This window comes from Mercurialis annua, linkage group LG7 (genome assembly GCF_937616625.2).
Source record: "Mercurialis annua linkage group LG7, ddMerAnnu1.2, whole genome shotgun sequence".
Lineage (NCBI taxonomy): Eukaryota > Viridiplantae > Streptophyta > Magnoliopsida > Malpighiales > Euphorbiaceae > Mercurialis > Mercurialis annua.
The window spans coordinates 30,905,207-30,977,295 of NC_065576.1; the positions used below are offsets into that span (position 1 = coordinate 30,905,207).

At 35.2% G+C, this 72,089-nt stretch overlaps 5 protein-coding genes and 1 pseudogene across 6 annotated transcripts; 2 read left to right on the forward strand and 4 right to left on the reverse strand.

Annotated features, from left to right (window-relative positions):
* The first annotated feature begins 6,835 nt into the window (after window positions 1-6,835).
* LOC126657013 (uncharacterized) lies at window positions 6,836-7,537 on the forward strand. The gene has a single exon (XM_050351633.1). It carries the CDS (start codon window positions 6,836-6,838, stop codon window positions 7,535-7,537), a length of 702 nt encoding a protein of 233 aa, XP_050207590.1.
* A 4,415-nt stretch (window positions 7,538-11,952) lies between these two features.
* Window positions 11,953-28,250, forward strand: LOC126655189 (probable manganese-transporting ATPase PDR2). Of its 2 annotated transcripts, none has more exons than XM_050349227.2 (22): window positions 11,953-12,117; window positions 12,202-12,461; window positions 12,548-12,640; window positions 14,380-14,582; window positions 15,448-15,520; window positions 15,635-15,807; window positions 15,889-16,060; window positions 17,318-17,422; window positions 17,524-17,634; window positions 17,751-17,837; window positions 17,917-18,099; window positions 18,812-18,862; window positions 18,967-19,092; window positions 20,364-20,443; window positions 21,237-21,345; window positions 21,891-22,019; window positions 22,543-22,608; window positions 22,767-22,838; window positions 25,478-25,629; window positions 25,915-26,026; window positions 26,130-26,246; window positions 26,878-28,250. In XM_050349227.2, the coding sequence occupies exons 2-22, from the start codon at window positions 12,213-12,215 to the stop codon at window positions 27,991-27,993; spliced, it is 3,579 nt and encodes a 1,192-aa protein (XP_050205184.1). In that variant the 5' UTR covers window positions 11,953-12,117; window positions 12,202-12,212; the 3' UTR covers window positions 27,994-28,250. The 2 variants fall into 2 exon arrangements, with proteins under 2 accessions (XP_050205184.1, XP_050205185.1); XM_050349228.2 differs by having other exon boundaries at window positions 12,211-12,461.
* A 2,651-nt stretch (window positions 28,251-30,901) lies between these two features.
* On the reverse strand, window positions 30,902-31,981 carry LOC126657390 (uncharacterized; annotated as a pseudogene).
* A 211-nt stretch (window positions 31,982-32,192) lies between these two features.
* LOC126657015 (uncharacterized mitochondrial protein AtMg00810-like) lies at window positions 32,193-33,389 on the reverse strand. Its single transcript, XM_050351634.1, has one exon. It carries the CDS (start codon window positions 33,387-33,389, stop codon window positions 32,193-32,195), a length of 1,197 nt encoding a protein of 398 aa, XP_050207591.1.
* A 30,775-nt stretch (window positions 33,390-64,164) lies between these two features.
* LOC126655995 (cytochrome b6-f complex iron-sulfur subunit, chloroplastic) lies at window positions 64,165-66,055 on the reverse strand. Its single transcript, XM_050350426.2, has 5 exons — window positions 65,904-66,055; window positions 65,599-65,831; window positions 65,025-65,142; window positions 64,572-64,754; window positions 64,165-64,470 (listed from the first exon to the last, which is right to left on the reverse strand). The coding sequence occupies exons 1-5, from the start codon at window positions 65,940-65,942 to the stop codon at window positions 64,369-64,371; spliced, it is 675 nt and encodes a 224-aa protein (XP_050206383.1). The 5' UTR covers window positions 65,943-66,055; the 3' UTR covers window positions 64,165-64,368.
* Window positions 66,056-67,251: 1,196 nt separating this feature from the next.
* Window positions 67,252-68,039, reverse strand: LOC126657016 (uncharacterized). The gene is made up of 3 exons (XM_050351635.1): window positions 67,956-68,039; window positions 67,761-67,868; window positions 67,252-67,455 (listed from the first exon to the last, which is right to left on the reverse strand). Exons 1-3 carry the CDS (start codon window positions 68,037-68,039, stop codon window positions 67,252-67,254), a joined length of 396 nt encoding a protein of 131 aa, XP_050207592.1.
* Window positions 68,040-72,089: the final 4,050 nt, after the last annotated feature.

The following is a 72,089-nucleotide window of genomic DNA, read 5'->3' on the forward strand; positions in this document are numbered from 1 at the left end:
AACAAACCTGAAGGACAAGCAACCGATGGATCCCAATATCCATCAACACACTCCGGAGGTGATCAATGTTACCGAAGACGGAATTCCCAGCGCTACCGGAGGAAGCAAAACTGGAGGAGCCACTTCCTCCACGCCCCAATACCAAACCAATCCAGTTAGAGTAAGCAATCCCATTGTCTTCCCTAATTTGGAAACTAAAGGAGGACAAAAAGGCATGGTTGTACATGAAACCTACAAAGAAATCATGAGGAATGTTCTGGAAACCATTCAGGCAAATATGGACAGATTGGCTAATGAGGCTAAATAAACGAATGACAACCAAGACGAAACCCTGAAGATCCTGAAAGAAAACTTCACCCCTTCTGCCAAATGAAGTAGTAGAACTGAAAACGTGAATCCGGGCCCTCATGGACCAACAAGAAGAGTAAACGAGCAAAGGAATGAACAAAGAAACAAGCGAAGGAATGAAGGAAGGAACGAGCACACGAACGAAGGAAAAAACGTGCACAGAACGAGCAGATGAACGAGCAAAGAAACAAAGCAAGAAACGAGAGAAGAAATGACGAACTACAGAGCCCAGAAAATGTGGAACCACAAAGAGACGATTTGGAGGAAGAAGACCCGAGAGAAAATACCAGAGGAAGACACAAAGACAAAGAGGAAACACCGCCAAAAAGCAAACGACCGGAAAGGGATGCAGGAAAAGCGCAATTGAAGAGGAATCAAGAGGAAGAATGTCACGACCCATTTTCATAAATCGTGACCGGCGCTAGGGTATGGCTATGGTTGTACCAAAATCCGTAGCTAGCCTTGCGGATAACCAACTTATATCATTTAAAACAATGTACCTACAGAAAACCACATGCTCGGGGGCAACCGAGACTTCAGCCTAGTCTAGCAGTACAATAAGCAACATATATTCAAAGTATACTTATCTGAAAATAATGTCTATCAGCATGGTAATATATATATAATTCCATAAACACTGTAATCATGCTAAAGCTGATAAAATAATAGTTGGACCAATCCAACAAACAATAGTCTAAAATATGAAATAAAGACTAAGACATGAATAACTGATACTACTACTGCGGTCTAAGAATTTAAAACAGTTCGACTCTTTTATTCTGAAAATAAAATAAAAACCTCCGAGAATGAAGAAACGGAGATCGACCAAACCTCAAATCATAAACCTGGAAAATTTGGGAAAATAACGGGGTCAGATTTACTGAGTAGAGTTTATATAACCATTTACATTTATTAAGTTAAAAACCTTTAAAACGTTTAATAACACATTTTCATTATGGATTATCAATGAAACCCTAAACCACAATTCTAAATCCATTGTCGTGTCGGTGAGACAAACGGAGTAATCTTTACGTACCTTTATCGATTTCGAAACGTAACGAATATAGAGAATGAAGAATAATGAGGAACCGTCACAAGAAATCTCAGAATAAAGCTGAAACGAACGAGATATACTCAAAAGCGATAATTACGATATCGAAACGAATAATGAAAAAGGAAACGTATCACTTACCGGATTGAGTGAACGAAAGGAGGAGATAATGATCTCTGAATAAAGGATGAATGGCGGCTGAATTGTTGTTTTAATTTGAAGAAAATATTAGGTTTAAGAAGAGAAAAACGTGAAGCAGCACGTTAATAGGAGAATGAATGAAAAATATGTTACTGCTAACAAAGTGTGACCTTATGTTTTCATATACAAAACAAGTTGTAATGGGCTTAATAATCCATGGTCCATTTACACAATTAATGGCCCAATTTTATGTTGAAAACATGGTTCCTTGCATGCATGTTAAAACATATCAAATTTTCCTTTTTCTTTTATTTTTTTTATAAGAAATATATATATATATATATATATATATATATATATAATACAAATCAAGCCCGAAACGAACCACGAACGAATCAACGAAAGACTCAAATAAAATTAATTAAAATATGTAATAATAATAATAAATTACCTAAAGGCTGACGGAATATAAAATTTAAAATTTACTTTTTAAAATTTTTTTAAAAAAATACGGGATATTATATTCTCCCCAACTTATTGAAAATTCGTCCTCGAATTTAGGACACAAAAACTAAAAGTACGATAACAAGTAAGGCACACAAGATCAAACAACGATAACGCATAATCAAAGACACACGTACCTCAAAGAAAGAGGAAAGGATAACGTTTCCGCATATCGGACTTCGTCTCCCAAGTGCACTCCTCAACATAATGATTCCGCCACAGAACTTTGACCATCGGAATCTCCTTGTTCCGTTACCTTCGCACTTGTGTATCGACAATCTCAACTGGCTGTTCCTCATAGGACAGCTCCTGATCAATCTCAACGCTCTGGGGCACAATCACATGTGAAGGATCTGAGATGCACTTCCTCAGCATAGAAACATGAAAAACAGGATGCACTAACGACATGTCTGGCGGCAGAACCAGACGATAAGCCACAGCCCCAATCCTCTCTGAAATCTCATAGGGACCAATGTACCTCGGTGCCAACTTTCCCTTGACACCAAAACGAACCACGCCTTTCATAGGCGAAACCCGAAGAAACACAAAGTCTCCCACCTGAAACTCGATGTCTTTCCTCTTCGGATCAGCATAACTCTTATGCCGACTGAAAGCTGTCTCCAACCTCCGATTTATCAACGGTACCTTCTCTGAGGTAATCTGAATAATCTCAGCACCAGACAACTTCCGCTCACCGACCTCTTCCCAGCAGATAGGAGATCGACACTTGCGTCCGTACAGAGCCTCATAAGGTGCCATCTCAATGCTCGCATGGTAACTATTGTTGTAGGAAAACTCAATCAACGGCAAATGAGTATCCCAGCTACCCTGAAAATCAAGAATGCGCATCCTGAGCATATCCTCCAACGTCTGAATAGTCCTCTCAGACTGACCGTCAGTCTAGGGATGAAAAGTTGTACTAAAGTCCAATCGAGAACCCAAGGACTCCTGTAACGCTTTCCAGAACCTCGAAGTGAAGACCGACCCTCTGTCAGAAACAATCGAAACCGGTACACCATGCAAACTAACAATCATGTCGATGTACAACTGAGCCAACTTTGAAGCAGGATACGAAACCTTGATCAGAAGGAAATGAGCTGACTTGGTCATACGGTCAACTATCACCCAGATGGAATCGTACCCTTGTCGAGTACGTGGTAAACCAACAACAAAGTCCATGGCAATCCGCTCCCACTTCCACTCTGGAATAGGTAGTGGCTGCAGATAGCCAAAAGGTCTCTAATGTTCCAGCTTCACCTGCTGGCAAGTCAGACACTTGGAAACGTACTCTGCAACATCTTTCTTCATTCCGCTCCACCAATACGTACCCTTGAGGTCATGGTACATCTTGGTAGATCCCGGATGAACACTGTAAGCTGACCTATGCGCTTCCTCCAGAATCTGGTCTCTCAAACCATCCAAATCCGGAACGCACAGTCTAGAACCAAACCTGAGAACTCCGTCAACAAAAACAAACTCGGAATTCCCATCCAGATGGATCTCATCCATAATCCGTTTCAATTGTGGATCCTCAGCTTGTAAAGCTTTAATCCTATCAATCAAAACCGGCTGCACCTGCAGTTGTGCCAACAGGCCACCATTCTGAGAAACCTGAAAACCGTAGCCCGAAGCTATCAAACCATGCCACTCTCTAACCATGGGTCTACGCCCAACCTCAGAAATATGGGCCAAACTGTCCGACGACTTGCGACTCAACGCATCGGCTACCACATTAGCCTTACCAAGATGGTACTGAATAGTACAGTCGTAGTCTTTCAGCAACTCTAGCCACCTCCTCTGTCTCAGATTCAACTCTCGCTGATCAAAGATGTACTTCAGACTCTTGTGATCAGTGAAGATCTCGCAAGTCGCACCGTACAAGTAGTGCCTCCAGATCTTCAGAGCAAAAACCACAGCAGCTAACTCCAAGTCATGTGTAGGGTAATTCACCTCATGCTTCTTCAGCTGACGAGAAGCATAGGCGATCACCTGTCCATGTTGCATCAACACGCAACCGAAGCCAATCCGAGAAGCATCACAGTACACAGTAAAACCCTCAATGCCAGAAGGTAACGCCAAAACAGGGGCTGTAGTCAGAATCTCCTTCAGCTTCTCGAAACTTGCCTCACACTTGTCGGTCCACTCAAACTTAACACCTTTCTGTGTCAGCTTAGTCAAAGGTGCAGATATTCGAGAGAAATCCTGCACGAACCGACGGTAGTAGCCAGCTAATCCAAGAAAACTCCTAATCTCGGTAACTGACCTCGGCCTCTGCCAATCCATAACCGCCTCAATCTTCTTCGGATCAACCTTGATCCCATCCTTCGACACCACGTGTCCTAAGAAGGTAACCTGTTCCAGCCAAAACTCGCACTTTGAGAACTTAGCATACAACTGATGCTCTCGCAAGGTCTGTAGTATAGTCCTCAAGTGATAAGCATGCTCCTCCTCACTCCGAGAATAAATCAGGATGTCATCAATGAAGACGATAATAAACTGATCCAAAAACGGCTTGAAAACCCGATTCATCATGTCCATAAACGCTGCTGGTGCGTTAGTCAACCCAAACGACATGACTAGAAACTCGAAATGCCCATAACGCGTTCTGAAAGCAGTTTTAGGCACATCGACGTCCCGAATCCGAAGTTGATGATACCCGGATCTCAAGTCAATCTTGGAAAAGCACTTCGCACCCTGCAACTGATCAAACAAGTCGTCGATTCGAGGAAGAGGATATCTGTTCTTGATGGTAGCCTTATTCGACTGCATGTAGTCGATACAAAGCCGAAAGGAACCATCCTTCTTCTTAACAAACAGAACTGTAGCTCCCCACGGAGAAGTACTCGGTCTGATGAAGCCACTGTCCAACCCAACTTATAGAGTACAAATCATATAAACATATTAAAATGATTCGAGTATTTTATTAAACAACTTAATTTAACCCAAGTTAAAATTCATATCAGTGAGTCAGCCGAGTTATTTAAAACTACCAAGCTTCTTTCCACTTGTCGGGCGACCACAGTCTAACCCAAAATAAAACTTATTAAATTTATAAACCCGAGTTTATATATTTAAAATAATTTAATAAAATAATTATCCATCTTAAAGTAGAATTCAATATCTTGCAATTTAAGTAACCTAAGTTACAAACCAAAACTTGATCAAATAAGTCTTATAAAGTTTAGGGACTAAATTGTACTTTAGCCAATTAGGGACTAAATTGTACTTTTGCCAATTTAGTATCCGAAATCAAATTAATTATTCGATATCAATTTACTAATTCATATTTTAAATCAAGACCAAAAGTTATCCAATAGATAAAATTTAACTTAAATAAGTCTTTAAAAACTTCAGGGGCTAACCGCAATTTACTCAAATTGACATTACAATTAAAATTAAATATAATTACCCGAGTAATTATATTAATTTAAGTTATAAAAATTTACATATACAACTTGTCTATTTAAAATCGAAATAAGATAAAAGTTATTATTAAATCAATTAACAATAAAACTAACTTAAAGTATCTACTAGATTTAAACAAAGTACTTCGATGATTAAAATGGACATTAAGCCATCTCCTTCATCCAAGCAAACAAATCAATACAGAGCCATCTTATCAATTTGAAACCATCGCCATTATCAACCCAGTAAATTATAATTTATTGAATTTAAAGCTTAATCCAATACACAACCTAGAGGCATGAATTTAGGGCAATCAAACATGATTATCATGGCAATTGGCAGCAACATGAACCTCCTATTCTTAGCAGCAAACAAGAAAAATATAACAACGGCGACTCGAACTAACAAACGCAAGCTTAAACAAAGATTAAACCATTTGCATTCAATGAATCAAGAGTTAAATGATTATATAAGACACATGAAACATAACCCAGAACAACATATAAATCGGCAGTAACTTGTAGCAAGAACAAGTCGACATCGAAACGGCGACAAACGGAGTAATCTTTACGTACCTTTATCGATTTCGAAACGTAACGAATATAGAGAATGAAGAATAATGAGGAACCGTCACAAGAAATCTCAGAAAAAAGCTGAAACGAACGAGATATACTCAAAAGCGATAATTACGATATCGAAACGAATAATGAAAAAGGAAACGTATCACTTACCGGATTGAGTGAACGAAAGGAGGAGATAATGATCTCTGAATAAAGGATGAATGGCGGCTGAATTGTTGTTTTAATTTGAAGAAAATATTAGGTTTAAGAAGAGAAAAACGTGAAGCAGCACGTTAATAGGAGAATGAATGAAAAATATGTTACTGTTAACAAAGTGTGACCTTATGTTTCATATACAAAACAAGTTGTAATGGACTTAATAATCCATGGTCCATTTACACAATTAATGGCCCAATTTTACGTTGAAAACATGGCTCCTTGCATGCATGTTAAAACATATCAAATTTTCCTTTTTCTTTTATTTTTTTTATAAGAAAAATATATATATATATATATATATATATATATATAATACAAATCAAGCCCGAAACGAACCACGAACGAATCAACGAAAGACTCAAATAAAATTAATTAAAATATGTAGTAATAATAATAATAATAATAAATTACCTAAAGCTTGACGGAATATAAAATTTAAAATTTAATTTAAAAAAAAATTAAAAAAAATACGGGATATTACAAAGAAGGTGAATCCCTCAAATCACCCCAGAAGAGCAAAGCCACATACGTAGCAAAAGAAGACTTGGAAGAGAAAATCGTGAAAGCCTTGAAAAGGCTCAAATCCGAGGAACTGGATATAGATGACATGAGGTTAAAGGGCTCGCCCCTATCGGCCGATATAATGGAAGAAACGATCCCCTACAACATGAAGTTGCCAAATCTGCCAACTTTCAATGGAGAAGGAGATCCAATGGACCACACGTCCAGATTTACTGCAACCATGGGCCTTCTAAGCGTCACAGACGCGATCCTATGTCGGGTGTTCCCCACCACTCTGACAGGAACCTCCCAAAGGTGGTATAATAAACTCAAACCAGGATCGATCAGAAGCTTCGCCGCACTGTCAACCGAGTTTCTTAACAAGTATCTTACAAATATACCTGCTAAGACAACCAGCATCATGAGGTCATGTATTCAAGAAGAAGGAGAGAAACTAAGGAGCTATATAGAGAGATTCAACAAGCAAGCCATGAAAATAGACAACCTAAATGTCGACATGGCAACTGAAGCATTGAGGGAAGGAACGCGATTCGGGAAATTGGTAGATAAACTACTAATAAACAAGCCAACCACATTTTCAAATTTGATGGCCATAGCCCAGAAATACTTCGAATTAGATGAAGGACGAAGAGCCATTAGAGGAAAGGAAACAAAGGGGAAGGACTCAAAAGAAAAAACGAAAGAAAAAGAAAAAAGCAAACCTAGATCGGAAGACTGGCAAGGAAAACTCGAAGAAAGCAGACGATTCGACCCTCAAGGAAGATATGAACCACGATACGATCCCTGAGACGACGAACGAAATTATACGCCACTGAACATTAGCCGATCCAACGTTCTCATGTGGATCAAAGAGAACGTCAAGAACGTGGTATGGCCGCCGAAAATGAAAGCTGAAATCAGAGATATGAGGAAGTACTGCAAGTTCCACGAAGATTACGGGCACGAAACGGATGGCTGTCGAGACCTAAAAGTAGAGATAGAAAGAATGATTGACGCAGGCGAGCTACGAAAATTCATAGCTCATAAAACAAAAAGCAGCGAAAAAGGAGAAAAGAGGAGCAGGGACGACAATGGGAAGGAAAAGGAAGAAGAAAGACCATAGAAAATATTGGGAATCATACACATGATCAATGGGGGAGGGCACAACAGCTCAACTATCAGGAAGAAACAAAGAAGAGATGTAATGAACATCAGGGAAACACACATGCCGCCGGTGATCTTCGACTCCGAGGATTATGAGCATATGAAAGCACCTCATAATGACGCTCTAGTAGTAACAACCATCATTGAAAACTGGAACATGGAACGAATCCTCATCGACGAAGGAAGTGCCGTAAACTTAATGACAAATGATGTGTATAAGATGCTGGGGGGAACAGCAGCAAGACTTCGCTGAGTCCCAATTCCACTATCCGGGCTCGGAGGTCCCTCAATCAACCCACTGGGTGCTGTCACAGTGGAAGTCATAATTGGACCAGAAAAGGGAATCAACAAGAAAATAATGTCCCTATTTAACATAGTGGACTCCTGCTGACGTATTATGCAATTCTAGGAAGGCCTTTTCTCCATGATTCGACAGCAGTAACTAGCATAAGAGCTCTAGCCATGAAGGTACCTACTGAAAAAGGAGTGGTGACATACGTGGAGACCAGAATATCGGCAAAACTTGTTATGACGAATCCATCGTTGATCTCCAAGAAGAAAACCAAGAGAAAATAGAAAAGAAGCAAGAAAAAAAGGGAGAAAAATAGAGCCTCGACCAACCCATCGTGGGGTACAAACTTTTGTTACATCCAATGATGCCAATCGCCCATTAACAAGTATAGACATCTGTCATACCCAATGGTGTCAACTGTCTTTTAATTTATGTAAGCATATTCAATTATATCAATGAATTTCAATTTTCCCGAAGCAACGTACGACGTATCAAAACAAAGATAAAAAGGAATAAATGAAGCCAAAACGCCAAAACTATGAGTATAGATTTACTCTAAAAAATAAAAAAAATCAGAGTATAGATTTACTCTAAAGGAGAAACACCAAAACATCAGAGTATAGATTTACTTTAAAGGCGAAACACCGAAACATCAAAGTATAAATTTACTCTCCAAAAAATATACCAACAAAACCTACAGGCGAAATAAAAATATATATGCAGGACAAAGCAATCAGCCAAAGGAGTTTAGATTAACTCGAGAAGAAAATAAACGCAATAAACGAATCACGAATCAATAAAGCGAAAGACAAAGCATTCAATAGTTGACAAGAAAATATATATATATATATATATATATATATATATATATATATATATATATATATATATATATATATATATATATATATATATCGAATCAAAGAAAAATAGAACAAATAAGCTATTTTCCTAAAGCACGATCCGCTTCCATTTTCTCCATCAACTCCCGGGCAATAGCTCGCAGATCCAAATCATTCACACCGGAGAGATCAATGTTTGGATCCTTTTCCGTAAGTTTTCTCCCAATAGCAAGGCGATACTCGCTGATCAAAGCAGGATAAAAAGCCTTCGTATCCAAAAGACGAATGTGGAGCTCCTGGACCTCAGCTTTCAACTTATTCCTCTCTTCACCGACATAGGTGTTTACAGTTATTCGCTCCTCGATCTCCCAAGTCATGCTAACAGTCTTTTGATCTGTAATAGCATCCTGAGCCTTCAGCTTGACCAGTAGCGAATCATGCTCTTCCAAAGAAGCTATCATGCTGTCCTTCTCAGATTCTGCAGCAGCCAAAAGGGAAGATAAGCGCTCAACCTCGCCCTCAGCACATTGGCGACGATCATCTAGCACCATCACGGCCTGAAGAGCATAGCAAAGGAAGATGCAATGACATAAAAAAAATAAAAAAAAATAAAGACACTTACCGAGAAGCCATGAAAGCAGGCAATATCTGCCAGTTCGGGCCCAGTCTTGGAAGCAAATTAAGTAATATCTTTCTGGATCGCCAGACTCCTTATGTACTCGGTCAAAACCTGAGGATTTAACAGGCTGGTCGGATCATGCTTTTTGGCCCAATCCGCCAACTTAGGAGCGGACGACGAACCACCGATAGAGGCCTCCCCTGAAGAAACCTCATCTTCAAACTTGCTGCCTCTTTCGAGATGGCAATATGACATCAGTAGGATTCACCTCTGAATCCTGCCCCTCGTGAGAAGCATCAAGATCAACAATATCAGACACTGTTGGTAACACTACCGAAGCCGAGGGGGGTATAGGATTGGCAACCTCATCTGGTTCGCCATCGCTAGGATCGTAAAAAATAACCACTTCATCGCCTGCCGCATAACATCCCCAGCAGGAATCATATTTACTTGGGCCTCGACATCAGGATTTGGAGCTTCAACCTCCGCCGCTGCCTCATCCATAGGAACGGCTAAATCAATTTTAAAACCGAAAAGGAGATCATCAGAAGAAGAAGACATCCTACAAAAAAGAACAAGGAGCAAGAACAAAGTCAGAAAAATACCTTCTACGAACTCATAATTGAGATCCGCCAAACACTTTGAAGGGTCTTCTAAAGGAAGCCATCGACAACGAACGTGACTACTCAACAAAACATCTAAACTAGGACGTTGGAAAATGCTATGAAACGATAAATCAAAGGCAAGAATCGACTCAGACAAGCTCAAAGGGGAGGGATAATTTTGAACCCGATAAATGGAAAAACCATCTGGAAAATGAAGAAAGGCGAAGTTATGATACACTATAAAAAATCGCCTTCGCCAATCGTTATCTAAACACGGCAAATAAATACGAGATCGACCTTTCCTACCAAAGGCGAAAATAAAACAATTATCACAACTTCTCAACTCTACAAAATGGTAAAAAACATTAAGAGAAGGGGATTGACCTCGAAGCCAACATGCCTCTACGAAAGCAAGAATAAATTTAATAGTACCAGGATAAAGCTGACCCACAGCGATCCTTATATCTCTACACAATTCAATCAAAAAAAGAATCTAACGGAAACCTAAGACCAGCGACGAATTGTTCTTCAAAAACAATCGCCCTGCAAGACGAACCCGGAGACCCCAAAGCAGGCCTATGAACACCAGGTAGAATAAATCTATTGTAAGATGGAAAATTATACTTAAAGTAAATATCTAAAACTTCATCCTTACGAAGACACGAATCAGCGATAGCCATAGTAGCATACGAAAGCTTTGATCTCCTAGACGACATCTCAGACTAGCACAATATAAACAGGAATTATTCAGACAATGACAAAAAACAAGATCAAAATTACTCAAGAAATAAAGAACACGATGAAGAACACGATGAACAGAAATCCAGAAGACTCAAAACTGGAGAAAACAAACAGAGTCACACCTCAAAACGAGGACAAATGGGAATAAAAAACACTTAAAACTAATATGAAGATTACCCGAGAAATCAAATGCGAGAATTAGAAATTGAAGATAAAATCAAAAGCAAATATATTTTCAGACAATAGAGCAAGAAATGAAAAATGAAAACAAATGTAGCAGTTTGAATACAAAAGGAGATAGAACGAATGGACACTTGTCCTAATCTCAAAAAAGACTAGTGGATGAGCAACACGTGGTGAAAAAGAAGAAAGTTAGGAAACTTGTCCAAGAAGCAAAAGCGGAACGCCGGAATACGAAACGACTCGCCTCAAATAAAAGCTAAAATACTACAAGGCATAAATACCATTCTACTTCAGCTCACTTGTGGGGGGCTAATGATGGATACCGAATCCCATTCTACTAACAATAGAATCGAGTCATAGGAGATCTATTCTCCGGCGACCTCGGGCTCGCTCCCGTAGGGCTGAATCAAGATAAGTCAAAGGCCGAATCCACCGTCCAGTTAGCTATCTCCACTATTTTGCAGATTAATCCACCGGATCAGAAGCCACACTCCATCAATACCTTTACATTTTTGGATCAAATTTCTCCCTAACAAGTGAGTTACCCATACGTGAAATACACGCAACACTCTAGTTTTTTTAAAAGTTCAAAAATAAACATAATACTTATCTAATTTCTCAAATTGACATTTAAATCTCAATTGTAACCTTTATATTTTTAAAATTCAAAATTTAAACCCTAAAATTAAACTCTTCCTTAAATTTAGGTACAACATGGCAATAAAATAAAAAGTTTAAAGGCCATATCAATTTAAAACTAAAAATCAGGGATTTCTTTGCACTTGTTTTACTTCCAACTCTCCGGCCACAACACAAGAGCTATATGTTCTTATTTTTTCTGTTTTTCATCCAAAATCAGATGAAAAATTAATTCAAAACAAACAAACAGTAAACGCCTCTCTACCGGAGCAGTTGATCCGGCGGGTGAAATCTGATATCCAGGTGGTTTTACTAATCTTATACGAGCTTGATTTATATTTATCAGAGTAGAATTTTCTAATCAGTAATTTGTTTGTTGATTTCTAGGGTTTACAGAGATGTCGCGATTCGACGTCGGTGGAAAAGTAGTGGAGAGAGTAGATTTATTAAGAAAAAAACATTGGCCATGGCGATTAGATGTTTGGCCTTTTGCAATTTTATACAGTATTTGGCTGACTACAATTGTTCCTACCATTGATTTCTCTGATGCAACCATTGCTCTTGGTGCCCTTGTTGCTCTTCACATTTTGACCTGCCTTTTTACTGCTTGGTCTATTAATTTTAAATGCTTTGTTCAGTATAGTAAGGTAATGGTAGGCTCTGGCAGTTTCTAATTTTTTGATTTTTGTGTTTTGTTTGTGTTTACATTGTTTGCTTGGTTTTCTTTTTGTAGAGTAATGATATTCATGCTGCTGATGCGTGTAAAATAACTCCAGCTAAGTTTTCCGGTTCTAAAGAAGTTGTTCCGTTGCATTTTCGGAAGCAGGTCGGTTATGCATTCACTTTAATTCCTGAAGTCTATACATTTGCTTTTTATGTTTTGCTTCTGCATTTAGGGCTTCAACAAGAAGATTCAATACACTATATTTTTTTTGGGTTTTTTTGATGAAAAGTCATGTTGCACGGGAATGAAAAAAGAAATGGAGATGGAAACAGATACAGATACCGCGAAACGGAATTTTTCAAAATTTAAGAAATAAAAATGTGTAAACAATACAGATATAATGATATATTTGTAAATATTAGAAATTATAATTGAAATTTAAGGTCATAATAAATAGAAATTTGTCCACCAACCTCACAACTATAATTGAAATTTAATATTTTAAATGTTCTTATAGAAACATAAAATTATCCAATAGACAATAAGATGATACTTTTATTTGGATAATTTAATTATTTATTTTAGAAAACAGGTTTTCACTAGGAAATGGGTGTTTAATTTTTGCTATTTACCGAAATGGTTCCGAAATGTTTTCTATGAGTTTTGTATGCGAAAATGTTGTCTTAAATAGAGTAACGTAGCTTTCTCAAGGTTTCCGTGCATCAAAGATGAAAATGATAAATTGCTAGACCTTGCCAAACTTTGTTCTCTTTTTATGCTGAAAATTGTATGTCAGCGTCACAGTGAGAGAACATGTTGTCGTTTTTGGCTATATTATCAAGGTTGTGCTAAACAGGTTACAGTTTCTAAAATTGCTAGAAGTTAGGAGATTTACTGGGTCATAGATGGTAGCAAAGTTGTTGTTATGTACATTACTATTGAAAACTCTTAGTCAAGCATTATGCTAGCTATCATCATCATGGTGGAGTGGGTACCTTGTGTTTAGGATGCGTTCCTGGAAGGCAGTACAACAGAAAATATAAGATGAGTCAGACATGCATAGAAGAATAAAAGAATTTTCTTAATTAAGTCAATAAGAATAATCCTAGTAAGTTTAGGAATTAAAGTCATTAGAATCCTATTTATATTATGTTTCTTATTTATTAGAATTAGGATTCTGTAATATGTTAAAGGAATGGTCCTTTTCTTATAAACAGGGGAATCAATATTTAATAAAGGAAATTATAATTTTACGATCAAAAGCTAAGGAGAGTTGGGTGGTTTCTTAAAGTAAAACCCCTATTCTGAAATCTTAAAAAAATAAGTTCATCAAAGGAAGGCAAAAACGTTAAGAAAAATCAAGAGGGTTTTTCAGTTATAAGGCCTGTGACGAGGTCCTATTCGCAAGACTGTAACACCTTGGTGCTCAGGGTGAAGATAGAGTAGAATATATGGGATATGCAAGTAGTATTGGAAGGAAAATTTAGGACATTTACGCTTTGATTAATGTGTTGATCTGACCTACATTATCATGTAAATTAAGGAAGTCAAAATAATTAGAGTTGTCTTTTTGTGAAAAGGACATCTGCTATGTTAAAGCAGATTATTCTCAGATCAGGTGCATCTATTATTCTCCTAGTTCTTTTTTATGTAGTGTACATGAGAGAATACTGAGTATTACTGACGGTGACCTGTACTGCCATGGTTGTCTACATTTTTGTTTATTTTTAATAATTATTTAGCTTTCTTGGTATATAAGAATTACTAAAAAATATTGGATTTTAAGGTGTTTGTTTTATTGTTCGTGTTTCCTTCAGCAGGCTTATGTGTTTGAATTTTTTTCTTTTATTTGGTTTTAAATTTGTGGGTCATGTTACTGAACTTTTGGTTCACTCCCACAGTTTGAGGGCTCTTCAGCCCTGGGGGATGTAGAAGAGATCTACTTTGATTTCAGAAAGCAGCATTTCATATATTCAAAAGAGAAAAAGACATTTTGCAAGCTTCCTTACCCCACTAAGGAAACTTTTGGCTACTACCTTAAATGTTCTGGTCATGGTTCTGACGCTAAAGTAGCTGTCGCTACTGAAAAATGGGGACGAAATGCGTGAGTACTATATACAATTCTTTTGTTTATTTATTTCAAGTAAATATTGTTTGTCAGTTCTGTTTCTCTATATCATTAATTCAGATTTAATATATTTTCAAATTCAGGTGAAGACTATTTTGTTGCTATTTATGGTGTATGCTTCTATGTACAGTTCAATTTCAGCATACAACTCTGTTGGTATCTTATTTGCATGTCTATAACATAGTAACCAGAAATCTTTTATCCCCTATGGTACCATGAACTTGGATGTGTGTCCCACTTTGTGGTACTTTGAAGTACCAGAATCAGTTTGTGTTTCGTATATGGCATTCATCGCTAGTGTAACTCTAGAATCAGTTTTGGTTTTTCACTATTATAGTTATGCTGTTGAATGATAGTTAAATAAATGTCATTATTCTCTCTTTTCTGGTTCATGGTTTGCTTATACTTCATAGAACCATACACATCTGTAATTAATATAACCTGATTTTGAACTTAGGAGATAATCGAAAATTTTTACACATTAAAAAAAACATGTTTGCATTTTCTTAGAGAATTAATGCTGCAGTGATTTTATATGATTGTTAACTTACATTGGGTTTGCTTTACGATAATGTTCCCTTGATGCATTCAGTGACAACATGTTAAAATAGAAGTAGATTGCTTATGTCATGGTGACCGTTAAAAATGTTATAGGTTCTATTTTTAGTGCTTGTGTTGCATTCAAATATGGCCTTTGATGCAATTTTTGTCTTTGTTCTTCAATTCTTCTTATTATTCACAAGTGAATCTCCATAAAATTCAACATGGGATTTTTTTTTGATTTTCATCAATTTTAAAATGTTTTTCTTATTTGTGATTTGGCTATTTCCCGATCATGTAGATTTGATTATCCCCAACCTACATTCCAGAAATTAATGAAAGAGCATTGCATGGAGCCCTTTTTTGTGTTTCAGGTTTTATCTTTAAGCTCTCTCTCTCTCTCTCTCACTTTTGCAAACAGACACACATGTGCACACACACAAATACACACATGTGATATTTCTTTTGTGTTATCTTGTTGTGTATAGGTCTTTTGCGTGGGGCTTTGGTGCTTGGACGAATATTGGTATTACAGTTTGTTCACTCTATTCATGCTGTTTATGTTTGAGTCTACAATGGCAAAAAGTAGGCTGAAGACTTTAAGCGAGCTCAGGCGTGTTAGAGTAGATAGTCAAACCTTGATGGTCCACCGCTGTGGAAAGTATGCAAATTCAGTTTCATTAAGTTTGTTACTGTAATTGCTCGTATAAATGTCGAGTTATGCATCTTATTACAATTTTAGGTGGGTGAAACTCTCTGGGACTGAGCTCTTGCCTGGAGATGTTGTCTCCATTGGACGTTCCTCTGGTCAGAATGGTGAAGATAAGTCAGTTCCAGCAGACATGCTATTAATTGCTGGAAATGCCATTGTAAATGAAGCTATTCTCACAGGCGAGTCTACTCCGCAGTGGAAGGTTTGTCTTTGTGTTCTTCACTTCAAAAGATGTCCATGAACTTATTTATCGTCCCTTGCAATTGACATGTGGGTCCAATCAGTTTGAAGAAAATGTTTCTTGATAATGAATCGGTTTGGCCTGTAAGATACAGTAGGCTTCTTGTCTTAGCTCAAGAATAGTAAATTTTGTGAAAGCTTCTTTGGTCATTTAAATTTAGGCTTCATTAAACAAATTTTAAGCTTTTCTCGTTTGACCAAACATTTTAATTTTATTAATTTTAGCATAATATAAGAATATCAATTGAGGTTTGGCCAACAGGTGAATTTTCTTTAAAAAAATGCCTGTGTACTTGATTAAAATAAAAAAGTTCATCGAAATAGGAATTCCCCTTTTCTCGCTTTCCTCCCCCATTCCTCCCCCATTCCTCCTTACATATTTCTCTCTCAAACACTTGACCTTTGTTTAACCTTTCTTCCTCTTAAGACCAATGTCAACTCTTCTATTTGCATATGCCATATCTACTCTGGATGAGTATAGTTCCAGCTCTATTAATGGAAGTTTTACCCACTTCTGTTCGCTTGAACCACATGAAATCACCCCAATAAACCTCAAACCTACATTAGAAGCTCAGTCTGTTGAGTTACTGTTACTTAGATATGCTATTACCTGTCTAATAGCTGATTATTTCTGGATTAATGCTAGCAATGATATGCATTTTACAAAATCGAATCAGACAACAACCAAGGGCTAAGGCACAAAAAAGTTGCCATGTACTCTTTGTCAGTTACAAAGGAAACAGTAGTGATTGAAAGAGGAAGAGAGTCAGGAGGGAAAAGGTGAAGGATAGTAGAGGGTTAAAAACTCATCTATTAAGCTGTCAATTTGCATAATTAAAAGATTTGCACCATATTGGGAAGTTAATAAGGGTTTGGATTCTTTAAATTATTACACCTTGAATTTATGCTCAGGACATTTACATTTTCAACTGCATGTTCTAATCTCAAACATAATTCTTTTACAAATGCATTTTTGTTTCTTTTACCATTTCATGTGTTGTGGTGTCCATTTTTTGTTGTTTGTATCAATTAATTTTTAGAAGTACCAAAATTATGATTATGCGATTGTTGCTTTTTTTATAAACCAAAGTAGATCAGAGACAAGTATAGTTCAGTTATTATTATTTTTCTAGGAAAAAACAATTTTATAGGGATCAGAGAGTAGATAGAAATGAGAACGACATGGTCGGTGATTTTTAAAGTTTCATTGTTTTCTTAGGTTTCTGTCATGGGTAGAGGAAACGAGGAAAAGTTATCAGCAAAGAGAGATAAAACCCATGTTTTATTTGGCGGTACGAAAATATTACAACATACTCCAGATAAGGTTGGTTTATAAACGTAACTTATTCAGTCTCTTCAGTACCTTTCTATTTTATGTCATTGATTGTGCTGTTCTGATGCTTTAAATTTCCATCTTGTGTCTAGTCCTTTCCTCTGAGAACACCTGATGGTGGTTGTTTGGCTGTTGTTTTACGAACTGGTTTTGAGACAAGTCAAGGGAAACTGATGAGGACAATTTTATTTTCCACTGAGCGGGTAATTCATGATCATCTTAACTAAGTGAATGTCAGATGATTTCTGATATGTAGTGTAAGATAGATGAGTTCTGATTTTACTGTTTTAATTTATATTTTCTATCATCATTCTTGAAGGTCACTGCCAACAGCTGGGAAAGTGGGCTCTTTATTCTATTTTTAGTTGTATTTGCAGTTATTGCTGCTGGTTATGTACTAAAAAAGGTAATTTAGCACTGCTTCAATCCTCCCTTTTGAAATTATGCATGATCCGCTTCTGTTAATGGTAATGCCACTGGTATAGGGACTAGAAGATCCAACAAGGAGCAAATACAAGCTCTTCCTAAGCTGCTCACTTATTATAACTTCTGTGATCCCACCCGAGTTGCCTATGGAATTGTCCATAGCAGTTAATACATCTCTTATTGCGTTGGCGCGACGTGGAATATTTTGTACAGAACCTTTTCGGATTCCGTTCGCTGGAAAGGTTTGTTGGCTTACAAAGATCTCTCTGTGTAGGCATGCACGTATTTCCTTTGAATCATGAACTGGCCTATTGAAATTATGGTTTTTGCTATTTGAGGTTATAGTTGCTTACTTTACCTTTCTTTGCTTCCTTTTTGAAATGAAGCTTGAAGCTTCTATTGCTTATGTAAGCATTAGAAATGTTAAACTTGAATGTTTTGGTAAATAGCAATAAACTTTTATATACATTTATACTACAATCCTTGAGATTAGGTCTAACTTACATGGCTCCCCTCACTTTATAAAAATCAACTATTTTTCCTAATTTATAATTTGTAACCTATTTCTTCTTTCTGTTAAATTTTGGGTTTAAACTTAATTGATAAAAATAAATGCAATTTAATCCATCAATTTATGTTAAGTATTTATTTTTTAACTTAATTATTTTTTTTATTCGTTGAATTATTAAAAAATATATTACAATTAATTAATCTAATTTTGTTTTTATATTTTTTACTTTTATTTCATTTTGGATTAATTTGTTTTGAAAATAAGTTAATGGGATTGAAATAAATTTTATTGCTGTCAATCAAGTCCTTTGACTGTATTAATTAACACCAAAACAATTGCTGACAACCCTAAGGTTGGGCCTAACTCACGGATTTCCCCCTCGCAAAGTGGAATAACTATATCCATATGGCATCTAATTATGAAAATTGTCTTTGTACTTGCAGGTTGATATTTGTTGTTTTGATAAAACTGGAACGCTCACGTCCGACGACATGGTATGCTTGTGGGATCAAATACTGCTAGAATCATTTTTCAATATATATATATATATGTTTATATATTTCGCTTGATGAATTCTTCCATTTTTGCTCCTTTCTAGGAGTTCCACGGAGTTGTTGGATTGAGTGGCGAAATGGATTTAGTATCTGATATGACCACAGTACCTGTTCGAACTGTAGAAATTTTGGCTTCTTGTCATGCCTTGGTGTTTGTGGATAACAAGTTGGTATGTTGCTGTAGATTTAAAATACATCCTCTTTCTGAAATGCCTGTACATAGCTTTTGAGACATGTAGTCACCCTAGTTACCTAGTATGCTTATGATGAAAGGAACAGCATTGAAATTGCATATTAGTGCAATATGTCCCACTGCATCTGTGGCAAAAAGATGTTCTTAGAGGATTTGAACTTTCCTTGTATATGGTGAAATAAGGATTGTGCATGCAGTACTAGAGATCTATGAGGGCTACACAAGGAAAGGCTTTCATAATCACACAAATAATTTTGGCGACCTCTTATTCTTATTACTCCAAGCATCAATAAAATAGTATTGCTTATAGCTGTCAGTGTCAACAAGCAGCTCTACCATGCTTGTTGTGGGATTATTACGGCATTGTGTTTAATTAAAATCCTTTTATGCTATTAAAAGGAAACAATAGAGTCATTATCAGAACTTTAAATACTTATACTGTAATAATTTTTAAATTGCAAGTAGTTTACAAACTCACTACAATAAGCTGATTAATTACTTCAATTTTAATAGTAGTAGTCAAATGATTTTTATGTCTTAGAAAGAGTGTTTTATATATATTAGTTAGCATCTTATGATAGTTTTCATGTTGTAGACATTGAATTGAGTATAATGTTAAAATTCCAGTGTTTAGCCATAGAAAAGTAAGCTTTTAGTTGTTAATCTATTGATTTAAGTGTGTATAGTTGTGGATGTATAGTAAAAAAACATTGAATAAATTATGTAAAAATTAATTTGTCAAAATAATTAGCTTTAATTTTACTAAAAGGAGTTCGCAAAACAGAAACTATCTCAAGTAAATTTTAATGAGTGGTTTAGAAGTAAATCAGGTGGTTGTTATTATTAATAAAGACAACAGAGCTCAAAACCATGTTCTTGGTACTATTGCAAGATCAGTGCTAGGTGTGTCAATTTGTCTAAAAGAAATCTACCACAAAGACAATAGTGCCCAAAACTTTTCCCTGGTATCATTTCAACAACAGTGCTAGACGCAACCATTTAGCTAAAAGGAAAGCGACAATAGGGCCCAAAACTTTGTTCCTGGTGCTGTTGCAGGAATGTTGCCAGACACTATTTAGAATGCATTTTGTAGATTATAATATTGCTTTTGGGAAATGGGTGATGTGCGGCATGAGGCCTGGATTCCTGCTAATATGTTTTTAATTCTTTTATAACGTCAGCTTTTTTGGTTGAAAGTTTCATCTTATGTGCTTAATTTTTCTGTGATATTCCACTTTTTTTATGCAGGTTGGTGATCCTCTTGAGAAAGCTGCACTTCAAGGAATAGACTGGAGTTACAAATCTGATGAGAAGGCTATGCCAAAAAAGTAAGTTGTAATGTTTGTCTATTTTTTAGCTTAAACTGCTTTGATTTAATTTAAAATCTTGCAAGTGTTGCTTTTCTCATTTATTTTTATGCTGATTCAGTTCAGAAAAATATAGATAGTAGTTGCTGTAATAATTGCTGTTACAGTTTGAAGAAAAATATACTATTGTAAAAGCAGGTCACCAATAGAATATTGTAACAGAAGGTAAACATTATGGTTATAACTAAGCCAGCCAGCACTGGTCTACTTAAATTTAATCCAAATTAAACTCAATGCTAGAAGCTTTGCCTGGATATTTGATATCAGCTCATCGTGATTTTTTATTATTTGAGAGTTCATCGTGAATATTTTTAGAAACCCAAATTAAATTTAGCTAAGTTTGATTTGTAAATCGAAAAATGCAACCAGCTTGAGCTTAAACACAAAGTCGCATTAGGGTAAAACGGTAACTATTGCTAATGATTTGATTACAACTTTTACAAATATTTATAATTTATAATAAAAGAAATTGAATACTCAATTAGCCTTATAAACTGATTAAGTTGTGTCTTGGAGCAGTTGTTATTTGAGCTCTAATTTGATTATGGTCCATCCAAATTCATATATTTTAGAAGGTAGTGAATAGCTTGCCGCGTTTTGTATACTTATGCTATGCATAAATGCAAATATTGCATTTTTTTCTTTTTTCTTTTCATGATATTCTCTACTTTTCTTTGAACTTTTTAGTTTGTGGACTGTTAATATCTTAGGATGAGCTCAATGCAATCTTTTTTTCTTTTCTGGTCATTGGCAGGGGAGGTGGCAATGTTGTGCAGATTGTTCAGAGACATCACTTTGCATCCCATCTGAAGCGAATGGCAGTCGTTGTTCGCATAAATGAGGAGTTTTTTGCTTTTGTGAAGGTCTGTTGGTAAAGTGTTTATTGACTGCAGGTTTTCCACAAATTGCACAAATTTACATATGTTACTTTCTTGTACAATATATACTGGTTATCTTTTGTAGCTTTTTCAATTACACTATAACAAATGACTGCGGTACTATTGGACTTCATTTCATGTTCAGCATTATATAATACATTAATTCATTTGGTATTCTATAGGTTCAATGGAATCTAAACCACAGTAATAAGCATAGATACCCTGCATTTTCAAATTGAACTAGTAGTGTAGTATGTTGTTTTTTTTTTTATGCAAAGCAGCATTGTATGTTAAATATTAGCAGAAATGGATATTTTGGCTGCAATTGACCTCTGTTTTTATAAATTCACGGATGAATGGCATTTTAGAGAACAGGACTCCTAGACGACATTCTTTGTTGTTTCTTCGTTTATTCCGAAACATTGTGTTTGTATTTGTACTATTTGCTGACTTGGAGATTTTGATATGTGAAATGCCAAACATTTATTTCTTTTAAACTTTTTTTTTCCGATCAAAATCTTGTGGTTCAGGGAGCACCAGAAACCATCCAGGATAGACTCATTGATTTACCACAATCCTATGTTGGTACCTACAAGAAATTTACACGTCAAGGGTCTCGTGTTTTGGCTCTTGCTTTCAAGTCCCTTCCAGACATGACAGTGAGTTTCCAATCTCTTATCTTCTTTTTACGTATTAATTTACTGTGAAAAGGGTATTTTCTGTTAGGCCTTAAGAATCATACTTCCGCAAAGTAATTATCACGTGGCTCTGCATACTGGTTTAAAATGATTATTTTACTGTTTGAGTGATGAATGGAGCCTGATGTTGAGGACACTTTGAGCTTGAACGCCTTGATGCAATGAAGTGCTTAGAAACATTTAAGCTTGCATCAGGTGCCTTGTACTTAGAGGTCTTACTAAAGTTAAAATACATGGTTGTGGTGGAAATCAAAGATTTAAATTGATGTTATTTCTTGTAACTTCCGTTTCTTTTAAGTATGCATTTTTGTGATATATTTTAATTTTTTTTAGTGTCTTAACTTATTTAGTCGACCTTTCTTATTTTTTGTACTTTTCATCTTTTTCCTCCCTCTCTGGATGATGCATGCAGTTAACTTCTTATGCTGTTTCTTTTATATGTTGTCTTATAAGTATGCTTAAAATGCTCTATTTCATAATGAAGGTCAGTGAAGCTAGAAGCTTGGATAGAGATGTAGTAGAGAGTGGCCTTACTTTTGCTGGGTTTGCGGTAAGAAAATGATGCCAATTTAGATTTCCTCACCTGGATCCTACTTACACTCTCTTTCTCATTTCTTGTGCCTTCAACTTTATGATCCACCGATTACTATTTATTTAGATCTATCTTGTATAACTAATGACACTTGCATTTCATTATTTGGATCTCAGGTATTTAATTGTCCTATAAGAGCAGACTCGGCCACCATTTTATCTGAATTAAAGAATTCTTCACAAGACTTGGTAAGAAGCTATTTTTGTTTGATGGCATATTGTTTAGTTGATAAAACCTGGGAATGGATTTCAGACTGGATGTGCAATAATGTCTTGTCTAGGTTGGATTATGCAGTAAGATAAATATTAATTTGTCATTTTACTTTCTATTTGAGAAGTTTAGGATGTAGTTTTAAGTGGGAACTTCATTGTCGTTAGGGATACTAAACTGTTAATTTCTTCCCTTTGTACTTAGTACTCCCTCCGGTCCATAATATTTGTCGCATTTGGGAAATTTTTTTTGGTCCATAATATTTGTCATATTTAAAATATTTAAAATATCAAGAGTATTTATTGCCATTTTCCAAATTTCTCCCTAGCAATAAATAACTTAGTAAGAATAAAAAGATTGGTCAAACATAAAAAAAGTAGTAATTAATATGGACAATTTTGTAAAAGAGCATATAGATCAAGACATATTTATTACTTTCTTAAACTATGTGAAATGGCCAAATGCGACAAATATTATGGACCGGAGGGAGTATTAGTTTAGTATTTTCTTTGTTTCGTCCATAAAGATCATAGTTATTTAACATTAAGTTGAGGTCTAGAACTTTTTTTTGATGGGGAGATTTACATTATTAAGAATTGAACTAAAGATTAAAGATTAAAGCTTCATGCTTCTATTTTTTATATTTGATTTGCTTTGAGAGTTTTGCATCTATTTGATCCAATTGATAACAAGTTTTCATTCATTGTCTATTGCACATATTCAATATTTCAATTGAGATTTACCTTGATCCCACGGTCGCTCATGAAATTTAAAGTTCACTATAAATTCATTTTTCATTTCAAAATGAAAAAAATGGTTTTCCTGACTAACCCAAATGCCTCAAAGGAATTGAAGTTAAACTCATTTTTTAAAAAATATTTTGCTGATATTTGAAGATTAGGAATTTGAAGTTGGCTTGCAAAGTTTGATGAAATGAGCTTTATCATGTTAGTCTAGATTGTATGGAATGAAATGATCAAATGTGGAAATGTCGAAGCTAATATGCCGAATGACATTTTCGAAAACTTCCTTGTTTAAAGTTTTGTTTCCAGAATAGAGTTTTTTTTTGATTTTTTTTTAAAATACATCTTTAGCTTTTGTGTCGAGTTAACTAAGCCTGGTAAAAATTGAAATTTGAAGCCTGATTAGAAAGCATTGATGGGGATTATGGCATAACTAAGGGGAATTAAAGATGCTTTTTAAGGAACCACAATGAAAAATGAAAGCAAGAATTTTATAATGAAGAATAAGAAGAAAAAGTTGAAGGATCATAAGTTAAGAGAAACATCTTTTGTGACAATGTTTTGAAGTGGAGGACTCAATTACGACTGCTGTTTTCATGATGCAATATGGATTATGATATTTTAACTGTTGAAATGCTGTTTGTATGTGGTTTAGGAAGATGATATGTTTCATGAGCAGTTACATATCTATTGTTATTCTGTTTGATAAATGTGTTTATGGATATTTGTGAAAAAGATGATATAATCGAGTCAAATGCGCTTTTTGAAATTTACATTTCTTTCAATCTTCATCTGGTTACTTGATGGGATGTCTGGGAGCCCTATCGGTTTTAGTTCTGAATGCCGGTTCACGGTTCCAAGGAAAATGAAACCAGCCAGTTCCATTCACGTATCCAGTTCTGGCTGATTTAAACTAAACAAAAAAATTAACTTAATTTTTTTAAAAATTCCATTCAAAGGAAGAAAATTAAAAGGAAAGAGCTTGAACTTAATTTACTTATAAAGATTAGAATTGAGAATTGAGATCATTGAAATAATTAAAAGACAATTAAGAAAATTTAGATAATTGAGAGTAATGATAATTGTTAATTGAAAGGTTAAGATTAAAAATGTGAAAGAAAAAACTAAAGGAGGTATAAGTATTTATACAACGAAAAAGGTAAAAGGAAAAAGGGTTGCGTTGTGACCTTTATTTTCAAGCCACATTGTTTTCTCATTAAGTGCAGTTTATATGAAAGTTGAGATAAACGCTCACAAGAATGTGGGTTGGGCAGGGTAGGGTAACGTTTTTTTTTTTAAGATTTCCGCTTTGGAACCGGATCGGTGTTTACTGTTCCAAATATTTGGGAGCTTGCCCGAACTGGTTCCCTCACGGTTTTGGGCCCGTTGTAGCCCGTTTCCAAGCCGGTTTTTGACTAGTCCAGTTTCGGGGTGATTCCGGGCTCTACCCGGCCTGTGGCCAGGGCTATAGCCTATATGAGATTATTGAGATATTTCCTTTTCCTATGTAATGAACAGCTGTTAAGATCAAACTTTTCCTCAGATTTTCAGTGCTTTGCTTGTTGATGTGTTATTTTTGCATAGTTTAGGTGATCCAACTTTCTGTTATTTGAAACCTTATATTCTTTTTATTCCTCAGTCTCTGTGTATGATTGGTATTTTTCATCCAATTGGATGTAGTTATTTTATTTCCTTACTATGCCAAGCCTTAACTTTTGTGCTCTCTTTTACCATTCTTGGTATAAGTGCAGTTCTGGGCTTGTAATTTTCTATTGTTTGGCAGATATCTTACTCTTCTATCTCTGTCAATGAGATGAAGAATAAAGTAATAAACTCAGTTGGAGATATCCTAATCAAGAAAAATTCTTTGTTAGGTGATGATAACTGGTGATCAGGCCTTGACAGCATGCCATGTTGCTAGTCAAGTGCATATCATAACTAAACCAGCACTAATTCTGAGTCCATCACGGGCTGCTGAAGGATATGAGTGGATATCACCAGATGAGTCAGAAATTGTCCATTACAGGTGAATTATCCTCTATATATTCCAAGTTCTGCCATAATTTACTATCTAAAGTGTATATTAACTTAGTTTTATCTCAGTTGTCTAAGTTATTTCTGCTAATACATGGTGGTGTAAATTGTTATCAACAGCAATGCCAATATTTCAAGCATTAAAGTCATTGTAACTGCTAAAGGGGTTCTTAAGACAAAGCTATGCTAAATACTTATAAAGGATCCTTTTTTGATGCTTTTTGTATTTCTTCAAAATGTCACTCTGACTAATTAGACGTAATGCAATTAATTTCAGCGACAAAGAGGTTGACTCTTTATCAGAGACACATGATCTCTGCATTGGAGGTGACTGCATTGCAATGTTGCAGCAAAGTTCTGCGATTCTTCGTGTCATTCCTTTTGTCAAGGTTTTAAATTTAATAGTTTTTTTTTCAGGAAAATTTAATAGTTTTTTGTTACTCATATTTGGTGAGAAGTTCAAGATGATGCATATCTCTATTATCGCAACAGGTATTTGCAAGAGTTGCTCCAGAGCAAAAGGAGCTTATCATGACGACTTTCAAAATGGTGGGAAGGATGACATTGATGTGTGGGGATGGAACGAATGACGTCGGAGCTCTGAAGCAGGTACATAAGCATCTATGCTCCGAACTATTTATGTTTTTTGTTCCATCTTATTTATGTGATGTATTGGTTACCGTACAATATTTGTAGTTCTCATCTTAGCATGTGGGTTCACTCTCTTTTATGTCGTTAACTGTAATTTATGTGTGCATTTGAAATTACGTTCACAAGCACAGACAAGATTGCACTGTGTGCACTGTACTTTTATATGATTGTGTGCATGTCTCCCCAGATATTACATTTCAATTTAGTAAAAATTGATTCTGAATCAGTGGTGACTGGTGATAAACCATCTAAATTTCTTATTTTTAAACTTTGTATTGTATCTAAATTTTGAGAGCATCAAATTTTGGTCTGGATGACGGAATGCAATACGACGTGAATGAATATTAAAAAAGAGAGAAAATTTCAAAATCTGCACTAGCAACTTGTTCATAGCCAAAAGCGTAGACAATAGAACACTAGCACACACACAAAGAACACAGGCAATATTGAACTGTTTACTTTTTTTTCTTCCAAAGGCTATGTTTACTTTATTAATGAGGTTATAAGTGTCCATTATATTTTTCAATTGTACTCTTATGGGGGATGTTTCCAAGATTATAAGAGCTAAGCTAGAAACCCATTTTTTCAGGCCCATGTTGGCGTTGCACTACTAAATGCAGTTCCTCCTGCACAAAGTGGAAAATCATCCGCAGAAGTATCTAAAGATAAAAGTCTGAAGTCTGTGAAATCAAAAAAATCTAAGCTGGCATCAGAAGTGGCAATGAAGGCCAGTCTAAATGGAGAAGGCTCTTCAAAAAGCAAGGTTGTTGCAAAACCAGATTCCAGTAGCGTCTCTGTTGGTAATCGGCATCTGACTGCTGCAGAAATGCAACGTCAAAAGCTAAATAAACTAATGGAAGAGATGAATGAAGAGGGCGATGGTCGCTCAGCTCCTATTGTCAAACTTGGAGATGCCTCAATGGCATCTCCTTTCACAGCCAAACATGCATCGGTAGCTCCTACCACTGACATAATTCGCCAGGGTCGCAGTACCCTTGTGACTACTCTTCAAATGTTCAAAATTCTTGGCCTCAACTGCCTTGCTACAGCTTACGTACTGAGTGTTATGTATTTGGATGGTGTGAAGCTTGGTGATATTCAGGCCACAATCAGTGGCGTATTTACGGCTGCATTTTTTCTGTTTATCTCTCATGCACGCCCTCTGCCCACTCTTTCAGCTGAACGGCCCCACCCCAATATTTTCTGCTCTTACGTATTACTCTCCCTATTGGGACAGTTTGCAGTGCACCTGTTTTTCTTGATAACATCAGTTAAAGAGGCGGAGAAGCATATGCCGGAGGAATGCATTGAACCAGACTCTGATTTTCATCCAAATCTGGTGAACACAGTTTCATACATGGTGAGCATGATGTTGCAGGTGGCCACCTTCGCAGTGAACTATATGGGCCATCCTTTCAATCAGAGTATTGGAGAAAATAAACCATTTCGGTATGCCCTCTTGGCTGCTGTGGGTTTCTTTGTTGTCATCACTTCTGATCTATTCAGGGACTTGAATGATTGGTTGAAGTTGGTACCTTTGCCTCCTGGAATGAGGAATAAGCTTTTGATTTGGGCATTTCTTATGTTCCTTGTTTGCTATTCATGGGAGAGATTGTTGAGATGGGCTTTCCCTGGTCGAATTCCAGCTTGGAGAACACGACAACGCTCCGCGGAGGCTAATTTAGAAAAGAAAAAGCGTGTCTGAATGTCATCGGGCATGTTTTGACATGTAACATCTTTATCCCATTGATTTTGATTACTTGGGAATTTTTGCAAATAGAGTAACTATATCTTGGATAGGGATAGTTCATAAAATTATTAGGTTTTTATATTTATAACCCTCTTAAGAGATTATGACAAGACTTTTCATTGATCAAGGGGCAAAAAAAAAAACTTTGCCATGAGTGTTTACTTATGCCTTAAAACTTGGTTATAAATTTTAAATTTCCATTTGCATGAAAATGTTTAGCTGCTTTGGTTTGGTTATTTAAAGAGAATAACAAAACTATACAAAAAGAGGAAGAAAATAACAATGTTAAATTTGCTGAAATATTACATGAGCACCTCAAAAAATTGAAACTTTACATTTAATATCTTCCCAATGAGAATACAACACATGACACATACAAAACAAATAAAAAAAGGTCAAAAAGCGTCAGAATAGGTCAAAAATGCGTCAGAAACGTGTCTGATATGCGACTGACACGCGCGTCATAAATGTGAGCCAATCACGCGTTAGTTTGTCAAACTATTCAAACATGTATCATTTATGTATCTGTTATGTATCATATATGTATAAAGGACATATCTGATTTTTTTTTTATTTTTCTAAAATAAGAATAAATAAATATATATATTATTAATATGTATTATTTATGTGTCTCCAAGGTGTATGTATAATATATTTAAATTAAAATATATATGTATCACGTGCTTTAATTAAGATTCACGCATCAAATAATATCAATAACATTTGATATGTTACTATTCACTATAAATTGAAGAATAAAAATAATAAGTTATGTTTTCTTAACTCAACTTTTATCAATATAAACATCTTTATATACATGTGATATAAAAAAAAGAACTAATAACAAAATTTATCTCCTTCATCAAATTTATCGTTATTGATAAAAATACTATATATATATATATATATATATATATATTATTAATATGTATTATTTATGTGTCTCAAAATTATATTATTAATATGTATTATTTATGTATCTCAAAAACTATTCAAACGGGTACAATTTATTTCACGACTATTTTCATTAATAAATTATAATCACTACTATTCACGATGTATCAGAAATCTATCGATAATTTATCAGAGATCTCTCGATAATACCATATTTCAAAATACACACATAATACATATACTAAAATAAAAAATATACGTCTAAACTATTTTTGATATGAATAAGAGATGTGTCAAATATGTATAGTATTTGTATTTGAGTTATATATTTAACGCATTGAATATATAACTTACGAGTAGTTGAAATTTATCTATAACATATATTAAAATAAAAAAATATGCTATATGCTCTGTAAATTATAGAAATTATTTATCAATAATACGTATTAAGGATATATTTATCATTTTTAATTATATATGAAAGATATATCTAAAAATACATCTAAAAGACACATATATTTATATAATATATATTTAAATATTCTTTGAACTGTTTCTGATATGTATTGATAATGTATCGAAATTGTATAGGAGATGTACCGAAAAATGTATCTCGAAGGCATTGAGGTACCACCATTGACGAGAAGACGCATATCAAGGATATATTTATCATGTATAAATTATATATTAAAAATTTACCTAATAAATATATCTAAGAAGTATATCAAACACGTTTGATGAAACTCTATATATATAAAAATAAATGTATTTGGGATGTTTTTGACAGGTATCTGATATGTATAACATATGTATCTTTTATGTATCAAAGATATATCTCGAAGACAGTCACATACTATTTATGAAACTTATTGAAAAAATATATCTCAGATACATCTATACAACACATTTAGTACATAATTTTATAATTATTTAAAGTAACAATATAAAAAACGATATATTTACATCTCAAATATATAAATAATACATCTCAAGTACACATAAAATAGCACATATATGTATATTTTTTATAAACTCTGAGAAATATTTATAATTTACATACAGATAAAAAATAAATTTTAAAAATAAATTGGATACATTTTGTATACATCTTAAAAAAAATTTAGATACATTTTCTAAAAAAGTAAAACAGTGTACTAAACTATTCAGTAAAGACATTGTTGGAATCATAAAGTACAAACAACAAAACAAATAAGAGAAATTAACAACTAATAATATACTAATCTATATCACATAATGTATAAAAAAATAAAAAATAATATAAATAGATGATACATTTTAAATATAGGCCTAATCACTCAAAAACCCCTCACCTTTAAACTTTTTTTCAATTCTACCCCGACGTTGAAAATTTGTCAATTTTACCCACTTTTGAATTTTCTGTTTTCAATTGTACCCCAATATTTAAATTTTTGTTAATTTTTTTACTTAAATGATGAAATCATTCAATTAATTAAGTCTAAACATGAAATTAAATTCTTTTTTATTCAAAAAAGTACAAATAAGTCCTTTATTTTTAAAAACTAACTAAAAACCATAATCAAATTAACACTAATTTAAATTCTTAATTAATTTAACTAAATTTAAATAAATTTTAAAAATATATAATTAATATATGCGAGACATGTAGAATGTTTTAAACAAATTTCCAAACGCAAAAAACGTTAATTTAATTTTTCAGGGTACAATTGAAACACAAAAATGCAAAATAGGGTAAAATTGACAAATTTACAACGTCAGGGTATGATTGAAAAGGGGCTAAAAGGTCGAGGTTTTTTAAGACATTAGGCCTTAAATATATAAATAACACATCATTCATACATAGTGCTATCATATTTTCTAAGAAATACACCGCCATTCTTATAAAAAAATTAAAAAATTGAATTATATTCTATTAAATTATACGAATTATATACAACTCTAATAATCATAATACAAATTCAGTGTTTTTAATGACTAATATTCACAAAAATAAAAAATAAAAACTGACTACCCAATTTCCAAAGAGGCAAAATGAGAATAATGGCACAATCGTCATACCACTTTGCAAATTAACATTTCACTGCTCATCAACACCACAAACTCTAGAGTAAATGTTTTTTTATTTCACCTTCCACTAAAGACAACGACACGTCAAATTCCACCCGCCTTGCCGATACCAGTTACCGAAATATACGTTTTGTTTGTGTTAAGTTTGACTCATAAATTAGGCGGTCTTTTCCAGCAACATGTAAATTATGAGTTTGTCTCACGGCATATTGCTTAACAGCTCCATCATTATGAGTTTTTGTTATGTAAGATACCTTTTGATGAATATCATTCAAGACTTGGCAAACTGATTGTCTATTATAATCGAAAATCACCTGATTTCTTCAATTCCATATACACCAAATAGCCACTCCAAAAGTGCACTGCCAATTATCATCAGAAGTTCATGTCCATGCTTCTTTCACATCGAGTCCTTATTCCTTTCAATTGGGAGTTGGAATAATGAAAAAACATTATTCAATACACTAAATTATAATTTAACTACCTTTACAAACAAAATCTTTCACTTTAACCCAAAAAGCAACAAAACCAAACCTTAATTTTTAATTAAATCACTCCGTCTTTCATTTTTTTGTAATTAAAAGGCATGATCTTTCAGCAACAGTTCTACCTCTAGGGTACCCATCACCCTTAGCACCTCTCTTAGAGTCACCAACACGGCCTTCTTCATCGCCATTTTCTTCATCAGTCCGACCCATAAATCCCATGCCCACACTAACACTCTTCGTTGATGTTCTTTATGCTACTGTAATTAACATATCAATCTCGTTTTTATGTCCCAAATTTCTTATAGACGCAGCCCTAATTAGATCATCATAGTCATTGCCGGTGTTGGCGCTCAATATAGTTGAGCCCATGCTATAACTCTTGGGCAGCTCACCTTTTGGCATTGATCTAGAATGGCCTGATAATATTAATGGAGATATAAAAAATCATTGATTGAATAGATGAATAAGATACAAAGGAATATAGGCTAACAATAGAAGAGAAAAGCCTAAATCCTAGAATAACATAGAAGGCCTTTATATAGGCAAAGCTAAGCAATAATAAAGGAAAGTATCTTATACTTGGCCACTACTCCAAGTCTTATACTTGGCCACTACTCCAAGTCTTATACTTGGCCACTACTCCAAGTCTTATATTTTGCCATTACTCCAATAGCATATTAATTATGCTAATATCCCCCTTCAAACTCATGATGTGATAGCAATAAGCATCGAGAGTTTGTCAGTCAAAAAACGAAAACGCGGAGAGGACAATGATTTAGTAAACAAATCTGCAAGCTGTAAGGAGAAAGAGACAAATGGCAATGTTAATGTGCCATTCTGAAGATAATGGCGAGTAATATGACAGTCAATTTCAATATGCTTGGTCCTTTTGTGAAAAACCGAGTTATGAGCAATCTGAATAGCACTCTTATCATCACAGTGCAAAGGAATTGGTCGCCGTAAAGAAACGCCCATATCAGCAAGCAACCATCGCAGCCAGACGATTTCACAAGTAGTAGAAGCCATAGCACGATATTCGGCCTCTGTTGAAGACCGAGATATAACATCCTGCTTTTTACTTTTCCAAGAGATAAGAGAATCACCCAGAAAAATACAAAATCCAGTAGTAGATTTGCGGTCAGTAGGATCACCAGCCCAATCAGCATCAGAGTAAGCACATAACTCCAACGATGAAGTAGAGAAAAGCAAAAGAGTCTGAAACTGAGTGCCACAGAGATATCTAAAGATGCGAATAATAGCAGCCCAATGAACTGTAGTAGGAGAAGTAACAAACTGACTGACTATGTGAACATCATAGGCAATATCAGGGCAAGTGATAGTGAGATAAACCAAACTTCCAACAACCGTTCTATAAAGACTCGGATCTGGCAGTGGAGACCCATCAGAAATAGAGTACCGAGCATTGAGCTCAATTGGAGTATCAACAGTCTTGTTAACCGAGAGGCGAGCACGCTCAAAAATATCAAAAATATACTTAGACTGAGAAAGAAGATACCCTTTTGGAGAAGAAGCAACTTCAATATCCAAAAAGTAACGAAGGGGACCCAAGTCTTTCATAGCAAAACTTTGAGTCAACTTAGACTTCAACAAGCTAATACCAAGAACATCATCACCTGTAATAATCATATCATCAACATAAAGAGAAAGCAAAATTCGACCAGCCGAGGTACACTTGACAAACAAAGCAGAATCATGGTTACTTGGGCAAAAACCAAGAGAAGTAATCACATTAGAGAATTTCTCAAACCAGGCCTGTTTGAGACCATAAAGAGCCTTCTTAAGTTTGCAAACTTCACCAGGTTGGTGATCAATACCAGGAGGAGGAACCATATAGACTTCTTCATGAAGGTCGCCATTCAGAAAGGCATTTTTAACATCCATTTAAGTGATATCCCAACAACGAACAAAACCAACCGCAATAAGAGTTCGAACTGTAGTCAATTTTGCAACAGGAGCAAATGTCTCCTCATAATCCATACCATATTCCTGAGAATAACCCTTAGCAACCAAGCGAACTTTATATCTTTCAATAGATCCATCAGCCTTAGTTTTAATTTTATAGACCCAACGAGAACCAATAGCACGTTTTTCTGCAGGAAGAGACACTAAATCCCAAGTATGGGTTTGGTGAAGAGCAGTTAGCTCCTCAGCCATAACATGCTGCCAAAGAGGATCAAGAACTGCCTCTTTGAAAGAGGAAGGCTCAGAAAGACAATGAATAAAAGCAAGGAATGAAGAAAATGAACTAGAAAGACAAGAATAAGCAAAATCAGGTTGTTTAGTAGACTTACGATTTCGTACAGGATAACGGTGTTCAGTAGTATCCGCAGTCTCAAAAGATGATTGGCTAGTGACTATAGTTTAGGGGCCAGTAGGAGTGTCAGGATGGCCAACACGAGGTATCTCATCATTATCAGCAGTAAAAGGATCAATGTGAATAAGATCAGGCATGGATATACCGTGAGAACGATTATGAATTGTAAAATAAGGAATATGTTCCAGAAAGACAACATGACGAGAAACATATAGCTTATGACTGACTGGATCAAAATAACGATACCCCTTTTGTCCTGCACCATAACCAAGAAAAACACATATAGCAGACCGTGAAGTTAACTTACTCTGCTGAACATGAGGAAGAAGAACAAAACATGTAGGACCAAAAACACGAAGAGAAGAATAATCTGGAAGGCAACCATACAATCTCTCATAAGGAGATAAACCAGAATTATGAGAAGTAGGAATTCTATTAATCAAATAAACAGAAGTAAGAGCTGCCTCCCCCCCAAAATTCACTAGGAACACTAGCAGACAATAAAAGTGACCTAGCAGTCTCAAGAATATGCCTATGTTTTCTTTCACTAACCCCATTTTGTTCAAGAGTATCAGTACAAGAAGTTTGGTAAATTGTGCAATCTAAAGCAAGAAGTTTCTTAAAAGCATGAGAAGTATATTCGCCCCCTAAATCACATCTAAAACACTTAATAACAGCTGCATGTTGAGTTTTTACAAGAGAGCGAAACTCATTATAAATGCCAAAAAAGTCTGAGCGACGTTTCATAAGATAAATCAAACAATAACGAGTACAATCATCAATAAAAGAGACATAATAACGAGAGTCCCCCTTTGTAGGAACAGGAGAGGGTCCCCAAACATTAGAATGAATGAGATCAAAAGATGCAACAGAAAAATAATTACTTTTAGGAAAAGGCAAAGCAGAGAACTTTGCAAGTTTACAACCATTGCAATCAGAAATATCATGAGTTTTCAAATCTCCTAAAACTCCTTTAGACGCTAAAAATTGTAATCGAGATCTAGAGACATGACCAAGGCGAGAATGCCACAAATAAAACACAGAAAAAAACTGACTCAAACAAAAAGACGAAACATCCACACTAAGAACAACAGCCGCAATCTTAGGAGTTTTGAGCTGATCCAATAAATAAAGTCCTCCTTCCCTATGGCCGGTCCCAATCACTTCCTGAGACTTTAGATCCTGAACATAACAAGCAGAAGAAGAAAAGGAAACTAAACAACCATTATCACAAATTTGACCAACAGAAGCAAGATTTAAAGTAAGACTAGGAATGTGATAAACATTAGATAAGGACAAAGAATGTGTAATAACTGAACCAACACCTTGCAAGGGCATAGGTGTACCACTAGCACTCATGACAGGAACATAAACTTTAGGAGTCAAAGAAGTAAAAAATGACAAATTAGGTGACATATGATTCGAAGCACCAGAATCTAAAATCCAAGAGGAAGAAGGTATACCTGACGAACTAGATGACAAACCTATTTGAGATGAAGCTGCCATGGCATGCGACTGAGATGCAAGGAACTGCTGAAATTGCTCAATCATTGATGGATCTAAAGAAGAAGTCGTCAATGCATTGTGAGGGCGAGGAAGAAGAGGAGGTCCATTATGAGGAGCTGGTGGTCGGTAACTCCATTGCTGAGACTGCTGATGGGGCTGTTGCTGAGTATATTGCTGCTTTCCTTTACCCAACTTTGGACATTATGATTTCCAATTACCTTTCTGTTTACAAAAACTACATTCATCACGAGCAACAGTTCCATACGGCCCGACTTGAGAATAAAAGTTTGGTCGTGGAGGCATGGCGAAGACTGATGGAGTAGAGACCGTAGAAACTTGCTTTACAACAGAAAGCTTAAGACGAATTTCCTCAGCCAAAAGTTCACTAACAACAGAATCAACAAAAGGCAGCGGATGACGATGCAGAATGGACCCACAAAGTCCTTCAAACTCATCACGAAGAGCCATTAAGAACTGTACCAATCTCTGCTCCTCTCTTCGTGCAATATAAGGCCCAAAGCCTCGTAATTCAGCAGATTCTGTAAGAGCCAGCTGATCCCACAAATCTGTCATAGCATCATAAAATTCCTGAATACTCATGCTTTTCTGCTGCAGAGCACGAATATCAGACTCCAACTTGTACTGTTTTGCAAAGTTAGACAGTGTGTAAAGTCTAGCTACATGATCCCAAACCTCCTTAGTTGTCTCATATTTTGCTAACTGGGTACCTGTCGAGTGCTTAACGGAATTATTGATCCTAGTAATAATCTTGAAATTAGCAACTTCCGACTTATCTAACAAAGACACATAATTAGCAGTTGTGCCATCCTCAGGCTTGACAAAATCACCAGAAATATAACCCCACTTTTGTTTACCTTTCAAGAAATTTTTCATCACATAACTCCAATATGCATAATTTTTACCATATAACTGAACACTAACTGCTTGAAGCGAATCATCTCTAGTTTCAGCCATATTAAAAAAAATCAACAGAAAACTAACAAATTAAATCAACGAATGAGAGAGGACAAACTCAAAAGAGGAGTAGAAAAGACTAACAACCAGACGAATAATTTGACTCCGATACCATGATAACATTAATGGAGATATACAAAATCATTGATTGAATAGATGAATAAGATACAAAGGAATAGAGGCTAACAATAGAAGAGAAAAGCCTAAATCCTAGAATAACATAGGAGGCCTTTATATAGGCAAAGCTAAGCAATAATAAAGGAAATTGTCTTATACTTGGCCACTACTCCAAGTCTTATACTTGGTCATTACTCCAATAGCATATTAATTATGCTAACATGGCCAAGAATTTCTGCGAGCTTCTGATCATGGGTTTTTCTGAGGAATTTCCGACGTACCCAACTAAGCAACAATTTATCGATTACTTGGAGAAATACGCAGAGAAATTCGATATACAACCACGTTTTAACAAGACAATTTCGTATGCTGAGCATGATCGATTTCTTGGATTTTGGTGCGAGTACGATCGAGTTCTTGAGCTTCCAACAATGGCAGTCAATAGAAAAATGGTGAGAGATGGAGAAGAAAACAGCAAGTTGTATATGTGTTGATCTCTCTCTTTTTCAATTAAAGTGACACGTGTTAGGCTTAGATTAAGTATGTACAAATTGTAATAATTCTCCGTTATTAGCTCAAAATTATAAAGAAAAAATTAGCATTGATGAAAGAAATTGGAAGTTTTAGCATTTTTATAAAAAAAGCCCACATTCAGCCCATTCTTGTAATTTTCTCTTATTTAAATGTTATCTTTTGTGGGATCAAATGTTTCTTCTTGAAATAAGAATTTTTTTTCAAAAAAAGGGGAATTCTAAGAAAAAGTGTTTGGCGATAGCTGAAAAGATTTGTTGACAAGAAGCGCCCATTTAGCTAAAATGCAAATGAATATATCAATATCAAAGTTAAGTGTTTAAAGATGCTGATCTCCACTTGAAGGACCTTTGATTAGATATAAGAAAACGAAAAAAATTTAGCTCAACCATATAATGATTGGGATTTTTAGACAAATACCTATCAAACACCTACTTATTTTCAAAAATATATTTTAACCAAAATTATTTGAAATTTACAGTTTGAACAAATTTTTTTACGAAAATACTTTTTCCATTTGCAAAAATACGATTTTGGTTTACTAACGGTTTACTAAACACTTGTCTGCTATTAGTTCACTAACAGTTTACTAATGATCTACTATCAGTTTATTTAAAAATCAAATTACTATTTTTTATTTCTAAATTATAGAATGTTAAAATGAATTATTACTTAATTTACTAAAATTATTGGTGAACTATTATTAAACCATTGGTTAACCAAACACAAAAATATTACAGATACACAAGTGAAAAAAAAATTACATAAAAAATTGAGAGCATCATAAAACAATAACTATAAATTTACCAACGGTTAACTCAAAGTTTACTAATGGTATTACTAAAATTAAATTTATTAGTATACTATTGGTAAACCATTGGTAAGCCAACAACAAAATCATTACAATAATAAATTATAAAATAAAATCACAAAACATAACTTCTCGAGTATTACAGGCTGTGATCATCATGTGGAGAACATTGATATCATTTGAGAATAATCTTCCTCAATACCTCAATCCTAATCCGATAATAGTAGCCAACAATAATCCCAAAAGTAATTCTACCTGCATTTTATATTCATCCCCAATTTTTAAGTGCAAAATGATTCAGAAGTGATTTTAATTTTCTGGGACAAAATCATCAAGAACATGCTCTGCAATTTCAATATTTAAGCACAACTCCTTATCTTTCTTCAACGGATAGCTGCGTCCACCACCGATCGAAAAATCCAGTATTGTCATAGCCGCCTTCACCACCAATCCACAAAACCAGTGCCGCCATAGCCGCCTTCACCACCGATTGACAAACTCATCGTCGTTGTAGCCGTCTACACCACCGATTGACAAAACAATCACTGCTATTATAGCGATTGTTGACGGAGAGAGCGACTCAGCTCGATGAAATCAATTCCATGTTCGATCGGAGAAGAATCTGTATTTTTCAATATACTAAACGGTAGAATTATAAAAGAAAATTGTAAAAAAGAAAGGAAGAAGAAGATTAACATACTTTTGTAGCGAGACACGCGTGATCGTAATAGTGAGATTATTGTGGTGTTTAGCCGTGCTCCGTGTGATTTTCTCATAATGATTTACAAAATAAATTAAACTGGAATTCAAAAAAAAAAAAAACAAATTTAACTAAAAATTTAAATAAAATTATAGCAAATGAATAGATTTCACTCTTTTTTTTTTTTATTTTATTAGTTCTTATTTGATTTGGATTTTGGATCAATTATGATTTGCAGGTGAATAATGAAGTTGTTGAGACTTGAGTTTGGTTTAAATGCTCTTGCATGTATGAGATTCTATTTTAAAGAGACAATTAAGATTGCATGTTATTAGTTTTTTTTTATTGAAAGGGGAGAGCGTTTGTGGGAAAAAATGAACGCACGACCTAGTAATTTATTGCATGTGATTAGTCGATATAACTATTTTCACTTGATTATGTAGGTATTACATGAAATTGTCTCGTTGAGAATTGTCAATGAAATTATGATTGAATGCCACATTTTGTTATATGTGGAATTAATTGTGAAATTGAGTTAATTGGTTATCAAAATGAATTGTGAAGTAGTATGAACATGGTAATAAATGGTTTCACGTTTAAATCATAATCTAAATGTCAAAAAAAATGTTTAGCTTTGAGCTTATAGTGGTACTATGAAAATGATTTATTCATGATGTTTAAGTTATATTAAAATGATTTATTCATGATGTTAAGTTATATGATAATTAATTGGAGAAATTGTGATTATGGAATGATGATTATTTGTTGATATGAATTTCACTGTGTATATGATTAAATGATCAATTAATCATTGTGATAATTGTGTTAAGTTTAAATAATTTGAGAAATGATAGAATTATGTTTGAGTAATTAATATTTGGTGTGATTATTTTTATGAGGTTGATTATATGATTGTGGTAGAATTTGATTTGGTTATTTGTTAAACCATGAGTCAAATTAGTGTTGGAATATTAATTATTTTGTTAATGGTGTTTAGAGGCTGTTTTGGTGTGAGATATATTGAGTTAGCTTGCTGGTTAGAAATTATGCTCCGTTAATAATTTTATTGTTTTTCTGAGTTTTACCATTTTATACGTGTATTTTCCAAATTTAATATATTTGAAAAACATGATTTATTCATGATGTCAAAATGGATTTTTTTTTTTTGGTACAAGGGAGGAGGCAAAAGCCTAAACCGAGCTAAATCTGGATATTCCTATCATAAGCGACGCCGTATAGATCATGCAAAATCCACGGTGTCAGGCTAAGAGGCGGGGTTTCATGAACATTGTCAAAATGGATTTTAGAAAACATGTTTAGTCCTATTTTACCCTTCCTTTTTTATTTTCCAACATCCACAGCTACTCACTCCTTCACTACTTTTACGGTTTAAGTCGATCATCGGATCGACGGTGCTGCTCCCTCCATCACTGTTTTCTATTGTTGCTGCTAACAATCCGATCTCCGGTGCTTCTCCCTCTCGCTGAATTAGGATCTTTGAATAAATGAATTTCTTCTCCATTTGTGATTTTGCACTTTTTTTATTGGTCGGACCTCCGGCGATCGGAAAATCCAGAGATTAGGTAAGCAAATTTGGGAGGAGGTGAGAGAAAAGTGGCCGTTGTAGTTCTTTTACAATGTGGTTAGTCTTATTACATATTTTGAATGGAAACAATTAATTGCTTTCATCTGCAATAGTTGTTATTATAATAGAGTGGCAGTTGTTGGATATATGGTGGTATTGATTTGTGCTTATGGGTTTATATTTGTTTTTCTTATTTATTGTATTAGGTAGGAACAATGTTTGTTTATAATTTTGTACTTGTGCTTCTATTCTGTGATAATGGTTATTAGTGATTTTATTGAATACTTGCTAGTTTAATTGAATCTGGTATTCATTTTACAGAGAAACTTTTACATTTGATCTTTTAGTTTATTGTAGAGCATCAATGCTTTGTTTTATTTATGACTTGAACTTAGAGCTTTAGTCAAAATGGATTTTGCAGATTAATGATAATTATTTTATATTATAATTTACTTTTCTTGTTTATCAACATGTTTTTGTTTTTCTTTTTTACCAAACTTTTTGTTTGATAATGCTTGATATCTGCTGGGCAGATACTTAATCATGGGTTTAGACTAAACAATTTTTTTTGTTGCTCACCCATCAATATGTTCTTCATTTTGATCCTTTAGTTTTTGTTCTCAAGTTGAGTTTTAGCTAATGGATATGAATAATTATGAATTGTTTTAATGGTGAATTTGGACAATGGGTCGATGAACGAGTCTAGAAGAATTAAAGAGGTTAAATGAAGGTGAATTCAGTTTCTTGACAGAGGAGTATTTCTCCTTTGGTTAAATTCTTTACTCACATTAAGTTATAGTGAAATTCTTGCTGTATAATAGAGATGTTATCTTTTTTATATTATGTTATGAGTTTTTGATTTCAATATTCATGTTTTGGTTTTGTTTTGTAATCATTATTATTGTATTTGGTAGGTAGAGTTTTGGAAGAGGAGCTTTGAGCTTTGTTTTTAGAGGAGAATTGGATTTTTGAGGACTTTTTGTGGCTATTAAAAGACTAGACAAGGATGATAAAGAATCATCAAAGGCTTTTGGTAGAGAATTGATGATTGCTGGCTCTCTACATAATCCAAATATTGGAAGTCTTCAACAAAAATTGCTTGCCATGAAATGAGATAGGTTTATAGCAGATGATTGTACGTTTTTTTATTGTCAAATGTTCATTGTTTAGTGTTGTTGTATGCTAGTAGAAAAGCCAATTTTGTGGCTCATTTTCTAGCAAAGTTTGCTTTGTGTAATTTTATAAAGAATCAGACTTGAATAGGGCATGTTCTGTCTGAAATTTAATATCATGTAATGGCTGACCAATCATCTATGTCTTTTGATTAATGAAATCATGTTTTCTCTTCAAAAGAAAAACCACAAATCAACCTGATGTGAATCTGATATGAACTTAATGTGTACTACCTTAACAGTTTTTTATAAAATTTGTCTTGATACTCTTTACAATTAATCTTATCTGATATTTTATATATAGAGAATTTTGAGATGTAGTCTATTATAAGAATTGAATAATTGTCTTTAAGTGAAATGTAATTTACAATCTATAAAACTGAAAATCCACCTAATGTGAACCAGATGTGAACTTATATCAACTGAACTAGTTTAAGTCAATTTTTAATAAAATTTGTCTTACTGTTTTTTACAATTTTAAATGACATTTTATAGAGAGAGAACTTTAAAATTTAGTGTAATACACAAATTGAATATTTTTTTTTGAGTGTACTGTATTTGACATTTCATAAAATAGAAAATCAACCTGATGTTAACTTGATGTGAACCTACATCAATTGAACTATCTTAATTCAATTTTTTTTTATAAAATTTGTCTTATTGCTATTTACAATTTTAACTGATATTTTATATAGATAAAATTTTAAGATGTAGTGTAATTTACAAATTAAATCTCTTTTAAGTGAAATATATTTGATAGTATATAAAACTAAAAATAAACCTGATGTGAACCTGATATGAACTTATATCAACTGAACTATCTTAATTCATTGTTTATAAAATTTATCTTACTGCTCTTTACAATCTTATTTGATATTTTATATAGAGAGAATTTTGAGATATAGTCTATTATAAGAATTGAATAATTGTTTTTAAATGAAATATAATTTATAGTTTATAAAACCGAAAATCAACTTGATGTTAACCTGATGTGAACCTATATCAGCTGAACTATCTTGATTCATTTTTTTATAAATTTCTTTTACTGCTCTTTACAATCTTAACTGACAATTTATATCGATAAAATTTTGAAATTTAGTGCAATATACATATTGAACATCTCTTTTAAGTAAAATGTATTTAATAGTGTATAAAACTAAAAATGAACTTGATGTGAACTTGATATGAACCTATATCAACTAAACTAACTTAATTCATTCTTTTATAAAATTTGTCTTGCTGTTTTTTACAATTTTACCTGATATTTTATATAGAGAGAATTTTGAGATATAGTCTATTATAAGAATTAAATAATTGTTTTAAGTGAAATGTAATTGATAATCTATAAAACTGAAAAGCAACTTGATGCGAACCATATGTGAACCTGAAATAATACCACGTACTGAACTTTTTTGTACCATTCTTATGAACATATCGAACCAAATTTAATTCAGAATAAATTTAAGTAAACTGAATGTAAATTCAACATAAACTCAATATAAACTTAACACAAGATCAATGTCAACCAAATGTAAATTCAAAGCAAATAGAAAAACAAATGCAAGAACCTAAAAAAAATAAAAAAATAAGTACAATGCTATGTAACAATATAAAGCAAACTTTTATTAAATGTGATAAAGTCATCTAGTATTATTTTCCAATTAATATTTTTTCAATAAAATGAATGCATAAAACATTCCTTTTTAAGAGATGACATGCCTACCTGGGTCTAGTTTATCAACTACAAGTCAAATATAAAGTGCAGAAACATGTGCTGCAATTTTCTTAATGATAAGATCACCACTTTCTAAACAATCACTATTAAGATTTTCTCTAGCCAACAATGTTAATATAGTACTGTTAACTTAATTTTGTGTAATGGAAACAAATTCTTCCAAGTTGATGACCAAATTCCACTATTCATTGGGTACAAAAATAACATCCCCAACTTTGTAGATGCATTCAATGGGTTGTTTCTTCTCCTCTTTTGTAGCATCACGAAAATTCATGAACCACTCAATTATAAAAACAAGACATGATGCCTCTGCACCATCTCGACTTGTGGTATCACATTAAATGGGAACAAGACCCAATTCTTAAATCCGTTCAATTTCTACCTTGCTCGATTTCTTTTTCTTGTAAAAAATTTAGATCTAAAAGGAACAAATTATATTAGTTTTACGGATCGCGAAATGGATACGATGTCGATTCATGTTCTTGTGGCTGAGGAAAAAAGTGGAGGTGAAGGTTGAAATGGTAGGCACTGAAGACCAACAGAGTCGCCGGAATTCTTCCTCCCCTCTTCAACGTTGCATCAAATTCTTAGTGCTGCGAGATCTGAAACGATGAAACACTACAGCTTGATTACACTCTTTGTAAGTCGGAGATCAAATCGTCATCATCTTGGAGATGTGTAGAGTATATTATATCAGTTTCATTCGGCCGTCGTTGTAGAGCCGGAGTTGATTTTCGAGAAGATGAGTCAGTAGGTTGTGGATGATGGCAACTTACAGTTAATAAGATATTGAAGGTTAAAAGTGTCATATTTAATTATTAAAACACCTAAACTTGGGTTATGAGGGATTTGCGTAAAAGTTTCTTTTATTTTGGGAGATTGTTGCTAATTATTTTTTTGTGAGGGAAAAGTAATAACAATGACCTTTTTTAGGGGATTTGTGTAAAAAACCCAACCTTCTTTGGCCAAATTGAGCTTCTATGGATTTTTTGTTTGAAAGCCCAAGTCAATATATTGAATTAAGATAAGAGAAAATTACACTATTTACTAAAAAAAATAAAAAAAATTACAAAATTACATGTTAACTTTTTTCATTTACAAAAATATTAATAATATTTATAAAAGTACAAAAAAACAAAAAATAATATCAAACATACGGTGTATACTGTGGGTATAATGTCAGTATACTAATAAACTAACATTATATTAACATTTTATCAACATTATACATAAATTATACCGACATTATACATACTAAGATTTTATTAATATTAAATGAAAATTTACCAAACTTTCTTCAAATCGTATACTAAAAATTAAATTAATAATATACCAAAATTATACCAACAGTATACCAAAAGTGTACACATCAAAATATACTGAAATTATATTATTACATCAACATTACACCACATCGCATACTAAATATTAACCTAACAATATACTAAAATTATACCAACAATATACAAATTCTCTATTTCATTACCAACTATAATGAAAAGTACATATAAAAAAAATATACATGTCATCAACTAGAAAATATATATAAAAATTTATAATCGATATACCGAAAATATACTGAAACTATACTAATAATAAACCAAATATTATTTTTAAATTATTTGATTTATAGTTTTAGTATTCCAAAATTATACCATAATTATACCGACATTATACAAATCGTACTTTTGTAATTAATTTTCATTTTTTGATACTTTTTTAATTAATTTTAAATCAGTCGTATTTTTGTAAATAAAAAAAGTTTACAGGTACTTTTGTAAATATTTTTAAAATTTTAGGTATTTTTGTCATCGCCTCTTAAGATAAAGCTGATTGATCAGCCAACACATAGCAAATAATGTCAGGAGGGATATTTTCTCTCCAAATAGGCCTAGTATGGTTCTCAGAAAATGATTTTTTAGCTAGCATATGAACAACCACATTTTGTCTCCTACCAACATGAATGAAACCAGTACAACTATTATTTTGATCTAGATCAATATAATCTTGAGCAATAAGACTAACACTTGGTGTTGTTAAAGCTGCCCACTAGGATTTTCGAGTCCGAATTGATCACGAAAGGAGTAAGATTAGCTTCAGTAGCCAGAACAATGCCATTTGTTATTGCAAAAGCTTCACCCACATCCATAGGGAGATTGCCTTCATATCTCCTGCATTCAGCAGCCAGAGGCTCTCCACGCCAGTCTCTGATGATCACACATGTAGTAAATATGTCTTTCGCGAAGCCAGCATCAACATTGACAGTATAAGTATCCTTTTTGGGAGGAACCCACCTATTATCAGCTGTACAATTATGGACATTGCCTTTTCTATTGTGACTGATGTTCTTTTCTTCATTAGCAAGTCTGAAATCTTCAGCATACGAGTAGGCCCATTGAACTAGCTGATCCTTAGGCTTAGACTCACCCACTACTGGAAAACAACCAATTAGTGACGGAATAATCCGTCGCTAATGGCCCAAATTTCGTCGCTACAACAGGTTTGCGACGGACGTCGTCCGTCGCAACAGAAATGGTCGCAAAAGAAATTTGCGACCATTTTTCAATTCCGTGGCAAAGTTAGCGACGGATTATCCGTCGTTAATTTTTGCCATCTCCGCCGCTAATTGTCAACCGGGTGAGACCGATTTTGAGACAAAATGGCGACGGATTGTAATACATTAGCGACGGATAATTCCGTCGCTATTTGTGCCATTTCTTAGACAGAAATGGCACAGTTAGCGACAGAATTATCCGTCGCTAATGTATTAAGTTAGCGACGGATTGTATTCTGTCGCTAACTGTGCCATTTCTGTCTAAAAAATGGCACAAATAGCGACGGAATTATCCGTCGCTATTTATTGTATTCCGTCGCCATTTTTTTTATATTTTGGCAGAATTTTGCCGTTTGCAGCCGATTTTTTCGTCTATTCCTGTCGTTTTTCACCTATTAAATACACTGACTATAATGTGTTCATAAATCATAATAATTGAAACAAACACTGAATATATATATATATATATAATATTAAAATATACATATAACATCTGAAAGAAAAAACGCACAATTTGTTCGGAAAGTCAACTAGGACAAGACTACAAATCTGTAGTGTCGTTTCCATCTGGTGGGGGAGGGGAGAACTGTGGCCGATACTCTGCAGGAAGAGTAGTCATCATCCTCGCGATCGCCTCACGGATAAGTTGGGCCATGCTATCCTGCTGCTCACGCCGCGTAGCCGCCAGCTGCTCCGCCAGCTGCTGTCTCTGCTCAACCTCCTGCAGACCCTCTTGAATGCCGGTCTGAACACGGCGATTGATCTCTTCGTCTGTCTGTTGTGATGTCCTGGAAGAGCTGCCTCGCTGCGTCCTGCTGCTTGGGCCTGCATATCTACTGCTCGCCGAACCCAGACCGTACATCCGGTGCTTCTTGTTGACGCCCTCAATGTCTAGAAACAGCTGGGTCTCGTTCACCTCCGCTGGACTCGCAGAGCTACCCTCTCCGGTCTGCGACTGTGTCGCGGCAGCGAGCCTCTAAGCGATGGCATCCTACAAAACAGTTACAAATCAAATATATCAATTTAGTTTTATACCAAATAAAAAAGTATATAAAAATTAGATAATCCTAATTTCTAATGAAATTTCAGCAGCATTTCCACTATAATATTAGCATCACCCATTTTTCAGGGAAGTCCTGCAAGTAAATTACAAATATATAACACAGCCACCAAATACTTTCAATCTAATTACACAAACGTTAAGTCCAAACAACCTATATAATTTAACATTTAAACCTAATATATTTAACAAGTATAATATTTTCAACACTTAAACCTATACATAACTTATAGATTTTCAATGTGATAAAAGACTTACGTTAATGTGGCAGTCGTGACTTTTCATTCCATGCATTTTCAAACCGACTGTAATTGACACATCTGGACAAGTTGGACGCGTAACCATCTGGAAACTTTATTAACTTAATCCACTCCAGTAAAGCCTTTTTTCCGTCCCTGTCCAAAGCATACATCGCCTTAGAAAATCTCCCAGTAACCGGATCTTTTGCTAACTCAGGCCGATCACATATGTCATTCAACTCTTCACTAGATTTTGCATGGTCTTTTGTTTTCCCGGGAACATTTAGTACAATATTGAAAATGTTATCAAATACGTTTTTCTCAATGTGCATGACATCGAGATTGTGACGAATGAGATTCGTTTTTCAATACTGCAAATCCCAGAAGATGCTTTTTTAATTCCAACCATAATCTGTCGACTTCGCCGCATTATTTGTCTCAGCCCCAATTTCATATGCCTTCATAAACCCCAAACGGTCCACCTCTGCCAACAATTCTTCTCCGGTTTTCGGCTGTCCGAATACTTTATTTACGCTTTTTTTCTTTTCGGAAATCAGTAGTATTATGACGGTACATGTGACCACGAGGCAAGAACTTTTTGTGGCAATCAAACCACGACTGTTTTCTACTCCCTTTAAGCGTGAAAGCATCCGTATTTTCCATGCAGTGTGGGCAAGCCAGTCTCCAAGATGTGCTCCAGCCAGATAACATAGAATAAGCGGGAAAATCACCAATCGTCCACATAAGTGCTGCTTTCATTTGGAAATTTTGTCGCCCGTGAACGTCGAATGTCTGGACTCCAAATTCTCACAGTTGGTTCAGCTCAGCTATCAACGGCTGCATGAAAATATCCATTTGGTGTTTAGAATTTCGAGGCCGAGGGACAATAACAGTTAAAAACATGAACTCATCTTTTATACACAACCCTGGGGGAGATTGTAGGGTGTCAAAATTACTGGCCATGATGAATAATTCTGCCCGAAGGCCCCAAATGGCTGAAACCCATCAGTACACAGGCCTAGTCCGATATTTCGAACTTCTTTTGCAAACTCTGTATGCAATTCACTGAAATGTTTCCATGCCAGGGAGTCTGACGGGTGACACATCTTTCCATCAACAATTTCGTGTTCTGCGTGCCACGTCATATGCTTGGTGGTGGCATTAAAAGCGTACAATCTCTGCAGTCTCGGAGTTATAGGAAAATAATAACAATACTTACTTGTTGCAGAGCAGAACCGTAACAGATAAAAAGAAAATATAAGGAATGTCGGACCGCTGCAACCAACTGACGACTATCAAACTTGTGACTGAATTAGTTTCAAAAACATTAATTTTCTGAAAAAATAAAATTGGCAGCACTTCCCCTGAAAAATGAGCATCACCCATTTTCCAGGGAAGTCCTGCAAGCAAATTACAATTTACAAACCAAAATACAATCTACTTATAACGAAATTAATTAACTGTAATACCCCAAAATATTTTAAGATAATTAAATCGTGCCACGTGTTGTAGATTCCGATAAATTAAATTAAGGAGAATTTAATTTAATTATATCGGGAATTTAAAATGAATTTTAATAAGTCAATTAGCGGGATTTGAGGATTTGACTTCGGAAATTAATATAAAATAAATTAGAAATCCCGTAACGATTATTATTCCTCCAAAGTCCGCAAAATAATTTATAGTATTTATCATAAAATTCTCGAGTCAATCGGAGATTGTTTAAAATTTGGACGCGGATATGTTTTGGACTAAATTGAAACTTTTGAAAAGTTTTAAGGACCAAAGTGTACTTTAGCCATTATATATATATATATATATATATATATATATATATATATATATATATATATATATATATATATATATATATATATATATATATATATATAAACAACTTCATCAGTAAGATGAAGGAATCAACCAGACGTTCTATTCCTTTCTTTCATTTCTCACGACAAAAGTTTACGGTTTGTCGCTCGGTTTTCGTTTCTCGTCCGTTTCCGACGTTCTATAACTCGAAACGATCGTATTTCAGTGGCGTCTCACGGTAAGCTTGACGTTTTAACTTTTGGTTGGATAAATTTCATTATATATCGAGTTAAATTTTTAGGCCACGAAACGATTTTTTTGTTTTATCGATAATAGGATTGAATTTGGATGTTAATATGTTAGATTAAGCGTTTTGGATGCGTTTGGAGCGTTTTTACGTTTGGAAGCACGTCGGAATGGACCCCGGGCTAAGCCCGTGGCTGTGCGTCGCACAGCCGAGCTGTGCGTGTGCATAGTCTGTGGACTGTGCGATCGCACAGTGACACTGTGCGGACGCACAGTCCCTTGTGTAGCCGCACAGGCAGACGCGTGTACGCACATTGTTTTCTCTGATCGACCCGTCATGAGAAAAATTCGTCGTACGCGCATACAGAGATATGAAATCAATTAGTATTCGACTAGTTATCGATTAATATGAGACGTTAACCCAATGAGGTTAATAGAGAATTTATTTAAGAATGATATTCGATCCGTAAACGAATTAGATATTGTTTACCGGAGTATACGCGTGAGAAGCACGACGGTTAATTAGTATAATGTGTCGTGTCTCGAGTCTAGAGTCAATCTTAGAATAGGATTTTAATGTAAGTCAAATGTTTTAAATTGTTTTAGATCCGGCAAGGCAAGAAGCAGCTGGACCAGGAGCTCGGGAAGCTTGACGTTTTTAAGCCCCGAAGTATTTTTGGATAAGCGTTTTCTGTGAGTTTATACAAGTTTACTTTTAAAGTATTTACGCAAGCAATTATTTTATATTGCTTTATGTTTGATTTGCATGTTTGTAGTGCGAAATCTTTATATGAATTGCATATGCGCTTGAATTGAAACCAGTATTGATCCGATGGAACGTGCTACCTATTGAGCGGCAATAGGACTGCGTGATCACCAATTTTGATTTGATACAGCTGTGAATACGATTAAGAACACGAATTTCGAAGTTGGATACACGAATGTGATACAAGAGTGAACTCGGTTACAGTGTAACCTGAGCCCCGTATCTAGTAGGTTGGACCCACCATTGGAATTAAGAGATTCGTCGCGACTGACGTGGTTGAGGGTGAATACTCCCGGGTCGGACTATCGGATATGGTATCCTCTGAGTTCATACGTTTAGCATGTTCGAGGATTAGGGTTTCAATCGGATCTTGTACTTGGCTGCATATGATTGAATACTGTTTTATGTTTTATTTGAATACTTATTAGTAAACATATGAACTCACTCAGTATATTCCCATATACTGACCCCTCACAGATTTTCTTTCAGGTAAAAGACGCTTTTGAAGCAACAGACTTCTATTCTACTTCCAGAAGTCTGTATTTTTGAAGTATGTAAAGAAACAATACTTTACTTCTAGAGCTGCAGTAGATAGGAATTTATGCCTTTGTTATATCAAAGGTTGTCTGTAATTAGTACTTTGATGCTTTCAAACTTATGTTTGTATATATGATGCTTGTTGCCTTTTATCGTTTAGCTTACCAGAAGATGATAAGTATTCCTGGCATGTTCCTTGTATGACACGTGTATGAGTATGTCATGCATGGCGAATGATATATTTTACGTTTTGAGGCTTGCCATGGATTACTGGAGCAACCACTCCCATTCCCTAGCGCCGGTCTCGGCCAATGAGATTGGGTCGTGACAATGTTGGTATTAGAGCATGGTCCAGTTACCATTGCTTATGTCAAAAGAGTGATTGATTATCTAGGAACTCTACTGCAGCAAATAGGACTCGAGTCTTGTTTTTGTTACGTAATCATTTGATTATCAAACTTCCAGCTTTCCCTCTAGGATGTGAGTTTATCATACGTGTGTGTTCGCATGTGATGAGATGCGCGTTTAATACGATATACGTTTGCAATGATATGCGTATATGCGGCTAAGTAACGCTGTTTGTCTTGGTCAGGATGTCTGACCGACGACAAGAAGAAGAGCGAGCTGCCGCTGCAGCACGAAATGTTATAGAAGGGGCACATGACGTACACCCAGAAGCTCAAGATGATTCTTCTGTTCACGGAGGAGGTGATGGCCAAGAGGCCCAGGCGCAGGCACCTGGAGTGCAGGCGCAAGCCCAGCAACCTAATGTTGTGGGTTTTAACCTGAATCAGTTCCTTACGGAAATTGCGGCTATACAAGCTAACCAGGCTGAGGTGAAAAATATGCATCGTGAACAAATACAGCAGCAACAGCTACGCAATGTTTCTTTCATTGATCGAGACACCGTCTTGGCTTACATGCGCCTTAAGCCAACTAAGTTTGACGGCTCTGACGATGCTCTAGATTTCCTCGAAAAAGTAGAACGTAACGCTTGACGCCTGCAAGCTAACGAGAGACAGACCATCATTATGGTGGAAATGTCCATGAGAGGACCCGCGAAGACTGGTTTCAGCAGCACATTCAGCTAACCATGGACACTATGACTTGGGCTGAATTCGTGAATGGTTTTAGAAATTTTTTCTTACCGTATGCGGTGACGGAAAGTTATCGTAATCAGTGGTTGACCTTGACAATCGGTCTGTGCAAGAGTTTGTGACTGAATTCACCAGAGTGAGCAGATTTGCACTCGATCTGACGGCAGACCCAGTCAGAGTGAACTCGAGGTTTGTAGAAGGTTTAAGAGCCGAGTTTGTGAGTTTGACATCTGATATAAGTAAACCTTTAGTGCAACTGATCGATAGCGCCAGACAGATGGAGGTTTATCTGATCCGGTTTGGGAGAATTCCTGATCCTTCCAATGTTGCACCTGTGAGAAGTAATACATTTCGTAGCGTACAGAGCGCGCCTAGCCAGTCATATGTTGGGAATTATTCTCGATTCACACCACGTCAGCGAGAACACAAGAGGCCTCAACGTGGAACACAGGTTAGTGCCTCAGGCACAGGATTTGGTGCCAGATCAATGAGTGATATGGGAGGCGGAGTTCCTATATCTCTAAATTGCAATAAGAGGCATTATGGAGTGTGCTGCAGCGTCACTGGAGCATGCTTCAACTGTGGCCAGCAGGGTCACTTTGCTAGAGATTGTCCGAGGCAGATGCCTTAGGGCTCGATGACGACTATGATGCAGCCTTCTTATCAGCAGCAAAGGACTGCGCATCAGGCAGCGTCAGGGTACGATCAGACTGGAAGTACCTTTACTGGCCAGAGAGGACGTGGTTATGCAAATCGAGGGGAAAGAAATGGCGGAGGTCGTGGTACTGGTCAAACTTCGCAGGCTGGCGGGAGTCAGGCCAGGGTCTTTGCATTAAATCCTAAGGACGCTCAGGCTTCCAATGATGTGGTGCAAGGTACCTTTTCTATCGTTTCTCAAGACGCATTAATCTTATTTGATCCGGGCGCTACACATTCATTTGTTTCACCCAGCTTTGCTAGTAAGTTAGGAGTGCAACCAGCGTATCTTAGGAACCCTTTGTCCGTAGCTACCCCAGTCGGCGAGAGTGTGGAAGTTAATATCATTTATCCGTCTTGTCCTGTGAAAGTTCAAGGACGAGATTTGTTAGTTGACTTGATTCTACTCGAAGTATTAGCTTTTGACGTCATATTAGGAATGGATTGGCTAGCGCAGCACTATGCCAACATGGATTGTCGGAAGAAGACGGTAACGTTTAACACGCCTGGAATTGAAGCTGTTTCAATCCAGGGCGATAAGACAGAATCTTCTACGAGTATTATTTTGGCTATTAAAGCTAATCGCATGTTAAAAAGAGGATGTCGAGGATTCTTAGCCGTAGTACGAGACACGGAGAAGAAGAGTGCAAACATAAGCAATGTACCAGTTGTATCGGAATATCCAGATGTTTTTCCAGAAGAATTACCTGGATTACCCCCAGATCGCGAGATTGAATTTTGTATCGAATTAGATCCTGGCATGAAGCTGATATCGATACCTCCTTATCGAATGGCGCCAGCAGAACTCAAGGAACTAAAGGATCAACTAGAGGAGTTTTTTTTATCGTGGTTTCATCAGACCGAGTGTATCCCCGTGGTGCACCAGTACTATTCGTGAAAAAGAAGGATGGATCGCTTCGACTATGTATCGACTATCGACAGTTGAACAAGGTTACAATCAAGAACAAGTATCTGTTACCTAGAATCGACGATTTGTTCGATCAGTTACAAGGAGCGAAGTACTTTTCCAAGATCGACCTGAGATCAGGCTATCATCAGCTAAAGATTTGCGATGATGACATTCAGAAGACTGCTTTTCGAACTCGATACGGACATTATGAATTCCTCGTTATGTCATTCGGATTGGCGAATGCGCCAGCAGCTTTCATGGATCTGATGAATAGAATATTTAACCGTACTTAGATCAATTTGTGATCGCATTTATCGATGACATTTTTATCTATTCACGCACAGAAGAAGAACATGTACAACATCTGCGGATAGTACTACAGACGCTACGAGAGCATCAGCTTTACGCAAAATTCTCGAAATGTGAATTTTGGCTAACAGAAGTGGCTTTCTTGGGTATGTGCTATCACAAAGCGGCGTTAAGGTTGACCCAAAGAAGATTGAAGCCGTGATAGAATGGAAACGACCTAAATCAGTTACGGAAGTTCAAAGTTTCCTCGGCTTAGCGGGATATTATAGACGATTTGTACAAGACTTCTCGAAGATCGCTGTAGCTTTTACAAAGCTGACGCGGAAGAATGCCAAATTCAACTGGACAGACCAGTGCGAGCTCAGTTTTCTGAAATTAAAAGAGTGTCTGACGACAACACCAGTCTTAACGCTACCAGAAGGAACTGAAAAATTCACAGTTTACTGTGATGCATCAAGAGTTGGATTAGGATGTGTCCTAATGCAACATGGGCGAGTAATCGCGTACGCCTCGTGACAACTTAAGAAGCACGAAACGAACTATCCGACACACGATCTGGAACTTGCAGCGGTGATTTTTGCGCTGAAGATTTGGAGACATTATTTATATGGCGCCACATGCGAGATCTTTACGGATCACAAGAGTTTAAAGTATATTTTTGACCATCGAGAGTTGAACCTCAGACAGCGAAGGTGGATGGAGTTACTAAAAGACTACGACTGCACAATACAATACCATCCAGGCAAAGCTAACACGGTGGCAGATGCGTTAAGCAGGAAATCAGCAGGAAGTCTCGCGCATATTACAACGGTATGGCGAAAACCGTTAGTCAGAGAAATTCACACGATGTTTAGCCAGGGAGTAGAGTTCGAGATTTCATCTCTTGAAAACTTAATGGCTCAGCTAACTATACGATCGACGTTGATTGATCAAATTAAATAATTGCAAGCGGACGACCCTCAATTAAAACATTTAATTCAGGAAGTTCAACAAGGAAAGAGCCAAGATTTCAGTATCGTTAACGGAATACTGAAATATGGCAATAGAATGTGCGTTCCAGACGTGGAAGATTTGAGACAGAATATCACGGAAGAGACTCATGGAACGATGTATAGCATTCATCCTGGTTCTACAAAGATGTACCATGACATCAAGGCAACGTATTGGTGGAGTGGAATGAAAAACGATATTGCGGAATTTGTGGCTAAATGCCCGACTTGTCAGCAAGTCAAGTTGGAAATCAACGACCATACGGATTTCTTCAACCATTACCCATCCTAGAGTGGAAGTGGGAACAAATCATGATGGACTTTATAGTCGGACTACCCAAGACGCAGAAAGGTTTTAATTCCATTTGGGTAATCGTGGATCGCTTGACAAAATCAGCGCATTGCATACCTGCCAAGACGACGTATTCAGCAGAAAAGTTAGATCAAGAATACATCAACAAGATCGTGAGCCTACACAGTTCCCGTATCAATCGTTTCAGACAGAGGTTCCGTATTTACCTCTCACTTCTGGAAGAGATTACAAGAAGCATTATGAACACGATTAAACTTCAGCACTGCGTTTCATCCTCAGACAAACGGCCAGTCTGAGCGAACGATTCAAACATTAGAAGATATGCTTCGGCTATGTGTACTAGACTTCGGAGGTAGTTGGGATACCTATCTACCTTTAGATGAATTCTCATACAACCACAGCTATCGCTCGAGCATCGAGATGGCTCCCTATGAAGCATTATACGGGCGAAAGTGTCGATCCCTTATTTGTTGGGATGAAGTTGGTGAGCGGAAGTTGACTAGAGCAGAGATCATCCAGATTACGTCCGAAAAAGTACCGTTGATAAAGCAACGTTTGACTACTTCTTCCAATCGACAGAAGAGTTACGCGGACCCTAAGAGGAAAGATATCGAGTTTCAAATCGGGGATTACGTCTTCCTTAAAGTATCACCGATGAAAGGAGTTATTCGCTTCGAAAAGAAAGGCAAGTTGGCTCCGAGGTATGTCGGACCATACCAGATCATAGAAAGCATAGGCTCAGTTGCCTATAAGCTGGACTTGCCACCGGAGATGTCACAAGTTCATCGTGTCTTCCATATTTCCATGCTTCGGAAATATGTACCAGACCCCTCTCGAATAATTCAACCGCAAGTGGTGGATGTGAGCGAGGAGCTAACATATGAGGAACAACCAGTACAGATTGTCGACACGCATATACGACAATTACGGACAAAGAGAATTCCGATGGTGAAAGTCCTATGGAGGAGTCAGTCCGTAGAAGAGTGCACGTGAGAGACAGAGGAAGATATGAGACAGAAGTACCCATACATTTTCACTCAAGGTACGTGGCTAAGGTTTTAAATTCGAGGACGAATTTATATTAAGGGGAGGTGAATGTAATACCCAAAAATATTTTGAGATAACTAAGTCGTGCCACGTGTCGTAGATTCCGATAAATTAAATTAAGGAGAATTGAATTTAATTATATCGGGAATTTAAAATGAATTTTAATAAGTCAATTAGCGGAATTTGAGGATCTGACTTCGGAAATTAATATAAAATAAATTATAAATCCTGTAACGATAATTATTTCGCCAAAGTCCGCAAAATAATTTATAGTATTTATGGTAAAAGTCTCGAGTCAATCGGAGACTGTTTAAAATTTGGACGCGGATAGGTTTTGGACTAAATTAAAACTTTTGAAAAGTTTCAAGGACCAAAGTGTACTTTAGCCATTATATATATATAAACTACTTCATCAGTAAGATGAAGGAAGAAACCAGATGCTCTATTCCTTTCTTTCATTTCTCATGACGAAAGTTTACGGTTCGTCGCTCGGTTTTCGTTTCTCGTCCGTTTTTTACGTTCTATAACTCGAAACGATCGTATTTCAGTGGCATATCACAGTAAGCTTGACATTTTAACGTTTGGTTGGATGAATTTAATTATATATCGAGTTAAACTTTTAGGCCACGAAACGATTTTATCGTTTTATCGATTATAGGATTGAATTTGGATGTTTAGATGTTAGATTAAGCGTTTTGGATGCGTTTGGAGCGTTTTTACGCTTGGAAGCACGTCAAAATCGACCCCTGGGCTAAGCCCCTGGCTGTGCGTCGCACAGTCGAGCTGTGTGTGTGCAAAGCTAGACTGTGCGAATGCAAAGTCTGCCAGGACTGTGCGGATGCACAGGCAGACGCGCGTACGCACAGTGTTTTCGCCGATCGACCCGTCTTGAGAAAAATTTGTCGTACGCGCATACCGAGATTTGAAATCGATTTGTATTCGAATAATTAGCAATTAATTTGAGACGTTAACCCAATGAGGTTAAAAGAGAATTTATTTAAGAATGATATTCGATCCGTAAACGAATTAGATATCGTTTATCAGAGTATATGCGTGAGAAGCACGATGGTTAATTAGTATTATGTGTTGTGTCTCGAGTCTAGAGTCAATCTTATAATAGGATTCTAATGTAAGTCAAATGTTTTAAATTGTTTTAGATCCTGTAAGGCAAGAAGCAGCTGGACCCGGAGCTCGGGAAACTTGACGTTTTTAAGCCCCGAAGTATTTTTGGATAAGCGTTTTCTATGAATTTATACAAGTTTACTTTTAAAGTATTTACGCAAGCAATTATTTTATATTGCTTTATGTTTGATTTGCATGTTTGTAGTGCGAAATCTATATATGAATTGCATATACGCTTGAATTGAAACCAGTATTGATCCGATGGAACGTGCTACCTATTAAGCGGCAATAGGACTCCGTGATCACCAGTTTTGATTTGATACAGCTGTGAATACGATTAAGACCACGAATTTCAAAGTTGGATAAACGAATGCGATACGAGAGTGAACTCGGTTACAGTGTAACATGAGCCCCATATCTAGTAGGTTGGACCTACGAGTGGGTTGGACCCACCATTAGAATTAAGAGATTTGTCGCGACTGACGTGGTTGAGGGTGAATACTCTCGAGTCCGACTATTGGATAAGGTATCCTCTGAGTTCATACGTTTAGCCTGTTCGAGGATTAGGGTTTCAATCGGATCTTGTACTTGGCTGCATATGATTGAGTACTATTTTACGTTTTATTTGAATACTTATTAGTAAACATATGAACTCACTCAGTATATTCCCATATACTGACCCCTCACAGATTTCCTTTCAGGTAAAAGACGCTTTTAAAGCAACGGACTTCTATTCTACTTCCAAAAGTCTGTATTTTTGAAGTATGTAAAGAAACAATACTTTACTTCTAAAGCTGCAGTAGATAGGAGTTTGTGCCTTTGCTATATCAAAGGTTGTCTGTAATTAGTAGTTTAATGCTTTCAAACTTATGTTTGAATATATGATGCTTGCTGCGTTTTATCGTTTAGCAAGCCAGAAGATGATAAATATTCCTGGCATGTTCCTTGTATGACACGTGTATGAGTATGTCATGCATAGCGAATGATATTTGTAAAAAATTATTTTATGTTTTGAGGCTTGCTACGGGTTTCGGAGCAAACACTCCCATTCCCTAGCACCGGTCTCAGCCCATGAGATTAGGTCGTGACATTAACCAAATAAACACTAATATAAGTACTTTAAGCAACTAATTAACTAATTAGCAAAATAAAAAGTTAACCTAAACTAAGCAAACTATCATAATTAAACAACTAATTAATTCAAAGTAATAATTTAACCAAATTGAACAATTAATTAACCTAAGAAAATAAAAATTCAAATTAATAAATTTAATAACTAATTAACCTAAAATAAAAAATTATTTAATTAACTAATTAAATGAATAACAGAATAAAAAGCTAACCTAAACTAAGCAAATTATCTCAACTAAACAATTAATTAACCTAAAGTAATAATTTAACCTAATTAAACAATTAATTAACCTAAGAAAATAAAAATCAAATTAAATAATTTAATAACAAATTAAGCTAAAATAACCTAATTAAATAATTAACTAACCTATTATACAATTTATTAACTATTTATACAATTAATTAAATAATAAATTTATTAACAATTTTACCAAAAATAACAAAATAATATATTTATAAATCAATTTAACCAAATAAAAATTAATATAACTACAAACTAATTAAATTTATCTAAATGTAATAATAAATCTGTATTATAAACTAATTAATCTAAATATACTAATAATTAAATTAATATGTAATTTTACTAGTTAAAAAATAATATATCCAATTAAAACTATTTAACCTAATTCAAATATATTAAAAAAAAACAGAAAATTTAACCAAATTAAATAATCTATTCCTATTTTAATTTAGTTAACTTTAGAAAATTAAACCTAATTAAATAATCTAATCAAATTAAATAAATAAATTAAATCATTAACCTAATTCAACCGAAGCAGCCGGAGGATGAGAATTTCGGTTGGAGGAGAAGACAAAGGCGGCGGCGGTGGCACTGAAATTTTGGAATGACAATTAACAAATTAAAAATCAAATAAAAGATAAATTAAATAACAAAATAGGTTAAAAACTTACCTAATGATGATAGGAGCAAGCACCAGTGGAGAAACGGCGGAAAAACAGAGTTCGGCGATGGATAATGGCGGTGGGCGATGGAGAAGAGAAGGCAGCGGCGGCGGTTTTGTTTTTACAGAAATGGCGTGCAGAAGGAAAGGAGAAGGCTGTTGCTGAAACACCCTTTGATTTTAGCGACGGATAGCTACATCCGTCGCTAAAGTCAGGTATTGAAACGCACCGTTTCATTAAAGACAGTAGCGACGAATTGTTAAATTCTGTCGCTAATGTAGCGACCGAATTTAGCAATCTGTCGCTACTGTCTTTAATGAAACGGTGTGTTTCAATACCCTATTAAGTTAGCGACAGATGGCTACAATCCGTCGCTAAAATCACCCAAAAAAGAGGCGTATAGAGTTCCCTCCGAAATCCTCCAAAATTAACGACAAGTTAGAGACGGAATGTCCGTCGCTAACGTTTTTGGCGACAGATTTTCAGTATGTCGGCAATTACGTCGCTAATAAGGCTGATTAGCGACGAACTTAGCATCCGTCGCTAAAGTCCGTCGCTAATCAACTGTTTTCTAGTAGTGACCCCCGAAGAGAGTAGCATTCCTTCCATGCCATAGTAACCAAAGAATGATCCCAAAAACAACAAACTCATCCCTACTTAAGCTATTGTGAACATGCATTAAGAAGTCTTGAAGACTCCATCTCCTATCAGGTCTCAAACAGAAAGAAGCAGGCCAAGAATTCCAAACATGTCTAGCGGTTTTACAAAACCAAAGAACATGCATACCAGACTCCACATCAGAAGAACAAATGGGGCAAGACACATCAACACTCATACCTCTATTCTGAAGGTTTAATCTCATTAGGATCCAATTATGGAAGCATTTTTAAAGGAAAATTTTCACCTTTGAGGAACAGGAGTCTTCCAGAAGGCCTTCCACCATCACATAGCACTTGAAGGGTCAGAGCCTGAGGCAGGATTCTTAATCTCCATAGCTAAGTGATAGCCACTTCTCACAGTAAACTTACCCCTTTGGTCATATTGCCATCTCCACACATCCTTCTGGTTAGACCTGACTAAAGGAATACTCAAAATGCTAGCTGCTTCAGAAGGTGAAAATGAGGCGTGAATCAGCTCTGCATTCCAACCACCTGTCATAGACATGGTAGTATTTACAGTGGCATTAGGGCCAAGAACAGGCAAACTCTGAATTCTGAAAGATTTTTCTAATGGAATCCACTTGTTTGCATAGATACTAACCCTTTCTCCAGAACCTATTCTCCATCTTAGACCCTCGATAAGCAGCTCCCTACCCCAAACAATACTTTTCCAAGTATAGGAGGCAGCCCTAGGACAATTAGCTGCCAATAAAGAAGTATGCGAGAAATACCTACATTTGAACATCTTAGCAACAAGGCTATCCAGATTTGACAAAATTCTCCAATCCTGTTTGGCTAACAGACTTCTGTTAAAACATTCTAAGTCCCTGAACCCCAAACCTCCCTGTCATTTAGAGAAGCAAAGCATTTTCCATTTAGCCTAGTGAATTGTTTTAACAGTATCACTACTCCCCCACCAAAATCTGTTACACAATTTTTCAATGGCATCTATGAGTCTATGGATTTTTATTAAAAGTATTTATACTCGTTTGAAAGTTAAAAGTAGTATTCATAATTGGTTTTGAAACTCTGAGTATAATTAGAAATCCAAAAACATATTCTGAATTTAACGCTAGTTTATGTCATAATTTGTGTTCGATGTTGGTGTTTGACAAATGTTTGCTTGAGATTACTTGATTGAGTTTAAAAGGCATCTAGAATTATGTGTCGTTCCTAATTCATAGTTTATATTCGAGAGATTCTTAGGTAGATTCAGTTTACCACGTCATTCGTGGACTAGCCTATCATATTATGACAAGTCATTAAAATAGTGGCACTATCATAAATTTATTTATTACTTATTTACACTTTTAAATAGTAATATTACGATAGTGCTATTATTTTAATGACGTGTCATAATGTGATAGGTTTAGTCCACGGATGAAGTGATGAACTGAGTCTATCTAAGAATTTCTCTTCATATTCTAGTAAATTTTGGGCTTAATCACCAAAAATCCCCCACCTTTTAGCCCATTCTCAGTTGCACCCTAACGTTGCTATTTTGTCAGCTGCACCCAAATCCGCACCTTTGGGTTTCAATTCCACCATCAAAATCAAATTGGACTCTTTTCACTCGGCAAAAATTTATAAAAACCCTTGTAAAGTACTCGTTTAAACTCTTATCCATACAAAAAGTTAAAAATAGATGACTTATTTTAACTTTTTCTAAATGGAGAAGAGATAAATTTAGTACTTGAGGGTGGAATTGAAATTCAAAGGTGCGAATTTGGGTGCAGTTGACAAAATTGCAACGTCGGGATGCATTTGAAAATGGGTTAAAAGGTGGGATTTTTTTTGGTGATTAAGCCTAAATTTTTTGTCTCTATACACGTCAACATCTAGTGTTGTTGAGTCAGACCGCAATTAACGGAGCTTACATTGGAGCTTATGTTTTTAATTGAGACATTTCTTATTATTTTGAGAGTTGTAATATTACATTCAATTAATAAATAATTGCATATTATTTTTATATTGCAAATTATAGGCTAATAATCACCCACGGCCCCTGACTTTAGGAGTACCTTACGACAAACCCCCTGATATAAAAAAACGATCAGTAAACTCCCTGATCTTTGTGTCGGCGTTCGCTAAACCCCTTTTGGACAAAAAATACTCCTGGCGCCGTCTTTTTTGGTCAACTGACTTTAAAAAAAAAAATCTGACGACGCCACGTGTCAGTTGACATGTCACAAAATATCCTAAAATTTCCAAACACCCAAAATACCCCTAAAATACCTAACCCAACTCAACCCAATCAATAAAATCTAACCCAATAAAATCTAACCAAACCCAACTCAACCCACTATTCTACGGCCACCACCATCCGCCACCACTATGGCCGGAAATTTTTTCCGGCCACCGTGGCTGTTCTTCGTGGAAGAACAGACGGATCTGTTCTTCGATGAAGAACAGAGTCTGGGTCTGTTCTTCGATGAAGAACATAGTCTGGGTCTGTTCTTCTATGAAGAACAAATCTGTCTGTTCTTCAACGAAGAACAGACCCGTTTGGGTCTGTTCTTCTTTGAAATACAGCCATGGTGGCTGTTGAAGAACAGTCATGGTGGCTGTTCTTCAATGAAAAACAGCCACGGTGGCCGAAAAAAAATTGCCGGATAAATTGAAGATGACCGGAAAATTTTTCGGCGGTAGTTGGGGTGGCGGTGATGGTTGGATGGTTGGGTTGGTTATTGTGGTTAACCAAATGATTATTGGATTGATTTATATTTTTTTGTCTTTTTCTAAATTAAATTAGGGGTATTTTGGGTGTTTGAAATTTTTAAGGTATTTTGCTGACGTGGCGCTGTCAGTTTTTTTTTCTTCAGTTGACTGAAAAAGAAGGCGCCAGGGGTATTTTTGTCATATTTGGGGTTTAGGGGGTTTAGCGAGCGCCGTCACAAAGATCAGGGGGTTTACTGATCGTTTTTTTAGATCAGGGGGTTTGTCGTAAGGTACCCCTAAAGTCAAGGGCCATGGGTGATTATTAGCCCAAATTATATATTTCATTTAATTATCGTTTTCGAACTATTTTGGGGATTGACACAGATTAGTCGGAACGTGTTACCTATTGCGCATCAATAGGACCACGCACACCGTAATGATTTGAGCTCAGATTTGTGATTGGATCGATATTCTCTTGAAATTATTTATATATATTAAGGTTTGAGTGTTATCGGAGGGTTACCGACATTCTCTCGATTCACGGTTATTGGATTACATGTGATACAATATAGGTTAAGTGAAGGTCGGGAAATTCCTGGTCAAGCCACATTCTCTCGGGACACAACCTGGTTTGACGGATCCTGGTCAAGTTACATTATCTTATAGCGCGACCATGGATAATGATGCAATTACATCAATATGGTTAGAATTGACACGATTGAGGATTGAAGTTCCAATATTATCTGTGATGGTGAAAAATGATTATTTAAAGGCTTAATTACTCAAAACTCCCCATTTTTATCCCCTTTTATAGATATAATCTGACGTAGGAATTTCTCCAATTTTACCCTAATTTGCCCTTTTATGTTTCAATTGTACCCCAAAGCATTAAATTGACCTCTTTAAATAATTTTTATTTTTTATATTATTAATAATATTAGGGTGTAATTGAAATATAGGCTAAAAATGAAAAATTATTCTAAACTTTTTTTAAGTGAAAAAAGATCAATTTAATACTTTTGAGTACAATTGAAACATAAAAGAGCAAATAGGGTAAAATTGGAGAAATTCTTACGTCAGGATATAAAGGGGGGGGGGGGTGATTAGGCCTTATTTAAAAATGTTTTAAATTATAACCTTATTAATTTATTGTAATCTATATTCGCTCAATTTCTACTGATCCCGTTGTATTTTTCTCTTTTCAGGTTTTATCGTTTAGAGTTGTGAAGCGTATTTTCTAAGTCATTCTTTCTCAGAAGTTCTTTAATTAAAAGAGCATGTAAAATAAAATATTTTCACAACTATTATTTTTTATATGAGGTAAGTTTAGACATGTTTTTTTTTGCCTAATGCCTTTAAAAAATCCCGATCTTATAGCCCCTTTTCGATCCTATTCTCACGTTGAAAAAAAACTTATCAGTTTTACCCTATTTTGCATTTTATCGTTTCAATTGTACCTTAATTTTTTAATTTTTGTCAATTTTTTTTTTAATAAATGAAGATGAAATTAAATTCATTTCCATTCAAAAAAGTACAAATAAATTCTTTATTTTTAAAAACTAACTAAAAACCATAATCAAATTAAACTAATTTAAATTTTTAATTAATTTAACTAAATCTAAATAAATTTAACTAAATCTAAATAAATTTAACTAAATTTAAATAAATTTTAAACATTGTATAATTAATATATACTACACATGGAGAACGTTTTTGAATTTTTCAAATGAAAAAGACATTAATTTAAAATTTCAGGGTACAATTGAAATGATAAAATACGAAATATGATAAAATTGACAAATTTTCAACATCATGTTAGGACTGAAAAGAGGTCGGAGTTTTTTAAGGTATTAGGCTTTTTTTTTTTTACTTATTAGCAAGTAGTAACTCAATTTAAACTTTTAAACATGCACATCTACTGTTTTTATATGAGGTAAGTTTTCCATATATTTTCAATTTCAATTACGATATTAACATACATTTTATGTTCATGCAACTTGTAACTTTTACACGTCTGACATATTATTTTCTATTTTACATTGACTTTCCTTAATGCAAGCATCAACCAAATTCATCTATAATGGAATAATGGTGACCAAGTAGATACTACACTATGCATGCTGAATTTTGTATAAGGTTCAGTCGGAAGTACAAGCTACTTGGCGCAGAAAATAAATGACACTACTTAGTAAAATTGTGGAGCGTCACAAGATTATCCAAGTATACAATATGATTGTCCTGATAAGCGTTATGAGCTCTATTTCACAAAGATTACTTACTTGTATGAAGCATTATGTTCAGAAAACAAAGTGATTCATTACATTTTCAACATGACCAATGGGGCAATGTTTGTTTTAGAAAGCTTAAGACCACCATGGTGCATCTCCAGTTCTGAAATCTGTTTCGACCCAGGGGACGAAGATGACCTTCCCGTCGTCTACATCAGCATGCGCCAAAGCGAGTGACTGCCACGAAAATATAATTAGCTTTTTTTTCCAACAAGCAAAATACTAGTACAATAAGCATTTCAGACAATACAAAAGAAGAGGAAATGCAATGTTGGTACCAGAGGAGCAGGTCCTCTAACAACTCTTCCTTGGTCATTGTATTGGGATCCATGACAGGGGCAGATGAACTTTTTTTCGGCAACATTCCAAGGTACCACGCACCCGAGATGCGTGCACACTGCGTTGATTCCGTATGTCGCCAGAGTTCTATCTTTCTCCACCACTAGGTAAGTCGGATCACCCTGAAGACCGAAAATTAGCTTAAATGATGAGACTCGGCAATACATATTTCAACAAAATTTCAATTAATGTCAGCAATAAATCCTTGAGCACCATATAATATACAATTCATATTGCATCTATGAAGCATGATGATATTCAAATTTATGTTAAATGTCATGAAATAAGAGGTTGAGTTTTGGATATTCTTGCATGAAAATTACCAGTTGGAGAAGGCATAAGGCTGACTATATATATAACATGGAAATTAGGATGAAAGAAGATATGAGTACCTTTAATCCTTGAGTAAGAGTACGGTCTCCAGGGCCATGATTCTTGAGCCATTGTTCTACGGTTATATCATTTCCAAGTGCATCTTTGGCAGGAGTTCCACCTCCACTACCTCCAGAACTGTTCGACATAAACATAACTAGTCGGAACCACAATTTGAATTCCAATGAAATTTAACCTATGTTGCAAAGAGGAGACTTCTCCAGTTGTGCGATTGGAGCGTTTCATTTCCGTTTTTGACAACGCTTTTTTAAAACAACCAAACTCTAAAATTATATCATATTCTTATATAAAAACATATCATATTATATCATACTTATAACCCGGAATTCTTTTTATAAAGTGGACAAAGTTTTTGTAAGACGAGTAAGATTGATAAAATATAAATTTTAAATGGACAACTGCCCTCACAGAAATAAACTATACTATCAAATTAAACATTCTTTCTCAAAAATTCAAAATAATAATGTGCCACGGTAAGCTCTTTCTAGGTCCGTCCTGGACACAAGTGAAGTAGCAAATTTTGTAAAACTAAAACTGATGCTGTTTAAATGTTAGTATGAAAAAGAAGATTACCCGGTGGGGACAAAGAAATTGGCATAAGGAACGAGCATGAAGCCAGTAGGAAGAGAAAGAGCGCCGAGAAGAAGCAGATTCATGAGCTCTCTCTTAGCCATGTCAGGGACTCGATCAGCAGGAATGCTTGTGGCCTGGCATGCCACTCTCATGCCTCTCACCATTTGGGTTCTTGTTGGTTTCACAAACACCGCCTGAGCGGGAGAGAACATCCCACTTTTGGCGGAGCATAGCTATCCAAAACACAACAAACTAGTTCAGTTTACAGAGCCTAATTTATGGAAATATAATGGGAGTTTACGTACCTGTGAGGGAGTTACAGGGGAGAGAGTTGAGGAAGCCATTGATAGATGAGAAATTTTGTATTACTTTTTTTTTGGTTTCTTTTGTTATTAAGCAGAGAATGGAGAATATGGTTGAAATAATAACCACCACAGCACAGCCATTATAGATAAGGCACATTAGCCTCTCCATATTGCGACGTAGCCACATATTTCTTCTCTTAAGTCCCATTCACTTTGGGCCATGGTTTTAGATTGTTTGTTGCCCACTTTCATCCAATCTCACATTTCTACTGCTTCAGATTGGGCTCAGTTGCATACATCATGTTACTACAATCTTCCCATCTACCCAGTGGCACAAGCTGTGCAATCGGTTAGTTCGGTCGGTTTAATAAAATTTAATTCAAAATCGAAACAAACCAAATTTTAAATTCCGATGACATCAAACTCAACTGAAAAGTTCAGTTTGGTTAGAAACCAAAAATTAATTTTTTTATTTTTTATCTTAAAAATTAATTCAAATATTAGTTAATAAATATCCAATATTTTTTTCATATATATATATTTATCAGCATATCTATATGTTCAATGCTGGAAATTCGCTGTTTAGTGACAGATTTTTCCGTCGCTAAACAGGAGTAGCGACAAATTGCATCTGTCGGTAAAATCCTGGCCGCTAATCCTGTTTAGTGGCCAGAATAGCAAAGGATTGGACCGTCCCTAATTAATGGGCTTTGGAGCCGACGCCATTGGCGACGGCCCACGACTTATTTGGCGAGGGATTGCTCCCTCGCCAAATGGCGACGGATAACGTCTGCCGCCAAATCCCTCGGTAATTATTGAGGGATTTGGCGACAGACATTATCCGTCGCCATTTGGCGAGGGAGAAATCCCTCGCCAATTCAGTGTTTTGCTCAAATTAGCGACAGATCAATTTCCGTCGCTAATTTAAATAATCTGTCGGGAATTACTGTTTTTTTTTCGGCCCAATATTTACGATAATTTTTGTTTATTTTTGAAACCTGTAAACGCACATATTTAAAAATAAAGAATCTGGAGTATTTAAATTTAAAAAGCGTCGTATCAGCAAATATACTAAATATTGAAAGACCGATGTATAACGTACACAAAAATGTAATAATATATAAAACACAATATGCTAGATAAGAAAAATACAAGTCCTCATCAGAACGAGGTGGGGATGGGACTTGGGGTGGCTGGTCACCAGCAACACACTGTCTGCGCAATCTGCGACGACATCGGCTACCAACTGGGATCGGGTAATGTCAGACAACATCTCTGATCGCACCTCCGCTCGTAGCTCTATCTGTATCTCTCGGAACTCGGTCCGAAGCTGGCGTATATCTGGTGTCTACGACGATGAAGCACCTCCAGTACGCCTACTAGAGGCGGCCTGTGATGCTACGTACGCTGAGCAAACTGTGCCAAGTTTGTAAATGTGCTGCTTCTTCATCCCTTCAAGGGCGATAAACACTTGGTTTGTATGCACAGGCGTAGACCTTGTGCTCCCCTTTACAGTCTGCGTGGCGGCTTGCATTCGCTCCTCAAATAGCTCCTACAAAAACAAAAACAAAACCAAAATTAGTTTATTATCACAATGTATACGAAATTTATATACAAATTATTCACAAATTCTAATGAAATTTCGGCTGCATTTCCTCTATAAACGGATCATCACTCGTTTTTCAGGGATGTCCTACAAGTAGAATAAAACTATATAATCTACTATCAAGGGCAACCGAGACTCCAACAACATGTAAAGTAACGACAAACAATACTCGTATAATTTTATGTATATTTAATATCTTAATTTAATATTTATATTAATTATGTATATGTTTGAATAAACGAGTTACTTACAGTAGTCTTCCTCGATCGCTCATCGACGTACTTCGTCTGATCACTCTTCGTGGTATGCATATGATGATGCACCTCAGTGAGATTGGCTTCACACCCAAGTTCCGCAGCCTGTCAAAAAAAGCATTTCAATTTTAAGTTATAGTAAAAATATTATTAATTCTTAAAAGTACTAAGTTATTAAGTTTATAAACATACCAAAACTTCTGCATGCTTTAGGACAGACATTGAACCTCCAGTATGACGTACCGGTCCCGTCCCTACCCTGCACGGCTCGCTCATTCAGTTGGCCCGGGCTTTTTCTGACTTCTCCTTAGCCTCTTCGGTGTCCCACACTGCTTCCCACACAGCCCACGTGTCTTTTGAAACTGTCGTGTCCCTCACACGACTCTCCTCAGCCGAGAGATGTTATCGTTGTCCCGGTTCCGTGCATGCCGCAAGAACGTTTGTCTTATAACGCTCTCACCGTAAGCTGCCGTATCCCACGAGAAGTACTTCTGCAAAAGTTTTGATAAACGTATTAACTACCTTAAACAAATATAACAAATGATTTACTACAAAATTAATTACCTTAAACTCCTCAAAGTAAAATGTATAAGCCACCTCGTCTAAATTGGTCCAAGTGGACCCCTCGGGATACCACCTACTTCTGAAAATCTTCAAACAATCTCGGGACACTCGATTGCTGTCGAGCAAACGGTTAAAATGCATTTCCTAGAGAAGTCCGCCATAAGTATTGGGCGAGCGGCCCCCGAACCTCGTTCCGCTTACAATTAGATTTTAAAACTAACATAAAATAACCTAATTATGTTTTAACACTAATCTATAATTAACCTAATCATTCAAATTAATCTAGTTCATTAGATTTTATTTAAGTTTTAAAACTAACCTATAATTAATCTAATCCTTAAAACTAAATTATTATATTTTAAAACTAACATATAATTAACCTAATCATTCAAATTAATCTAATTCATTAGATTTTAATTAAATTTTAAAACTAACCTATAATTAATCTAATAATTAAAATTGAATTACAACTAACCTGGGCAGCAGCGGTGGCCGTAGATAGAAGAGGGCGGCGGAGGGCGGCGACAGTTGGAGGCAGCAGTGAAGGGAAGCTGCAATTAAAAAAAACATTCCCCTATTAATTACACAAACAACAATTAAAATAAAAAAAAACATACAAGAATGGATTTGGAGAAGAACAGGCGTGGCCGGAGGAGCAGAAACTGGCCGGAAAGAGGAGGCGCTGGCTGGAGGTGTGGAGGCAGCTGGAAATTGGAGAAGAGAAAGATGGAGGAGGGTGGTGCGGATGGAATTTGGAGAAGAAATGGAGGGAGAAGAAAGGGTGGTTCAAAATTTTGAAAAAGAAAGGAAGGGAGGGTGGTTCAAATATCGCCTAGGGTTTTAACTTTAGCGACTGATTAAAGTTTATAATCTGTCGCTAAGTGGTGATTGAAACGCAGCGTTTCAATTACCACTTAGCGACAAATTTCCTTATCCCTCGCTAAATTCAGCAAGGGATTAAGAAATCCATCACTAAAGTTACCAAGTGAAACTCTGCGTTTCACTTGGTAACAAAATTCCTGACGGATTTGACAATCAGTCGGTAAATTTAGCAAGGGATTTCTTTTATCCCTTGCTAAATTTACCGACGGATTGTCAAATCCATCGGTAAAGCAAGTCGTTTACTCGGTGGGAGTCTTCCAGCCAAGTATTGGCGACAGATATAGCTTCCCTCGTTAAAATCCGTCGTTAAAATCCATCGGCAAAACATGGTTTTCCAGTAGTGGTTGTACATAATTTATTAATTTATATATCAAATATAATATAAGAATAATGTCCAAAAATATAAATTTTGTATTCTTTTTATTTTTAACTTGATTGTTCAATTTTTCGGTTTTTGAAATGCTAAAACCAAACCAAAAATCAAATACTAAATGTTTATCTAATTACAAACAAAATCAAACCATATTCATCAAAAAAATCAAACCTTAATTGCAGTTTTGATTTGGTTCAGTTTTACAGTTCGATGTAGTTCGTTTTTTGTATACTCCTAGGCACCACCATGATTTTCACTATGCGTGGGCGATAAGTAAAAGGTCAATTCGGTCTTTACACTTGTGACTTAATGTCAAGCAACTCACTTTTAATAATTTTAATCAATTAAAGATAATATTTTTAATTTTTAAGTCAATTAAAAATAATATTCTCTACTTTTAGATCAATTTAAAATAAAATTGAGTCATCTCTATCCGTTAACTTATTTATATTATACAACTTTATCAGTAATTAATTCAAAAGGAAGAATGTTATCCTTTATTAATAAAAATAACTAAAATTAAATAGTTGACTCTGAGTTACAAATTGAGAGATTAGATTGACTCTGTTCAAATTTTATTCGGCTCGTTTGACTTTTTTTATATTATAAGTAAACGTATAAGATATTTGAAACATATAATTTTTTATTTAAAATCGGTTACATCAATTTATTTATATAATATTTGTTTATTTTTTAAGTGTTCAACAATCAATTATTTATTCTCTATGAGCTCATTAAAATGAAGATATGTAAAAATGCATAAAATATATAAATGAATTAGGCTAAACTTAAATTATTTAACAATGAAAAACTAATTCATGAATTGTCAACAAATAAATTTAAACTACTAATTTATATAAAAAAAATGTATACCTAAAATATATTATTTAAGATAATTATTAATCAAATTCAAAAAATAAATTACAAATATAACCAATAATATTTTTTTACTTAAAATGTGCACTAAATCATAATTTATGAAACCATCAAGTGAAACGATAAGAACATCTCCAACCCAACTCTAAAAATAAGTTGGCTCCTATCATTTAGAGCTAACCAACTTCAACCCAGCTCTATAAATTCACTCTTTATGGAGTTTTGAACAATTTATTCTACATGTAAAGTTTTACTATTCATTATTTTATAAAAATTAGTTTGTACTTTTTTGATTTTATAAAGGGCTAACTACTTAAAAAATCCTCACTTTGTAATATTATTTGTTTATACCCTGATTTAGTAAAAAGTTCATTTATATTCTATTTTCGATTTTCTGTTTTCAACTGTACCCTCAAAAAGTTAAAATAACTTCTTTTCATTTGAAAAAAAGTTCAAAATAATCTTTTACTTTTAACCTATATTCTAATTAAATATTAATATTATTAATTATAAAAAATACATTTTTCTTCCTCAAAAAAATTCAACAAATAATAATTTATTTAATTTATATAATTTATATAATTATTTTTTAAAATTAAAAATATATAAAAATAAATGTCTTTTACATAAAAAAATTTAATTTACACTAATCGTTTTTTATTTTATTTTTCCAGATCTCTCCTCGCCTGAGAAGAGGAGATGTTGCTCCTCTTCTTAGGGAGGAGTTGTTGGTCCTCTATGAGCTCTTCTTCTCAGACAAGGAGGATGATTCCTTTAAAAACGATCATTAAATTTTATAAGTTGGGGGTGACCGACCTGTAAACTCCATCGGCCCAAAAAATGTCTAACGCCGTAAAAAAATGTTGAGTTGTCACTTTAAAAAATTATACACACCCTACGCCTCACAAAAAAAAATCTAAAAATTTACACCACCTTAAATATCCCTAAAAACCTTAAAATTTAATTAAATAATTTAAAAATCTAAAAATTTAATTAAACCAACTCAATCCAACCAAACACAAGCAACTCGCTCAATTTCTAACCGCCACCCATCGCCGCCATTGACCACCCATTGCGGGCATCCACCCATTGTCGCCACCGACCACCCACTGTCGCCACTCACCCACCGTCGCCAATTTTTCTGTCCACTCTATTCGTCAAAAACTGATCTGTCAAGTACAAAACTTGCATGTTTGTCAAGAAAAGATTTGTTCTTGATGAACAGATCAGGTCGTGAAAAGTCATCTGAATTTTCCTTTGAGAATCCCCTGAGAAAGACGAACAGTCATCCTTGGCAGCAACCAGAAAAAAGACGATGGTCGGGTGTTGAGTGGTTTGATTAGGTTTAATTGGGTTGGGTTAAGTAATTTTAAATTTTAAATTTTAAGCTTTTAGGGATATTTTGGTCATTCTGAACGTGTATATTTTTTTTATGAGGTGTCGGCTGATGTGGAGGTGCGTTTAATTTTCTTTTAAACTAATAGCTCAACACATTTTGACGGTGTTAATTCTTTTTTGGACGAAATGAGTTTGTAGGTTACTCGTTCATAACTTAGTGGTCATTTTTAAAACTTATGTATTTAATGTAGGGAGATCCTAAAGTAAGGTGTCATAGTTGATTATTGACTTAA

What these genes read in the sequence shown, in the direction of transcription:
- LOC126657013 (XM_050351633.1), top strand. Translation starts at nt 6,836, where the DNA reads ATGAGGTTAAAGGGCTCGCCCCTATCGGCCGATATAATGGAAGAAACG.
- LOC126655189 (XM_050349227.2), top strand. Translation starts at nt 12,213, where the DNA reads ATGTCGCGATTCGACGTCGGTGGAAAAGTAGTGGAGAGAGTAGATTTA. An exon ending in CGCTCACGTCCGACGACATG is followed by an intron (nt 18,863 to 18,966) that starts GTATGCTTGTGG and finishes GCTCCTTTCTAG; the next exon opens with GAGTTCCACGGAGTTGTTGG. An exon ending in AGTCCCTTCCAGACATGACA is followed by an intron (nt 22,020 to 22,542) that starts GTGAGTTTCCAA and finishes TTCATAATGAAG; the next exon opens with GTCAGTGAAGCTAGAAGCTT.
- LOC126657015 (XM_050351634.1), bottom strand. Translation starts at nt 33,389, where the DNA reads ATGGATGTTAAAAATGCCTTTCTGAATGGCGACCTTCATGAAGAAGTC.
- LOC126655995 (XM_050350426.2), bottom strand. Translation starts at nt 65,942, where the DNA reads ATGGCTTCCTCAACTCTCTCCCCTGTAACTCCCTCACAG. An exon ending in CTCTTACTCAAGGATTAAAG is followed by an intron (nt 64,755 to 65,024) that starts GTACTCATATCT and finishes TTCGGTCTTCAG; the next exon opens with GGTGATCCGACTTACCTAGT. An exon ending in TTAGAGGACCTGCTCCTCTG is followed by an intron (nt 64,471 to 64,571) that starts GTACCAACATTG and finishes TTTTCGTGGCAG; the next exon opens with TCACTCGCTTTGGCGCATGC.
- LOC126657016 (XM_050351635.1), bottom strand. Translation starts at nt 68,039, where the DNA reads ATGAGCGAGCCGTGCAGGGTAGGGACGGGACCGGTACGTCATACTGGA. An exon ending in TAAAGCATGCAGAAGTTTTG is followed by an intron (nt 67,869 to 67,955) that starts GTATGTTTATAA and finishes TTTTTTTGACAG; the next exon opens with GCTGCGGAACTTGGGTGTGA. An exon ending in AGCGATCGAGGAAGACTACT is followed by an intron (nt 67,456 to 67,760) that starts GTAAGTAACTCG and finishes TTGTTTTTGTAG; the next exon opens with GAGCTATTTGAGGAGCGAAT.